The sequence below is a fragment of the Schistocerca serialis genome, chromosome 3 (genome assembly GCF_023864345.2).
Source record: "Schistocerca serialis cubense isolate TAMUIC-IGC-003099 chromosome 3, iqSchSeri2.2, whole genome shotgun sequence".
Lineage (NCBI taxonomy): Eukaryota > Metazoa > Arthropoda > Insecta > Orthoptera > Acrididae > Schistocerca > Schistocerca serialis.
The window spans coordinates 937,670,501-937,742,589 of NC_064640.1; positions in this window are offsets into that span (position 1 = coordinate 937,670,501).

The window sequence follows — 72,089 nt, forward strand, 5'->3', positions numbered from 1 at the left end:
ATACTCTTAGCAGTGCCAGTTGTGTTGACAGTTCGATGGGCGCAGTCTATTGCCCGACGAATTTGTAGCAGTTCTGAAGCGAATGCCGTGCAGTGTTTCCTTGAGTTCAGAAACTGAGTTGAAGTCACGAGGGCTTAAGTCAGGGGAGTGCAGTCGGTAGTACAGCACTTAGCAGCCCCATCAGTCAAACAAATCAGTAACAGCTTGCATTACCCGTGCTTGAGGAGTGTCATGCAAAATGTTGGTCGGGTCTTGGAGAAAGTATCATCACTTCAGTCTCTATACCAGTGGTTCCCAACAGGTGGGCCGTGGACCCCCAGGGGTCCGCGAGCTATGCCAGAGGGGTCCGCAAGATGCTGTCAGAATAAAAAATATATTTCGTATGATACTCAATTGTTATTTTTAAGGAGTCTGTTATATTAAACACCCAGATTTGAAGCATAGACTTTGAGAAAAATAAGAAATTTAACAATAACAATGACGGCTAAATTTAAAAAGTTTTAAGCTCAATATTTTTTCAATAATGAAAATGTCAATTTTTTTCTGTGTATCAAAAATAGAAAACGTATAAAAAGACTCTTAATTTGGCTTTTTTAGGTACTTGGTACTGTGATATAACAAGGTACCAATCGTGTTCGATGAGGGGGCCTCGAGAAAATTTTGTTCGGAACCCCTGATCTATGCTGTTCAATTTTGGAACACAACCTACGACCAGCTTAGAGACAGAAGTGATGACACTTTCTGCAGTACCTGACCATTATTTTGCAGGACAATGCTCGAGCACGTACAGTGCAAGCTGTTACTGATTTGTTTGACTGATTGTGCTGCTAAATGCTGTACTACCTACTGCACTACCCTGACTTAAGCCCTCGTGAGTGCTACTCGATTTCTTCATTGAAGGAAACGCTTCACGACATTCGCTTCAGAACTGCTACAAATTCGTCGGGAAATAGACCGCGCCGATCGAACTGTCAACACAACTGGCACTGCTAAGCGTATCCTACGACTTCAACATCGCTGACAACGGGTTATACACAATACTGGTGAGCCAGCCGCTGTGACCGAGCGGTTCTAGGCGCTTCAGTCCGGAACCGTGCTGCTGCTACGGTCGCAGGGTCGAATCCTGCCTCGGGCATGGATATGTGTGTTGTCCTTAGGTTACTTAGGTTTTAGTAGTTCTAGGTCTAGGGGACTGATGACCTCAGATGTTAAGTCCCATAGTGCTTAGAGCCATTTGACCCCTTTCTTGAACAATGTTGGTGACTACTTTTAGGTTAGTAAAACTTTGAAACACGTATCTATTTTGTACGAGCTGTAAATAAATAATTGCCACCATTAAAGTTCCAAACCTCGTAGTTGCAATAAATGCAACAGTAAGAAATAAAACGTTTAAAATTGTCTATAAACGCATAGTAGCACTGAACTCAGACCAGTCATTCACATTCAGACGGACTTACAAAAACGGGCAGTGTTACAACGTCAACATCTTAATAGGAGGCTACCAGAATGATACTTCAGTATTCCCATGCCTGTCGTTCATTAAAACTTCAACTTTACACGATCTTAGTTTTAGTCCAGAAAAGAAGCCATTCCTACGGAAGGACCACGGAGTGAGTAGGTTAAAGCTGTTGAGTTTGTGTAATGATACTGCAACGTTTGAGCTGCAGATCCCAACAAGGCATGTCCAGAGGACGTGTGTGTGCAGTTTATAGTCATATTTCAGACTTACAAAAAGTCTGACCCACTGGCATAAAAGACATGTAAGCATCGTTTGGTAAGATCTTTTACCTAGGAGGCGGTAGTCTAATGACTACACGGCCACAGCCGACAGAAGTGTGATAAGAAAAGTAAGCACATCATCTTTAAGAAGGACCACAACATTAGAAGAACGTAGAATTTTTAGATTGGCTCTAACAAACAGAGCCGACCGATGTGACCGAGCGGTTCTAGGCGCTACAGTCTGGAACCGCGTGACCGCTACGGTCGCAGGTTCGAATCCTGCCTCGGGCATGGATGTATGTGATGTCGTTAGGTTAGTTAGGTTTAAGTAGTTCTAAGTTCTAGGGGACTGAGGACTTCAGAAATTAAGTCCTATAGTGCTCAGAGCCATTTGAACCATATCGACAAACAGACAAAACTACAACAGCTGAAATCCGAGCGGATATTACAGGCAGTGTTACCACGAACCGTCGGGAACAGATTACTGGAAAATTGGTTCATATCTCAATTTGGCCATACCACAAACAGAGACCACGGTGCTGTTGAGCTAGACTGCGCTTGACAGTGAGTGTCATTCTGTGGTGTTCAGCGATGAGCCTCACTTCTGTTTGTGGTGCCCAGGACGACATCTGCGTGTCACTTAAAAGGCACACGAAATGACGATTGTCGAGTCCCATAACTCTCCAGTACCTGGACTTGTGCTGTGTGGGTTTATCGGATGTGACAACGGGACTGGTTTGGTAATTGTTGAATGGAGCCTGAATTCTTGCCAGTATGTGGTAAGGTAAGGAAGCCCCGTTGACATACCGTTCGTGGCCATACTACAAAACGGTATATTCAAGTAGTATAATGTAAGAGCCCGCAGTGCAAGTTGAGTATTGGCTCATCTTCCTTGTTCCCTGATTTGTTACTCACAGAGCATGTATGGGACAAATTTTCGTAATAAATAGTCTTCGTGAATTAACGCAGCATGACAAGAAATTCGTGAAGGTGACGTTCTGAGCCTGTTGGGGTCACACAACATGCTGATATTGATCATGGGAATCAAGTCCGAATGAAATGAAGGTTTAATCACTTAATACACATTATGTGAGAAGATCTCCAACAAGTTTGATACATATCAGACAAGTGCTTCACCAAGTAATACATTCAATTTCCGTCAGTACATTGTTTAATTTTAAGGTGACTTATTTCATATGACGTGCTAAATCGTACAGTGCATGTTCGACTTTCATGAAAAAACCTTCCCCCTTGGCGGCATTGTTAAACCGAAGAAAGAAACAAGATTAAATACAGCTCTTCTTCCATCAAAGAATTTCCAATTTTTTTACGTGGATAATACGAGGAAAGAAGAAGAAATCGGACAAATTTCCTGGAAGTTAGTTATTTTGAAATTATTTCGCACCGCCATTGGTTTCGTTCTTTAAAGTAGGGTTACTTACCTATTACCATCTTGAAACAAATCAGCTGTTGGCTGCATAAAATCTCCACAGCTGTAAAATTTCATAAAATACAAACACAGATGTAATGACTGCTCCAATAAAGTCGAATGCCATGTAATGTCTTGTTATTTGTAGCAGATTGACTATTTTCTATTTCTTCGCTTCAATGATTACTAGAGCTTTTTTAGATGCGGTAATGCGGTAATGAGCTTCCTCTTCCTTCATAAAAAGGAATTTGTGAATGTAACCTTTTTTTCAGGTATAGCCTTTTCTATCCTTTCAAATGTTGTACCAGAAATAGGTACAGTTGTTGTTCCGGGTTCTTTCCTAGAAGACACTAGTTGCCAGACATGCTCTGTGAGTAAGAAATCAGGGAACAGAGCAGACGAGTGAATACTCAACTTCCATTGCGGGCTCTTACATTACTCTGCTGGTATTCCTGAATATACTTGTTATTTGTTTTTGTAATATACTGGTTGGATCAGCCTAAATCATGACTGATAGTAGGGTGTTTGCCTCGACACTCAATACCAGCGGAAATATCTTTTGGCTTCTAACTACCAAAACAGCTAAGTTTGTATAACCAGTGCCAGATTAAAATGGGACAAAGAAATTTACTGTGAGCGACTCGAAAATTGAAATAATAATCATTGTTTCGAGCCCTGACGAGTAAAACCAGCCGTGCCCTAGGGCGGGAAGCTGATACAAACCGTGACTAGCGTCGCATCGGCTGTGGAAGGCAGCAGGAGGAGCCTGCGCAAGGCTTGTCAGTACGTGATTTGCCGTTCCATCTGCGGTGTACATTTAGCACGCACTGGAAGCATGGTTCCTGTCTCCACAGTGATGCTAGTTGCTTGTTTTTATGCTCCCAGCCAATGGGGCAGGAAAAGAAAAGCAACCGCCGATTTTGGTCACGCACCTGGTATTTGCAACGAAGGTTCTCTAGTCACTTATATGTACTGAATAAGCCGCATTTTAATGATAGAGGCGGCTTCAGAAATTACTTCTGCATGGACAAAGAATCCTACATAGTATTGATGAAAGAAGTGCTGCCTTCATTTCAAGAGAAGCAAGATAACAAGTTCATAACATTGATAAGTATTGATGAAAATAATTAAGTGCTATATCCCGATTTTTAGTTAAAACGTTCTATGCTGTTTTACTTCAAGTTCTGTACCGGATTATGCAAATACCTGAATGTTCTTATTACTTAAGGCTGAAAGGTAACAAAGTGGAATACGTGACTATACAACATTTATTTAAAATGTACCTTAATAAAGAATCAAATGTGAGAAACTGAAATTGTCCATAACTTCTTATGGAAGTTTCTCTACAATAATGCCCTACATATTATTCATTATAGACATTTCACTCATTTTAGCAGCAATGCTCATTCTAAATAGTCGATATTCACTTTTAATGGCCACGGATTGTGGTTGAAAGCTAGAATTACTAGCTTGACGACCCATGCCTCTGACCACATTCTCTTAGTGTCTACTGTGTGTAAGAGAGGGTGGAGCAGATACATCATATCATTAGCTACGAATGCGAACGCAAAGGCACTAACATCTGCTGCATCTAGTTCAACGGAAGATAACTGCATTGCAATAATATAAATACAACAATATTGACGAGTCCGGTCTTGTCAGACTAATAGTTTTCCTGCTGCAAGATTCCATCTCCATAGGGACAGACATCAAACACGAAGGGATGGAAGTGATCTGAAATAATCTTCACGTAACCCACAGCTATCATAGTATCTTCGATTACCATCACAGCTCATACGGAGATCCAGGTGAATCCCATTTATAGCATAATACAGCCCTCACTAGCCTGAACGGTGTGCTCCGAAACACTTCCACCTGCACCAGCCTTGTAATATTTTGTCAGATTTACCACAGATCACCGACTGTCCTCCTTTGTAGATCGGGCAAGCCCTTGTTTTTCACGTTCTGTGATGACGCTCCCGCGTCCGCCCAACACCTCTTTCCTGCTCGTGGTGTCACTGTTCTTCATCCAGTTTCCACTGATGCTTACGGCAGCAACATGCGAACAGCACACCATTCTTGTTCCCAAATATCGGGCCATAACGATCTGCCCTTTATCAAAGTCACTTATGTCAGCTGATTTCCTTATTTATGGCCCGTGACGTCGCTTTAATGATTCCTCATTCGTATTCTGCTTCCTTAGATATCAGGTATTATACACTAGCATGATTCTCGTATAGAGGCTTCATGGCAAAAGAAGTTTCAATATACGTAAAAAATAGACAGAAAGTGAAAAAAACTGAAATAAGCAGAACCAAGAAGAATGTGCTTGTGAGATGTTACTGCAGAATACTTCTCCTGTAACTGTAACAGCCTACAGATTCCTGCTAGGAAACTTTCGACTGACTATGGGAAATCAAAATTCGTTATTGGGGTACCTGTCAGACAAGGAGTAATAGTATTTTGTGGATAGAACAATGCACATGTTTTAAAGAACCTGAAAATGAAAATTAACTGGAACCAATATTTGCCAGTTTCAGTCTGATTTCAGTAGTGGGTTTTTCAAATCATGTGCAGCAGTGTAGCAGGATTTCGACTGATAATACTTCCAAAGACTGTGTTAAAGCTGAAACGATGACTGTCTACCCATCTGTTAATGTACTATATGATTCCGATGAATAATTTTTAGAAACGAACAATCTAGCACCTTGCGGATCTGAGGAATGTTTATACAAAGAAGTGTGGACTCTTAATGAGACTGAGATAAATTATTTTAAAAATAAATTCTAAGAAGTGATATGAGATGGCGCATATGTAGAAAGAGATGCCAACGCGAAATGAAATTAACTCCATAGTAAATTTTGGGACACATTTGTAAGCATATTTGATAAAAGATTATCCAGAAAGTCCATTAAAAAGACATAAGAAATGGATAACTGAATGGACTAAAATACCATGCAAGGAAAGGAAAATTAACATAAATGCCAGAACTAGGGCTGGTTTAACGTTACTTATGTGCTACAGAAAACTGTAATATTTTCAGTATACCACTGATATGCACATCGCGACTTAAATTTATAATGCAAGTAATATGATTAAAACTGTATGAGATACTGTGAAACAGGGGACAGGACAACCAGTAACTGCACGAGATGATATCACAATTAAACTGAATAACAATTGTGATCCTGATAATTCACAAAGAGGATAGTTTTAACAATCACTTTCGCAATATTTCATCACAAACAAAGAGGATGAAGTAGTTTAGATGAAAAAGCAACTTAATATATTAAAGATGTCGTTACTTAAAACCTGAATCAACTGGGTCACCACCATCTTTAACCGAAAGTTAATAGAATTGCAAAAGTTCTCAAAAGAAAAATCTCTTGTGGTGTCGATGGAATTTCGGATAGACTTCTCAAGAGTTGTTATAATTTGATAAAAATGGCCTTAGTGATATACTCAACGCATCACTGGCAAAGGGATGGTTTGCAAATACACTCCTGGAAATGGAAAAAAGAACACATTGACACCGGTGTGTCAGACCCACCATACTTGCTCCGGACACTGCGAGAGGGCTGTACAAGCAATGATCACACGCACGGCACAGCGGACACACAAGGAACCGCGGTGTTGGCCGCCGAATGGCGCTAGCTGCGCAGCATTTGTGCACGGCCGCCGTCAGTGTCAGCCAGTTTGCCGTGGCATACGGAGCTCCATCGCAGTCTTTAACACTGGTAGCATGCCGCGACAGCGTGGACGTGAACCGTATGTGCAGTTGACGGACTTTGAGCGAGGGCGTATAGTGGGCATGCGGGAGGCCGGGTGGACGTACCGCCGAATTGCTCAACACGTGGGGCGTGAAGTCTCCACAGTACATCGATGTTGTCGCCAGCGGTCGGCGGAAGGTGCACGTGCCCGTCGACCTGGGACCGGACCGCAGCGACGCACGGATGCACGCCAAGACCGTAGGATCCTACGCAGTGCCGTAGGGGACCGCACCGCCACTTCCCAGCAAATTAGGGACACTGTTGCTCCTGGGATATCGGCGAGGACCATTCGCAACCGTCTCCATGAAGCTGGGCTACGGTCCCGCACACCGTTAGGCCGTCTTCCACTCACGCCCCAACATCGTGCAGCCCGCCTCCAGTGGTGTCGCGACAGGCGTGAATGGAGGGACGAATGGAGACGTGTCGTCTTCAGCGATGAGAGTCGCTTCTGCCTTGGTGCCAATGATGGTCGTATGCGTGTTTGGCGCCGTGCAGGTGAGCGCCACAATCAGGACTTCATACGACCGAGGCACACAGGGCCAACACCCGGCATCATGGCGTGGGGAGCGATCTCCTACACTGGCCGTACACCACTGGTGATCGTCGAGGGGACACTGAATAGTGCACGGTACATCCAAACCGTCATCGAACCCATCGTTCTACCATTCCTAGACCGGCAAGGGAACTTGCTGTTCCAACAGGACAATGCACGTCCGCATGTATCCCGTGCCACCCAACGTGCTCTAGAAGGTGTAAGTCAACTACCCTGGCCAGCAAGATCTCCGGATCTGTCCCCCATTGAGCATGTTTGGGACTGGATGAAGCGTCGTCTCACGCGGTCTGCACGTCCAGCACGAACGCTGGTCCAACTGAGGCGCCAGGTGGAAATGGCATGGCAAGCCGTTCCACAGGACTACATCCAGCATCTCTACGATCGTTTCCATGGGAGAATAACAGCCTGCATTGCTGCGAAAGGTGGATATACACTGTACTAGTGCCGACATTGTGCATGCTCTGTTGCCTGTGTCTATGTGCCTGTGGTTCTGTCAGTGTGATCATGTGATGTATCTGACCCCAGGAATGTGTCAATAAAGTTTCCCCTTCCTGGGACAATGAATTCACGGTGTTCTTATTTCAATTTCCAGGAGTGTAGATTAAAATAGTCCCTTTATAGGAAAGGTGAAAAGAAAGACTTAAACAACTATCCTCCAAATCGCTTAGTGACGTCTTTTTCGAAAACATTTGAAACATAAATTTTCAGAAGAGTTGCCTCATATTTAAACAGAAATAATTTATTTAGGTCATCGATATTCGGATTTCATAGAGTTGGTCTGGCTGACGATGCTATTTATACAATCACCAATAAAATATTACAAGTCTTAAATAATAAAGTGTCGCTAGTTAGTATTTTTTGTGGTCTTTCCAAGGCGTTTTATCGCTTAGATAATGTTAATGTCTTTGGAAAACTGGTTCGAATGAGACGAAATAGATAGGATTTAAATCTTTGATCTGAATTTTTGAAAAAATCTGTACGGCAATAAAATTTCAGTGATGTAGAAAAATCAGAGGTGGATCCTACAGGGTTCAATTTTTGGTCCAATCGTATTCGTTGTATATTTTAAAGACCTTCCACTTAAAATTCGTCAGGGAGAATTTATACATTTTGCAGACGATGATACCATTATAATAAATCCCAACAGAGTAAAGCACTGAACGCCTCTGAAAACGGTCTCTCCCTTCATTTTGAGAAAATGCGCTGTACTTAGATCTGTACAACAAACAGAGTCATATCAACGACTGGCGTAGCGCATAAACAGGAGTCGGTAAAATAGTTGAAGTGCTCCAGATGTTTTGCTGCACCTACATATGAAAACTTGAGCTGGAAGAAACGTATTACTTAGCTCCTCAAACAACTTATTTCACTTGATTTTGCTCTTCATATAATTGCTAGTCTTGTTAATAGACGATCCAACCACCTAACATATTTTTTATATTTCCTCTCAATAATGTCTTATGGAATAATTTTCTCGAATAACTCATCACTCGGAAACAAGTTATTGATCGCACAGAAGTCAACAATGAAAATATTATGTGATTTCACCCACAGTCATCTTGTAAGTACCTCTTCAAGAAGTTAAGCATTTTAAGCAGGCCTTTCCCATATTCGTTAAATTATTTGTTGTAACTTATCCATTACTCAATTCAGAACTCATCGAAGTGGTACACGTTTCCGTTGATTACTATAAATCAGTATATTCTGCAACAATAAACTTTTTCCGTTTATTGTGTTCCTTTTCAACTTTATAACTGTGTGTGTGTGTGTGTGTGTGTGTGTGTGTGTGTGTGTGTGTGTGTGTGTGTATGTACGTGTATGTGTGTGTGTTTGTGTGTGTGTGTGTGTGTGTGTGTGTGTGTGTGTGTGTGTGTGTGTTTAGTGTAGTGTATTGTGCATGTGCAAGAAACTTATTACTGGACAATGTGATCAGTTAAGCCCTGTATTGTGCTGTTGAGTAACAGTGGTGTGTTACCTGACATCACAGTGGCCAGTTTCCAACATCTCAAAAATACGCCAAAATAAAACTAATGAAAATACACATGAAACGATCTAATAATTTTTTCTCAATAAATTAGCCAAACTACTTTAAAAAGTTCACCGCTGATTTACATAGCTAACTTACAAACAAAATTCAGAATATGAAAAATGTTTCAGACACAAATATGTAACACTCTTCACTGAAATGTACTTTGTAGAACAAGAAAGTAACTTCCAAACTGAATGTAAGCTGTCTTAATTAATCACTGATTAAGCGTATAATGACATTGTTCAGTATGTGTAGTGTATGACTATGGTCCTGATCTATTCTTGCGCTTACTTAGGAAAAGGAAAAGTTCTCTCGAAAGTGGAGCACACCAAGCGGCGCAGCAGTAAAGCTAAATTAATATGGTTCATTAAAAGTGACATTCAAAAGCGTGTGTACCGCCACGTGCAATGCAGACACAAGCAACATAGTATTCCCTGCAAGGGAATAATTTGGGGTCTTTATGTTCTACAAATGTTTTTCTGCTTTTTCTATTTGTCTGTTTTGTCTCAACATGTACAAATGAGGAAGGAGGACTAACCTCCATAGCTGTAAGTAATCCATGAGGTAAATTGTTAAACCAAATCCTGGTACTACAGTTAATTTTACAACAGAGTGCTAACTACACACAAGTACGCAAAGCTGCGGATTTAACTTGAATCACAATTCGTCACGAAACTCTTTTCAAAATTCGTAAATACTCTGGTCATCCCCTTATTCATTCATTCCCAACAAATTTGAATTTAATATTTCGCAGCTCAATTCCAGACAAATATTTCCTGACAATTCAGTTCCACTTCTGCTTCCCAACGCACCTCACTCTCTGTGAGCACCCTCAGGCAGAGACGGTGTAACAACACAATCAAAGATTGTAGATCAACTTGACTTGTTCTCAGGTGTGAGTATCGATATATGAAATTAACAAGTTAACAATTACGTAGTAGCCGAGATGACATGCATACCTCACAGTTGATCATCCACGATCCATTTCGACAAAACAGTCTCATTTGAAATCCATGTAGGTAACACTTTGTAATAGTCTTACAACTTCCCTGTGTATGGTGTTTCGCGTTTCATGTCGTTCACGCGCAATACCGATGACGAAGGAAAATGACACACTGTTAAACTGACGTACTCCAAATCGATAGGAAGAAAGGAAGATTAGATTACAATGTCTCGTCGACGACATGGTCGTTTGACACGCTGCACGTGGTGGGCTAGGACAAAGACAGGGATGGGAATTTGTAATACTATTTCAAAGGACCTATTCTCCTTAATCACTGTGGGACAACCACGAAAAAACTGAATTCGGTTAACCAGACGGAGTTTCAAACCTGACACCTCCAGAATGTGAATCCATTTTGTTAATTACTACATTGCTTTACTTTGTTTAATCTATAGCAACTAGTTTCAAGTATGTGTCACGTTATGCCACTCTAGTTCGCATCATACCAACCAATTGCCGAGACGGTTAAATTCTCAGATTACCGTTAACAGGTCCGCAGCTCGTGGTCGTGCGGTAGCGTTTTCGCTTCCCACGCCCGGGTTCCCGGGTTCGATTCCCGGCGGGGTCAGGGATTTTCTCTGCCTCGTGATGACTGGGTGTTGTGTGCTGTCCATAGGTTAGTTAGGTTTAAGTAGTTCTAAGTTCTAGGGGACTGATGACCATAGATGTTAAGTCCCATAGTGCTCAGAGCCATTTACCGTTAACAGAACTGAAAGAATGATATTGGAACCCGTTATCAATTCAAGTATAAATCACAATCTCGTCATGGCCGTATACTCAACGCATTAACGCACCGCATCCGGGATTCGGAGAGGCGAGCCTGCCCCGGATTAGATCCGCATCGTGGGTTTAACGACGGAAACTGGTGCGCCGGCCAGCCTGAATGTCTTCGGCGGTTTCCCACATCCATATTGGTGAATAGCAGGCTGGTACCCACGTCTTGCTTCAGATACACTCTACGTGAACATTAAGAAAAGCGTCCTGCACTTCAACATGATATTTACTATAGCCACATATATATATGTGATACATAAACTCGGTCCCAGGGGGAGCGATGGCTTCTGGAAGGGCATCCGGCCAACAGTTCTAAAGTTACCAAAATCTGCATAAAATATCGACCCGGTACAGGAACGTGTTACAGGCAAGGAAGAAAAAGACGAAGACAATTCATAGTCTCGAATTAATATATATGGCCGTAGTGCTTAATAACGTCACTTCATCGTGGTTTTATATCAACACCTCATCGATTATATTACAACTGGCGCTATATTTATGTCTAGTCAGTTTAATGGAAGGAAGTGATCAAAGGAACAGTGAGAATTGAGTATCTTCTCTGACATAACAAAGTATATGCCCGCGGTATATTGCTAAATGAAATACATAATTATGCAATTATAACCTTACCTGAGGAATGTGAAGAGATCGTTTTAAAAAATATGAAAAGATAGGAGCTAGATTTCAGATGGGGTTTTGTAACATAAGGCGATCCTCGGGGTTCGATACAAGGGCTGCTCTTTTGCTAGATACTTTACGACTTACTTTCAACTATAACCGACAACTCAGAGGCTATTTTATTTGCGGATGATACACCCAAAACTGATTACAGATGCAGGGTAGGTACTTAGTAACAGTATCGTGTTCTTGGGAGAAGCAACTCATCATTCGCTAATAGGCTAAATCTTAATTGTTATTTATCAAAGTAAACTCAGTTTGACACACAAAATTCTACTCACGCTCAGATTCAACTGTCTTACAGTTACTGATCGATTAGTGAAGAAGAAGGCAAGAAATTTCGTGGATTCAAGAAAGATGATACACTCTCTTTTTATGTAAGAACTCCTGACGAAACTGAATGGAGAGTTACAAAGTTATTCAGAATGACCTAGACACTTTTAAGTGATTTGCAAAGAATGTTGTATTGAGGTAAGGTATTATATGATGCTATGTATAGAACGAGGAACTTAATAAATCTGTTTTGCTACCATAATTTCCGGGAACATGGCTGTCAACCAACAAGGAAGGAATTTTGCGTCATTTATGCAGCAACTGCAAGAGGACAGTGATAATTTCATTTGGCAACAAGATAGCGCTCCACTGCACTACCACAACGATGTTAGTGAGTTCTTGGATACTGAGCTACTACGACGATGAATCGATTGTGAATCAGCCGGCAATGTCCAGTTCCTGGCGTGGGCACCACGTTCTCCAGACCTGTCACCATGCGGTTTGTACCGTTGCGAGGACGTAACAGGGCAGATGTGACTGACATCGATGCGGACGCTTTAGGGCGATTGTGGGCCAAATTGAACAATAGACTGAATGTGTGCCGAGTTACTAACGGTTCACACACATTGAACATTTGTGTAAGCGCAAAATATTAAAAGAAACTTTGATTTGCCGTTCAATTGAATGTGTCTAGGTCATTTTGAGTAACCCTATAATTACGAGTAGACTACTTTCTTCACGATCGATTCACTAAACTGTTAAAGCTATAGCATAATATCTTTCTTTGTGCCATATGGGTTAATATTTTACCAGACAGAAAAGTCAGACACAAGCAATATTTTCGCTCGAAAGCGAACCGTCTGACTATGAGCCGTGTTAATTCATGAACTTCATGCACGGCTCGATTTAACGAAATGGAGAATCTTACATTGACAACGCAGTAACTTTTGTGATTCAATGCATGAACTTGGTTAGAAGAAGCGGCATCATTTATTCGGCGAACACAAGATAGACGAACGAACCTTATTTTGTGATAATATCCGTAAGTACTGTTCAAATAAGTGCACGCCACTCTGGAAAGTACTTTTTCAAGATATCACCACAAGAGAAGAAAGATGTTAAGAAAAAATCGCAGATTTTCACACGTAATAGCCAACTCTTATGCGAGAAATCTCCTGTTCCACCAAGGAATATCTTTTCTCTGCCCAGTAGTGTGATGGGGATATGATTCACTAAAATGAATTGAATAGTTGGTGTTACTCTTCCAATGTGAATACTTTTATGAGAACTTATGGTTCTCTTTTACAATATTGTTATAATTTTAATTCACTAGAATTCCCATGAAATCACAGAAACGATTCATAGGATTACTGGTTGGTCCAGGCATCCCTTATTTAGAGTTTTCATAATTTCTAGAAATTATCCTAGACAAATGCAGAAATTGATGTAACTAACACGTGAAGGTCGATAGCTTATCAGTTCTTCATCAGTCCTGAGGGCCACACTGATGTCTGAGCTTCGCTCATGCCAGATATAAATGCAGCTTCCTACCAAATGTGATATTTGGCTTCATGTAAATTAATCTAATCTTCTATACAACAACAAACTACTTGGTGTTGTGAATTATGTAGGTTATAGAACAAATAAACTCAGCACATGACTTACCTGTTTCTTCTATGATTTCGTGTATGATGCGTTCTTAAGCCATTATTGGGTGAAAAAGGTTGTGTCACTAAAGTACTGCCATTCTAAGTCATTATTCCCCTATGACGTTTAACAAGCTTTGTGATACAGAATAGATTTTGAGGAAGAATAGCAATGTCCATGTATTCCTACGGGCGTCATCTGTAAGTCACTCTGCTGAATAGCTGCAGCTGAATGTTGGAGGACCGTTATGCTAGCCGGCTGCAGCGGACGGGCTATTTCCGGCAAAGTGAGTAACTGCGGTTAGCGGAAAACTCGACTCCCTTTAACTGCTGGCAGCGGGGTTGTATTTCTAGGCCTGTCTTCCCATCTGAACCCAAGAGCCATTAGTGGCCGACGTTTTCTAGAGAATTTACGATGCACATTGGATGACAATACTAAGTATTCGCATACTCAAGCTCTAGAGTTTCAGAAATATCAACCGTATTTATCGCGTAGTCTATTGGCACTAGGCAATGTCTCATCTGGAAAAATTCTCCAAGAAAGCAAAGCTGACAGAATGTGGAAACATGGGTTATAGACCAACGAGTATACGCGTTTCTGTCCTGATTGCGGCTGATTAATCATATCTTCGTACGCAGGCGTAATATCGTGCCGTATATCAAGTCTATTTGCTAGAGTCAACGTTAAACGAATGTTCTGTGCTCCTTAGTATGTAAGATGCTGCATCTTACTGCAGTGTACAAAGTAATTTTACAAGTTCCTTGTTGGGGTGGAAGCCTTGTTTTCGGAGAGATCTTTTGAGATGTCCCAACCCACTATGAAGAAAACAGAGGGAGAAATAGCGATAAAGCTGCGAATTTCGTTACCGATTTGGTTAGTCAGCTCGAGACAGCAACTGATGAGGTCTCTGTTTAGAATGACAGTACAGGAATGGAATCTCTGCAGCACGCCAAGATTTTCTGCGCACCAGTGGCAGCGACTTTTCAGTATCTCACTATTTGTGAGGGATGAGGAAAGTTAGCAGTGCGGCAATTGAGTCTGTGATGCAACTATTACCATGTCGAACTCACCGCTCTTTACATAAATCCGAGATCGATTGCAACCACTCGAGCTATTGCAAATCGATAGTTTCAAATTAAAACTACTTGATTCGTCATAACCTAAATCCTAAATTCTGTGTAATAAAATTTAGGTTTGATGTAACATAACAGACATTTTTGATCACGACAAAAACTGTTTGAAACTGTGCATCCCTTTCTATGTTGGTCTTTTTACTTATTTTTAAGTTATCAGCTTTCTTCGCGTGGTTAAAGTATTGATATTCAGTCTCTCTTTTAGAACTTATCTCCAGCGTTGCCAACGTATACCGGTAAAGAGAACGAGCTCTTATTCTCAGTGACAGTATGTTTTATTCGTCAACTACTTCTGCAAAAACTCATAAGAGAAAACAGCTCAGCGTTATTTTGACACTCTTTAGAATACATTTTTTAAGCAACTGACGTTTTCCATTTGAAGCAGCAGGTCAAAATATATCGATTGTGATGGACAAATGCACTTCATAGACTGTGTTTTATATACCATTAATTAATAAATTAATTAATTGAAACCTCGATAAATATACATCGATAATTGTCCTGATACTTTGCCTAGGGGAAATCGTATTTCAAAATTTTCGGATATGAGGTCCGCCAGCTATGCAAAACACCGTTTTACTCAGTACCCAAACATGTTTCGGCACCACTGTCCCATCATCAGTGGGTTTTCGTTTTTCTTTATTCTGCAACGTGAACATTTTTGTTAAATGATTATAAAATTATGTGGATTTTTAGTTCAAACAACAGATCATTTCTTTTTGTAAATAACTTTACATTTGGTGTGCATGAATTTTCTGGATCAATTTTGTGTTAATTACTACAGGTAGCTTGTCATTTGCAACCAAACATCGTTTACAGGTCAAATTTAATCTGTGTCAAGAAAGACAATAAGTTTTCAGAGTGGGGAGGAATACATGCAGGAGTGCGATAGGGATGATGCTGCTCTTGTTTGTTATTTATACTAATACAACCATCCAAGAGTGGAGACAAATGAGAAACAGCCAAATTCAAATCGACAGAAAACGTAGCTAGATGCTTCACTTTGTGCAGATGATTTAGTTCTTGTAGCATCTTCAGATGGTGACCTGTAGTGTTCTGTACTAACTGTGGCCTTTAGTTGAAAATATACAGTAAAGAGAAAGATCTGTTTGAAAAATAAAATTCTAGAAAGAGTGAACACAACCATATGTTTAGCATATCGGTTATCCCTTTTAGAAGAAGCAGACCTAGCCGAAAAAGTCATCAGGTATAAAAAGCAATGGGGATCAGTAATAACGCAATGAAACCTTCACTAGTTAAGAAGCACACCAGAATATGCTTTTATAAGACCATTGCAGGATCTGCGCTATTCTACGGCAATGAGGCCCGGACAATGATGGCAAAAGACTTGAAAAGACTTACAGCCTATGAAATGAAATTCTCGAGACGTAAAACTTGTTACACCAAATGGGACGATAAAAAGAATGAAGATGTGATAAAGGAAATTTAAATGGAACCAATCACACATTATATTCAGAACTACCAAGACAACTGAAGTAAACATCTACAACGAATGACCTCAAACAGAATCCTCAAGTCCATGCTACACTAACACCCCACAGGTTTGGTTGATCAGCGAAAAGATGGTAGAAGAACTTCTCGACGAGACCGTAACAGGTGAATAATTTACAAGCCGAGGGCGTGCAACCCTGGTCAACAAAATTCTACAAGGAAATATGTCAACGGGAGTTGTCGATTTGAACCTACGATATTAGCGGGAGCTCAAATGAATGCAGTTTAAAAGAAATTGTAGGTAGATCTCAAGAGGAGTAAACACCGGTTTAATATCAAGCAGGTGACTGTAAGCGATTACTTTAAAAGGATATTGTTCATGCTGGACATATACCATGTATCTGCAGCATGCAATGCACGTTGTTGAGGTCTTGAATCCGAAGACTGGTTCGCTGCTGCGTGGACGCTGTTATATCCTGTTCAAGCTTCTTCATCTCCGAATAACTTCTGCAACCTACATTTATTCGAACCTGCTTAGTTTATCGTCTCTTGGCCTCCCTCTACCATTCTTAACCTCCACACGTCCCTGTAGTATTGAACTGACGATTCCTTGTGTCTTAGAACGTGTCCTGAGAACCGATCGCTTCTTTTAGCTATGTTATCCTACAAATTTCTTTTCTCTCGATTTCTACTCAGTACTTCCTCGTCAATTACGGGATATACCCATCTAGTATTCAACAGTTTCGAATGGTCCTCTTCTCTTCTTGTCTGAAATGCTTATCGTCGTCGTTTCACTTCCGTACAAGGCTATATTCCAGACAAATACCTTTAGAAAAGATATCCTAACACTTAAATTTATACTCGATATCAACAAATTTCTATTCTTCATAACTGCTTTTCTTGTCGGTGCCAGTCTACATTTTATACGTAAGGTAAGTATTTCGGCCGTCGTCTGCTATTCTGCTGCAGAAATAGTAAAACTCATCTACTCCTTTTAGTGTCTCATTTCCTAATCTTATTCCTTCAGCATCGCCTGATTTAATTCCACTTGTACTGCTTTTGTTGCTGTTCATCTCATGTCCTCCTTCCATGACACTTAGCATTCCGTTCAACTTCTCTTCCGAATCTTTTGATGTCCTTTGCTTTGTTATCGACAAACCGCTAAGTTTTTATTTCTTCTCCCTGAACTTTAATTCCTTCTCTAAATTTAGCTTTTGTTTTCTTTACTACTTCCCCAAAGTACACATTCAGTAACATTGGAGATAGGCGACATACAATCCTGTCTTGCTCCCATCTCAACCACTGCTTCCATTTCATGCCTTTCGATTCTTACAACTGCCAGCCAACATATTTCTGCTCGAGTTGTAAATAACCTTCGGTCGCTGTATTTTACGCCTGCTACTTTTAAAGAATACGTTCAGCCAACATTGTCAAAAGGTGTTTAGAAATCTATAAATGCTGTAAATATAGGTTGCCTTTCTTTAACCCATCTTCCAGGATAAGTAGGAAGGTAATTATTGCCTCGCGTGTTTCTGATCTTCTTCTGTTTCGACTTCTACTAGTTGTTTCATTCTTCTGTAAATGATTTCTACCGGTATTTTGCAGCAATGATTTATTAAAATGCGGTAATGTTCACATCTGAAAGCACCTGGTTTCTTTGGAATTGGCATTATTACACTCTTCTTGATGTCTGAGGATATTTCACCTTTTTCATACATTTTGCACACCAAGTGGAATAGTTTTCATGGTCGGCTCTCTTAAGGGTATCAGCAGTTCTCGGGGAATGTCTAGGGAGCGGATTCTGTTCTCTCACCATTCCTGCTTCGCCCTTGTGCACTTTTTGTGACTCTCACTTTTGATACGTCTATCTTCTATTGCACCCGCTTCGTTACATGAGAGGTGCATGTCGTTTTTAGTAATTTTCATTACTGGCAGCCAAGAAGTTTGTGGTTAGAACTGCGAAGTAAGAGAAACGCGTCATCTTCCCTATTATGACCTACGTTATTTAAGGAGCGAATAACCTATCCCGTTATCACAACTACTACAAATTTTTAAATTAGGTCTTTTTGCCATATAGCATGGACTTACTTAAATACATTGGCAACGGCCTTGCCGCAGTGGATACACAGGTTTCCGTGAGATCACCGAAGTTAAGCGCTGTCGGGCGTGGCCGGAAATTGGATGGGTGACCATCCAGGCCGCCATGCGCTGTTGCCATTTTTCGGGGTGCACTCAGCCTCGTGATGCCAATTGAGGAGTTACTCGACCGAATAGTTGCAGCTACGGTCAAAGAAAACCATCATAACGACCGGGAGAGCGGTGTGCTGACCAGACGCCCCTCCTATCCGCATCCTCAATGAGGATGACACGGCGGTCGGATGGTCCCGATGGGTCACTTGTGGCCAGAAGACGCAGTGTTTTACTTAAATACATCGATCTCTCAAAAAGGATGGCAGAAGTTGCTCATGTTGCAACGAAAATGTGTCTTTGGTATCGCACACTATGGCCTTCTTGCTAATTGTAATTGCAGATTTTTGTTGACGTATGATAAATAAGGTTCTGTAAGTTATGAAATTATTTCGCTACATAACTTTGAATACTATATATTAACAAACGTTCTAGCACCTACAAAATTTCGCGTTACACAGTATTGAGCAATACTGTCTGCCATTAGCTTAAGCGCGAAAACCGGCTTGCTACGTGTCACATGCGTCTCACCGTAGTCAGACAGCATTTAACTAATTCTGTTAATCGTATAGTTATTACAAAATACATATTCGTCACTAGACCGTCTTTCCGGCTCATATAATCCCTGGTTCTGGTTCACCGCAGTCCCATATTTGGTTGTGTACACTATTGGGCATTGTTAGCGACAGCGATGTTATACTCAAACACCTACGAGCACTATTCCCATACAACATTTTCTGAGGTGATTCTCGCCCAGCCGGCCCTTTGTGACCGAGCGGTTCTAGGTGCTTCAGTCCGGAACCGCGCTGTTGCTACGGGCATGGATGTGTGTGATGTCCTTACGTTAATTAGGTTTAAGTAGTTCTAAGTCTAAGGGACTGATCACCTCAGATGACCTCAGTCCCATAGTGCTTAGAGCCATTTGAACCATTTTATTCTCGCCCATTGTGTGTACAATGCCGCACGAGCCAGTACTAAAGTTTCTTGTCAGGCTCGGAAATTTATAAAAACATCTCTTTCAAGAACGTAACGGATATCACCATGGCTTCGCTACGAGCTCAACGTGGCGGTTTTGACAGTCTTATCATTATTGTTATTTTTATTACTGTTGTATTACACATCAGAACAATATTTCCTTTTTCTGACAGTCTGACTGAACAGAAGAAAGGCTTTAATATTTTCAAAATTCTGCTTTACTACTTTTTGGAAGAATTACGAATGGATGAAAAACTTGTGGAGGATGAGTACAATATCAGATCATACACGAATCAATGGAGGTCTATTTCAAACAAATTTTGACTACTTCACAAGCTCTCCTGACATGATACGGACACAGCAGTAATTATGAACGGTTGTTTAACATACGTGGGGTTTGTAGAATACTTTCGTGAGCAGGAATACCTTAGGGAAGAATAATTCAGTGTCAAAATTTAATTAATAGATCGCACGAAAGAAATTATATGCAGCTTATACTCTCTACTCTCGGCTAGGAAATCCTCATGATCAAAAAGAGAGAAACTCTACTGAATATGAACCAAGTTCACTGCCTTCCAGGAAAAATAATAGAATTGATAAACTGCTATTTCTAGGAGTAGTCCATACATACAGAGGTTCTCTGCAGTCAGAACGAATTGCGCTGACGAATGGGATTACTCTCCAACAGGAAACTATTATCTTCGTTACACATGGTGGCCATTCGACAAAAAGGACTAATACGCAATACGGGAAAATGGCTATGAAATCACGACAGAATCAGTAAATAGCACGAACTTATACTACTAACAAATCACTAAGGGCGACAGTTAGGACTTTTCAAAGTTTCTGCAAGTTATCGAGGAGCAGCAGTCAAGTTACATGAATCAGATTAAATCACGAAAATTTCACAGAAATTACTTGCTCCAATGAGGCTAATACTTCACGGACTGGTGCATACTAATTATTAGGCTCTGGGGGAATCACTGAATCAAAATAATATCTGCTGAATGCACATGGCCGAGAAACAAAGCACCATTACTTGTCCACGCATGTTACCGAAATTTACCCAGATAATACCGCGAGTTAAACGAAAGATCATTTCTTTGCACGTTACGGAAATAAGCGAATGACTCCCTGACAGTAATCAGCATTTAATCACCATAAGGTAACATGAAATTAAATCTAAATTATGTTTCGAAGAAGAGAGATATTAGTGGGTCAGTAGTGGGCGTAAGTGCCCCACAATACGGCCAACATTCCTCTGTTCGAACAGTAGAGGTAGGTTTCTAAACGGGTGGGGGGGGGAGGGGGAGGGGGGGGGGGAAGTTCAGATCGACAACAGCCTTCACTGCCGGATATCTATGAAACTCCAAATGAAGTTGATACTACTTTAACCTGAGAAAATAGGAATTCTGTAACTGCTACAGGTGCATTCAAATTCACTGAACCATACGTCCACACATTCCAATAATTATTCGACGATAAGTAAGGAAAGGACGGAGGTTGCTGATATCAACATGAAATAGTAAGGCTGCTCCGAACACATTCTGTATCAAGGTTCTTAATCAGACAACAGGACAGCCTCTGTGAGACATATTAATAAGCTACAGGATATGATAACACAACGAAATGCGAAAGGAGACTATAATAGCCCCTTTCAATTTTCTGCTTTTTATATTTTTTCCGTTCATCAATTAAGGTCAATACCATCTATGATATCGAAGGATTTCTACTAGACCTTCACTTTTTCCCTATTTGATCCTCTGCTGCCTTCACTATTTCATCTCTCAAATTTACCCATTCGCCATCTACTGTACTCCTTTCTCCTGTTTCAGGCAATTGTTGCCTGACGCTCCCTTTGAAACTCTCAGCAACTTCCCGTGTTTCAGCTTACCTAAGACCCATCTCTTTGCTTTCCTGCCGTTTTGCAGTTTCTCCGCTTTTAAGCTACAGTCTATAATCAGTTAATTTTGGACACAGTCCACATCTGAGGGTGGAAATGTCTTACAGTTCAAAATCTGGTTCAAAAATCACGGTCTTGCCATTATGAAACCAATCTGAAAATTTCCAGTGTCTCCAGGTCTCTTCCACGGATAGAGTTTTCTTTCATAATTCATAGACCAAGTGTTACCAATGATTAAATTACCCTCTGTACAAATTGTACCAGGCGGCTTCCTCTTTCATGTTTTTCCTATAGTCAATATTTTCCTACTATATTCCCTTCTCTTCCTATTATCGAATTCTAGTCCTCCATCACTATTAAATGTTTCTCTCTCTTAACTATATGAACAATTCCTTTTCTCATAATACGTTCTAAATGGTTCAAATGGCTCTGAGCACTATGGGACTCAACTGCTGAGGTCATTAGTCCCCTAGAACTTAGAACTAGTTAAACCTAACTAACCTAAGGACATCACAAACATCCATGCCCGAGGCAGGATTCGAACCTGCGACCGTAGCGGTCTTGCGGTTCCAGACTGCAGCGCCTTTAACTGCACGGCCACTTCGGCCGGCCCATAATACGTTCTCTCAACCTCTTCATCATCTACAGAGTTAGTTTGCATATAAACTTTTACTCCTGGGGTGGGAGTTGGCTTCGCGTCTATCTTAGCTACGATAATGAGTTTACTGCGCAGTTCATCGTAACTTAACCACCGAACTTCCCTAATTTCCACTAATTCGAACTTCAAACTCACGCACTTTTCTTTCTAAATTTTTTAATCTATGTACCCGATTAAGGGATACAACATTCCATGCTTTGACCCATAGAGCGCCAATTTTGTTTTTCTCGATGCCCACGTTCTCCTGAGTAGTCCCGTCTCATAGCTCCGAATAGGGGACTATTTTACCTCAGGAATATTTTACCCGAGAGGATGTCATCACCATATAACCGTACAGTAGAGCTGCATGCCCCCAGCAAAAGTAGCGGCTGTAGTTTTCCCTCGCTTTCAGCCGTTCGCAGTACCAACACATATAACTCTCTTTTAATGGAGAACAATATTATCAGGCTTATTCTCATATAGGGAAGAGGTGATCGATAATATCGATAATTGAAAAAGTTTTAATTAAAATTATCGATATATAATCTCTCATCAGAATAACGCCCACAGTGAAGTAGCGCCTCAGGGAAATTAAAGAGGGTTCAACGCGGCTACTTTTGTTTCGAAATTCTTCTATATAAACGATGCGCGGGTGTAGTTAGTTCTCTTGTCTTGTTTTCTGCGGTCTGAATAAGTCTATGTAGCTGCGGCGTGTGACATAGCAGGTATTTTCTTGTGATACGCTACGGAAGGGATCAGGAACTTCTGTTAAACTGCAAGAAAATTGACTATAGTTAATTTATACGGGACAGACTCACGTTGAAACTTATACTGAGGTCTAGGTAAATCTTTGCCGTAAGATCACGGACTAAGAATATCTGAGGAATCGTGTGAGCGAGAGAAAGTAGCACCCGGCATTAACCTCTATTACATGCCGAATAAGCGATAATACACTCTGTGGACTACGCGAAGGGACGCTAAATTGAATATAAGAACGGGATTGGACACTTAATTTGTGAAAGTAAAGGCGTATGAAGTTTGAATGACTGTATCGAAGTATAGTAATGGACCATAGTCCTCGCTATAACATCTTTGAGTGCCGAACTATAAAAATCACTTACATTTTAGTTGCCGTAATTTTGAGAGTGATTGTAGGATCAGCACTCCTTTTCTCTATACACAAAACGCAACCATTCATGACCATTTTATAATTATTAAATGTTGTTAATAAACAACTTAAGTGATTTCCACAGTATCGTGTGTAGTCAACGATGATCATAGGCAAGCTGCAAACTATATCTCTGGATGACGGAGGGTTCGATTATGAAATATTATGTAGCGTAAATTGTAACTTAAAAGCTAGTTAACATTTCCTTTCCTATCGGACAGAAACATAGCATCCAAAGACGTTATTAACTATCTTGTCTTTGGTAACGCAGCAACAAATGAAGGGTGATCGATTGTGCAAAACGTCAACATTAATTATTTTATGAAAACCAGAAATTTAGCCACCGTTTTAGTGATGATGTTTGTGCTGCTCCATCTGATGGGTAAATATAACGAAATGTCGGGCATATACAGTAGATAATGACATCAATATCTTACATCAGAGAAGTCGATGACAGCAGATCGATAGAAGGCGGCTACACACAGAAATGTCATGTCAGTAGACGTTACAAGACCACAGCAGTCAATGGTCCAGACTGTTGTCCTTGCGACTACTGAAAAGGCTGCTGACCCTCCCGAGAAACCACTATTACGGTACCGTTATATGTATCGTTAATTCATGCAAGCCACCTCACATCGGCAAGATCCGTGGTTCATGGAGTGCATAATAAATTATTAAAATCTTAGTTACATTGCAGTTGCCTTTGTCCAATTAAGAACGAAATAATTTTATGCATAGTGCACAGTGTAAGTACATCCATCATCAACTCTAAGGTTGACTTTTACATCACAGTGCCTTCATAATAATACACCTGTTGTAGAATGGCATGCCCTTGCCTTTGTGAGGCCCGAGAACAAACTCAGCCGGCCAGTTATAAACGAAGAGATACTTCAATTTGGGACGTAAACTACCACACAACTGGCTCATTGTCATTAACAGTTTTGGTGCGGCTTTCTGAAACCCAAGTGTGTTATTGGGCACAGTTGTACTTTAGAAATTCGAATTATCACGTTACAGACGAATTTATGCAGTTACATACGCATCAAGAAACTATATATATATTCCAACATTTCTGCTATACAAATATATCACGTCTGAGTTATTTAATGACGAATGAAGCTATATCGTTACATGTGAAGGCACTGTGTTAATACTTGTTCCTTTCCAAATACAGTGTATTACATTGTATAAGTGTTTCTGCGTAGATATGTAGTGTCGATAGTATTTCATGTGACCTTTGACTGACTAAAAGGAATTATCAGTTACTCTCAAAACAGAACCTGAAAGCATTTAGCCGTTAGGAAGAATTGTGTATTTCCGTAGTCCTTAATGAAAGATATACATTTAACTCTCTCTTGGGTCTTACATCTCATGTTTGTGATCATCATTTCGTAGGGAGCCTTCAGTATTCGTATGCACGTTACGTGCTGCATCTCGGTGGCTAATTGACATTAACGATAATGGACGTTAATTAATGGAATTACCATTATTGACCCATTGACTAGTAACTGGTGTCACTAGTAGCTCATTCGAGTGACAATGCGGTTACAGTGTTTCCAGTGAACTGTGTTTCCAATAAACTGTCGCTTTAAATCCTTTCGCTTTTATGGCTCTCAGGCAGTGTACAGCTTCCGCAGCTTTCGGTATTCATTTTCCTCTCCCAGGTGTGTCACGGCCGCTAGAAGCATTCACACATCAAAACAATTAGAGGATGGACGTGAGACCATATATTATTTAAAGAGAATGTTTTGAAATTTTCGGTAACATTTTTGGGAACAGAGATCTTGTCATCTATAAAAAATCTGTGGAAAAACAGTCTGGATCGCGATGGGTATTTTATTAAAATGGCCGGTTTAGGCCTAAGCTTAGGCCATCTTCAGACAGCATCATCAGGTGAAGTTAGCGATGCAGTTTCAGCGACTGAGGTCAACCGACTGTTCTACGCATCGTCAACTTCAGCTGATGGTACTGTCTGAAGATGACATAAGCCTAGGCCGAAACCGGTCATTTTAATAAAACATCCATCGCGATACAGACTGTTTTTTCACTGATTTTATGTAGAAGATATTTTGATTTAGTCAAATATTGTACAGAGATGCATGTGTAAAGTTCGTTGATTGGTCTCAGAAAATAGTAGAAAGAAGAGCTACAAACAAAATATCTTTACCGGCTTTCAGAGTATTCATCATTAATTATAAAACACTCTGACATCGGTTGTAAACCAGTTGGAAACTGTTAGCAAACACCTCCTTTGGAGTCGCTCGAAGCACAGGTCGCGCGTTGTTGGATAGCCACAACGTATGCGAATTTTCGTGAGCAATAGTGCTTACATTCTCGTTGCTTATCTTCAGCTCTCCTCTTGTGTGACTGCAAAATGGAGGGCAGACTGGAGTAGCACGTTAACATGAAATTTTGCTTCGTATTAAGGAATACGGCGACGGAGGCATATGGAATGTTAGTGCACGTGTACGGTGTAGAAAGAGTGAGTAAAATGTGTATTTTTGAGTGGTTCAAACGCTTTATAAACGGAAAGGACGGCGTCGAGGATGAGCCGCGTTCGTGTCAACACGAACAATCCCAGGTGACATCGAACGAGTGCGACGGATGCTAGCGAAAGATCGGTGGCTGTCTTTGAGAATGGGAGCATAAAAGTTTAAGATAAGCGAAAACAGTGTAAATATTACAGATGTTATAGATATCCAACAACGTCTGCCCACGGTGCTTCGAATGATTCCACAAGAAGCGTTTGCTGACAATTCCCAACAGCTTTACAGCCGATGTTGGAAATGTGCTGTAGCCAATGGTGATTTCTTTGAAGTTCAGTAGACGTATGTTGCTTCTAGCTCTTGCTTCCTATATTTTCTGAGACCATACACCGAACTTTTCAGCCGAACCTTGTATTTTAAGTTAAAATATAATACAGTATGTCGCAATCTAGTAATAAAACTTCTGTGTAAATCTCTGCTACATGGTTCGGAATACAAGAGTACAGTTGCTGTAGGCATAAAACAGTTCAGGAGGCGCGAAGCAACAAAAACTGCTACACCTAACACGGTATGCGGTCACAGACATCCGCCAAAGCTGTTTGGCCAGAGGTGGCACGGATGTAGTTATGTTGTTGATGAGTCTCAGAGAAGTCAACTGTTAGTGATGTGACTGTGAAGTGGAAGCACGAAGCAAAACCAGAGTAGTGCACGTATAGGCAAGCAAGGCCAGATAACGATCTGTTACTACCCACCCCTCTCGGGCATCCACGGTGCAAGTTCTACAATCAACATGAAGGCAGCCAGTACCCCAGATTGCCCCCTCCGACTACTCTCTCTATGCCAGTTGTGTAAACCTTGTCATTCGAGGTCTGTGTACTGTAGTGAATGGATCATTGGAGAGGTCAGCCGGCTGGGGTGGCCGTGCGGTTCTAGACGCTACAGTCTGGAACCGCGCGACCGCTACGGTCGCAGGTTCCAATCCTGCCTCGGGCATGGATGTGTGTGATGTCCTTAGGTTAGTTAGGTTTAAGTAGTTCTAAGTTCTAGGGGACTGATGACCTTAGAAGTTAAGTCCCATAGTACTCAGAGCCATTTGGAGAGGTCAGCTGAATTTTGACGGTCAATGTGATTTGGTTTCGATCATGATGAGTGTATTTCATTTTACTTTTCTTGTAAAGAATAAAGGGGCACATATAATACCAAATTATTTTCTCGTTTATTAACAACATGAACATATAGTATTTTTTACTAACAAAACCCTACTTATTATCAATACGTACATTTAATATTGTCTTTGCTAACAATTTCTTTGCACAATACATACTTAATGACAATTTCTTTTTGGTACTGGGGTACAGTTTAAATATGACTAGAAAACTTATATATTCACTACCGGCCATTAAAATTGCTACACCACGAAGATGACGTGCTACAGAGGCGAAATTTAACCGACAATAACAAGATGCTGTGATATGCAAATGATTAGCTTTTCAGAGCATTCACACAAGGTTGGCGCCGGTGGCGACACCTACAACGTGCTGACCTGAGGAAAGTTTCCAGCTCGGAGACCATGGCTGCGGTTACCCTTGACGCCGCATCACAGACAGGAGCGCCTGCCATGGTGTAGTCAACGACGAACGTGGGTGCACGAATGGCAAAACGTCATTTTTTGGGATGAGTCCAGGTTCTGTTTACAGCATCATGATGGTCGCATCCGTGTTTGGCGACATCGCGGTGAACGCACATTGGAAGTGTGTACTCGTCATCACCGTACTGGCGTATCGCCCGGCGCGATGGCACGGGGTGCCATTGGTTACACGTCTCGGTCACCTCTTGTTCGCATTGACGGCACTGTGAACAGTGAACGTTACATTTCAGATGTCCTACGACCCGTGGATCTACCCTCCATTCGATCCCTGCGAAACCCTACATTTCAGCAGGATAATGCAAGACCGCATATTGCAGATCCTGTACGGGCCTTTCTGGATACAGAAAATTTTCGAATGCTGCCCTGGCCAGCACATTCACCAGATCTCTCATCAACTGAAAACGTCTGGTCAATGGTGACCGAGCAACTGGCTCATCACAATACGCCAGTCACTACTCTTGATGAACTGTGGTATCGTGTTGAAGCTACATGGACAGCTGTACCTGTACACGCCATCAAAGCTCTGTTTGACTCAATGCCCAGGAGTATCAAGGCCGTTATTACGGCCAGAGGTGGTTGTTCTGGGTACTGATTTCTCAGGATCTATGCACCCAAATTACGTGAAAATGTAATCACATGTCAGTTCTAGTATAATATATTTGTCCAATGAATACCCGTTTATCATCTGCATTTCTTCGTGGTGTAGCAATTTTAATGGCCAGTAGTATATATATATATATATATATATATATATATATATATATATATATATATATATATATATATATATATATATATAAAGGAACTTATTTTACACTAATGCTAGCAATTTTTTACTTGGACGCTTTAATAATAACGACTAGAAGGGGCTGCATGTCGAGACGTGTTGAATTTGTAGGGTGGCACCTTATTACTCCATATGGATTGCACCATTTCATCCAGCAGATGAATCTGTCAATACCAATTCAAAGTAAATATCAATCAGCAAAATTGGGTTTCGAAAACTCATACTGAAAGCGGTACATGCAGAGTACAGATAGGTCTAATATGCACATACCTACATATATATTTTTCGTATACTATATCGAAACCTTTGGCATCTCCAGAACCCTTCTAAAATTTGATCTGGTGATGTAGTCCCACACAATGCTCATCCCATCTATTTACTAAGAGAATCTCGCATTGTTTCTTGTATTCTCTGTGCTTTTGTCCAAGACTGAAATATTAATTAATTAAGAATTTCTTTTCAAAATCACATGGAGATAGCATAGGTGACTTTAATAAGTTCCATTCCTAGGCTGAGATACTGCTTGAAGTTTTGTAATGAATTATATGCATTTGTTTATCCCACTGCATTGTCATTGGCTTGTGGAAGGAAGCATTGTGTGGAACTAGTAGCTCTGGACACAGCTGTAAATCGCTGTGTGTGTCACACCAAGTATTAGGATGTATTATTTCAGGCATCATCACATATTCTATACCAGAATCCACAGCCAAATCTTTGAACATATATAATCCAACGATTTTGCCATTGGCCAACAATCAAAATCCTCTAATCAGCAGAGATTATTGCATGGTGTGCATGTTGAAGCTGTTTGCATCTATGAACAGGTTCTAACTCAAATTCTTCAAATGCTGTGTCCTGCTCCTCACGTATTCGCAGGTTATTTGACTTGGTATACCTATGGACACATTTCTACAGTCTCCCACGAATCCTGCATTCGAAAAACAGAAGCAAGTGAACATTGGTCTGTAGTTCGAGGTTGACCCATGGCTTTTTTAACATACCGTCTCACAGAAGGCATGGCACACTATAGTACAAGACAGGATCCAGCATGTATGGTTCAATGCATACAGTCTCCAATTTCTCAAAGATATATGTCTATGTAAAGAATTGCATACTCTACTAAATCCTTCCTAACATTCACCACATGACCAAAATTCACATCTATTATTGCATTGCCCGTAAAAGTTCTGGTGAGTGTGGTTATCTTGGGCAATGTGGTTTCATTGAGTCTCTCTTTTAAATCCAGGTGTTAGCGTGGGAGGAACTCTTTGTTTCGTGCTGAAGCAGGCAAGTACTTGAGCATCACACCCACTGAGATTGTGGAAGAAAATGGATATGTGCCATTGCATTTATATTTCAAGTTTCACATGTTGTCTACTACTCTGCAGTACATCCCAATAACACGAAAGTGGCATCTACATGGAATTTCCGGCTTCCTATCCAACGGCAGCCAAAAACAATGACAATCAGCTACTTTATTGTATTATAAAGCATTGTTCTATGATTTGGTGATGGGAATATTGGTGTGGTGAATCTGATCAACATTCTCTGCAAGTTGTTCAAGCTCTCAGAGGAACCATCCCACAGTGTTATCCCTGATATATAAATCGAAATCATTGAGACTTGAGTTATTTGAGCATATACTTGATACATCGCCATACATGGTATGTGTTGTTATGTGAAGGTACTATGGGAGTCAGTGGGGTCACCCTCAGAATGCGCCACACAAGTCAGGGGGTACTCAAGCCACCTTATACGACAAAGGGGCAATGTTCCTGGTAGTGGGTGTCCTTAAACGTTCATAAATCGTTTGCTTCAGTGTGGATTTAGACACGAATTGGTTCCTGGCTAGAGTGAACTGTCAGATGGTTTTCTAGTCACTCATTCAAAGAAAACGATTTTAGACGTCTAGAACAATAATGCAGCTCTCCACGCTGTTTCTATGATTTGTAGAAGAGTGAACTGGACATATTTTTGATTCTTCTGTATTGTTTTTTGTCCCCCTCAGAGAAAAGCAACAAATCTACTTCTTTGGGGTGTTAACCAGCTACTTTACTGAGGTCCAACGACTCTGCGCTTAACCTTATTATCCTGCACATTGTACTCTTCTTCTGACTTGCTTTCATATTATTTCATATTCTTTAAGACAGTAAGCATGAACTAATACATCCAGATTCTGCTTCTTGGAGTTAGGTACATCCTGAAATTTAATGGGGAATGTGATGCATTGAAGTTATACTCTTCACAAGCATTAGATGTTTAGAATTCATTATATGATACGCATTTTACTTGTAATTTCACTTGCAAGCTACAAGAGAACTTGAAAATCAAAAACCATCACCCTCACCAAGGCCTTGGACATTAATACAGGCCTATTTAGCAGCAATATCCGTTGAAAGAGGTATAAAGCTGGACTTTCAATCATTTAGCCATTAACATGTGTGTACATGTACATGGGGTACTGCAAACTCACACTGGAGAAAGCCTGGGATGGATAATTCTCTGTATTAGTACTAGGGACCTGTGTTATTGACTGCGTTTGAGAAATGATATCCTCAGTTTGAGTGACTGTCGCATCTAATGCTCACCACGTATCTGTAATATTATCAAAGTCTCCTAGAGACAAGAATATAAACATCTCCTAATAATAGGATGCAAGCATAATTATATAACATTCTTGTGTGATGTACTAATAATACTTTTCTTACATTCGGCTGTCTACAGCTTGAGCACAGTCTTCTGAACTCAAACTAGTGAATTTTGTCATAGGCTGCACTTGGTAAATTGTATGATGTTAACTGGGAGCAGCTGCAGCATCTATCCATCAACATATATATGTAATATTACCCAAGTCTCATAGGAACAATAACATCTTATAAGCACTGTATGCAAGTATATTTATGGGTATATAACACTCCCATGTGAAATACTAATAATACTGCTTATGCATTTATGTATCTATAATTTGAGCACATTCCTGTAAACACAAGCTATCTATGTGAGGTACGGGCAACTCATCATAAACCTAGCCAATCGTCAGTATTTCTAAAAAAGAGAATAGACCATGTCACGTATTATGCCCAAATATGCCAACAGAGATAGGTAGACAGTATCACATATCTTTGCAGTCCTTCATGTACAGCCAGCAGATAGGGCTTTGTGCCTACATCCCAGGTGTCAGGTTCTCATAGAGGCAGAAGAGTGGGCACATTTTGGGAGTGTACATTCACAGGGCCAAGCTCGACCTCGACCACACCCCTTTCTGCAGACTCATTGAAACATTTTACAAGGCAAAAAACGCATTACATCAGGTAACCATATGATTTATTATTCACACAAACAGAGTGATAAACAAGTACTTCCAAACACAAAATTCACCTCTTATTGATGATGGTTTGGCATTTATGAACCATCTGAATCCGTCTGAAATGTCTGATTGCTCCTTTAGACCATATAATGCCCCATCCCCCATGAGTGGTGACAGTATGTTGCTATCTGTAACAAAGAAAGAAATCAACACATTGCTGATGATAAATACGAGTAACACAAAAAAACATACACACTCATAGATATATTTTAGATATACACACACTAACACTGCCAGCATTCAGACCAACATTTCTGGCACCACAATGTGTCTTATTTCTGGCCCATTGTGAAGGGAAACCAGATGCAATCACATCTAGATACTATGCAGACCAATAAGGTGACTTTCCTCCATTTTTATAAACCAATAGCAAAAAACAGGTTTAATAAATTGTCAGTTGTCACATAGTGTCATTCCCGGTCTGAATAGGTGATGATATGTAAGGGCAGGTCGAGTCTTGTGATGCTGCTATCTGACCGCCACTTCTGTCATCAGGCACTGTCAAGCCACTGTCATTTTACAGTCAGTGAGAAAATGTGACAGTAACTTGTTTGCCACGTGCAAATGACAATATCGAACCCCCAATCACAGCCAGCAGAGTGGGCACATGCCAGAATTGCACAGTCAGGCAGCTGTGCTCGAACTAGGCCATACCCAATCCTGCAGCCTGGTTGAAAACTTCTGTCAGGTAGGAAATGCATGATATGAAATAATAAAAAATCTATAATGTAACTGCCTCTAATATCACTGCCAGTGAGGCACAAAGTGATTCTATTGCAACAGGCGATCAGTTATCGTGTGTAGTGGCCAGCATGTACCCAGCTACACTTGGGGTTGGCTGGCTGCTGAGAGCCATGCATCAAATGCAATGAGTAGCACGTATGTATACATATGTCGCTGTACAGTGTTACATTAGCATAACAGCCTGGGACATAGTGAAACATCACGTTTATCGAACATGAATGGACTGATGTTGTGAATGATGAGTGTAACTCAAATGGTTCAAATGGCTCTGAGCACTATGGGACTTAACATCTACGGTCATCAGTCCCCTAGAACTTAGAACTACTTAAACCTAACTAAGCTAAGTACATCACATAACACCCAGTCATCACGAGGCAGAGAAAATCTCTGACTCCGCCGGGAATCGAACCTGGGACCCCGGGCGTGGGAAGCGAGAACGCTACCGCACGACCACGAGCTGCGGACAGTGTAACTCAAATCACACAATAATTTTGTGAAAGTTTACATATAGAGTGTCTTGGATAGGCCCATAGTTACAAACCACACATAAGCATTGTCAATTTCAAAGATGTGTTGAAGGAGCATCTAAAATTATATCTTCTATACTCGATGAACTCTATAGAAAACATGTGTGGAAGAAAACACATATTTACCAAATATAACACCTTACCTGCACACATGCTGAAACCGATCGGTGTTAGAGAACTAAGTGAATAAAAAGAAACAAAAAGTTAAAGAACAGGAGGAGATGGGGATGAGTGTTTTAACGTCCCGTCGACAACGAGGTCTTTAGAGACGGAGCGCAGGCCCGGGTGAGGGAAGGATGGGGAAGGAAATCGGCCGTGCCCTTTCAAAGGAACCATTCCGGCATTTGCCTGAAGCGATTTAGGGAAATCACGGAAAACCTATATCAGGATGGCCGGAGACGGGATTGAACCATCGTCCTCCCGAATGCGAGTCCAGTGTGCTAACCACTGCGCCACCTCACTCGGTAAGTTAAAGAACAATCTCTCATTTATTTGTAACCCAATGTACGGTAACAGTGCATTATCTGAAGTGCACATAGAACCGTCTTCTTCTCATCCCTCTCCATACATCTATTTGAGTATAAATCTCATGCATCCATGATGTCTTCTTACTGATTTTGGCATACACGACAGTGTCTATGTTCTCAAAGATTCAGAGCGATGTCACCACACCCTTGTAAGTGATTCAAGCATTACCCCTGTTGTGGGTTGGCAGGAGAGCCAACACCGCGTTACTAGAGGAAGCCGAAAGGCACGCGTTTTAGCTCACGCAGGCTGGCGTGAGGTCTGGAACAGGACAAGGAAATTAGAATTTAGAAAAAACGGACGTAGCGGGTGGAATACTTAACTTTAATCCATTAATGGTGAACGTCGCTCTTGACGGTACATGTTTTACAGTATCAACAGTAACTGTAATGGCGCCTTGCTAGGTCGTAGCAAATGACGTAGCTGAAGGCTATGCTAACTATCGTCTCGGCAAATGAGAGCGTATTTTGTCAGTGAACCATCGCTAGCAAAGTCGGTTATACAACTGGGGCGAGTGCTAGGAAGTCTCTCTAGACCTGCCATGTGGCGGCGCTCGGTCTGCAATCACTGATAGTGGCGACACGCGGGTCCGACGTATACTAACGGACCGCGGCCGATTTAAAGGGTACCACCTAGCAAGTGTGGTATCTGGCGGTGACACCACAACCCCCACGTGTTTCATGGTAAAAACTCGTTAGCCGTGACACTGCCTTTGGATTCCTGGAACAATTTACGTCTCTGAATGGTTTGGGGGACTCCACACCTGTGCCGAGTGTCGTTATTACAGCTCCCACATTTGTGGATGAGATAAAGGCAATATCCTCAAATTCAAATTTCCAGAATTTATTGTACAAGTGCTGTGTGTCAGTAATGATGTTCACACTGTCAGGTGTCTTTGTCAAGTGCCTTGGATGCGAAGCAACACCTAAATTTACACAGCTCATTCCACAGTACCGGTGAGGAAGAAATAATTGATCACACAGTCATGTAGCAATAACGCGATTGCTACAGTGTCTGGTGAGAAACTATCTGATGATTCGCATTCTATACAGCAGTCTGTTCGTCCAGATATAGTTAATTTCTTGTGTTTTGTGCAATCGGTCATACCGACTTGTGCTAACTCCTTAAATTGCTTTGGGCGGAGCATGCATCCAAATGCATCACCTCCTTAACAAGAGTGATACCATGCATACATGTTATACAGTAAGCTCTCAGTGTTATCACCCCAGTCAAGCTGTAAATTATCATAAGGGTTAAAATTTAGAATTCAGTTACCCTTCAGCGTTAGTTAGTTTATAGTTGTTAAAGGTGGTGGAATCGTTTTTCAGATATCCCTTCTGTTTGTATGCAGCACTTTTCTTGTTGAGTAGCTGCTTTAATTGCTGATATATGTTTGGATGTTGTCAAAGGAACTGGATATTCAAACAGGTCCCATGAAAGCCAACTTAATGGCAGCTGAATAAATGAATTCAATAAGTGCATAAATTTCTTTGACTGTCCATACTAGTTTCCTCAAGGCAGTTTTATTATCTCTTGAATCAGACTCTTCTCCAAATTGTGTGTCCTTATGAAGTGCACTTTGTATCTGAATTATGAGGCATGTCAGGGAAATAAGCGCTGTTTTCGAAAAAAACTCATAAGAACATTTTCTTAAAACCAAAAATTATATTTACGAGAAAGACCGTTTCTTAAACTATTTTTCTACATAGTTTCCACCATTATTCACACACTTATCGTAGCGATGTAATTTTCTATGTCCTCTTCATATGTAGATATCCCCTCTAAAGAAAGTCATTGCTGAATATCGTTTTTTGCATTGCTCGTTGAGTTCCTTCCCAGAGCTGAAACTATCAGTGCCGTATGATACTGTGAAACACTGTGAAAACTTTGGGGCACAATTTACAAATGATGTGGAGTGCTCACTGAAGGCACTGTCTTGGTCATGACAACACGTGTACCCATTCTGCTGGCGTCACTCAAAATCTTATTCGGCAATATGAATGGGAGCAGGTCGATCACCTGCCACACAATGCTGATATCACATCTTCTGCCTTCTACTTGTTCTTGACCTTTAAACTGTGAGATTGCACAGAACATATCGAGTGTTCTGCATGACAGCGTGTGGATTCTCTGTCCACCATACTGGCGCAATGTGCCTGTTCACTGTGCCATTCACAAAGGAAGATCCTTCATCACTTGAAATGAGATTCTCACAAAACCCATCCTATTCCATAAGCGGTTGCAGCACTGCCTAAAATTCAAACCGTTTGACTCTGACATTGGTAGTTAAGGCTTTAGCTTCAGTATTTTCCTTAAGATCTTCCAAATGGTCATTTGTGGCATTTTCAGTTCTCTGCTTGCTCTGTTCACCTACTTCAATGGGCTATGTGCGAAACTCGACGGCACACACAGTTAACTGTTTCTTCACATGCTGCAAACTGATCCATTCATATCCCTTTGCAGAGCCACCCTGAAGCCTTAAATTGCACATACCATCGCCAAATGGAGTTAGCAGCTGACGGATTATTGCTGAACTTCGTTCTGAAGTGTCACTGCATTGTTATGGCAGACTGGTGTGAGCGCATTTCAAGCACAACACGTGCTTATTCAGCCCCTGTCGCCATCTTGCGTGACTGCACACTGCTGTGCTCTCGTAGCCGAAATCTGAAGTGCGGCAGCAACAGTACAAAAACTTTTCAGTCTTTCTGCCGACAATATGTTAGTTAAAGTAGCAACAGTGAATTTTCGAAATCGATTCTATCATTTATACACTGGTGTCTAAAATTAAAGAAACAAACGGAACGTTTGCAACGTTGCTTTTATTTTGTCGCAAAACAAGTAACCTAAAAACAATGTAAAGAATACAGAACGTAAACAACTGCAACATGCACAACGGAAGGCAAAAATTTTCTATGTTTTTTCCAACTTAATGGATTTTCACACAGCTTCTTAATGTGTTCAGTGTGGAGCTTGACCACCTCTGGCAGCAATATAGGCCTCATAACTTCCATATGTCGCCAACCATGTGTCCACAAACTATACTTGTACATACAGTAGGTATATTTCAATACATGGGAGACATTTGACTTGAAAGTCGCTTGCGCGGTGTCAGCGGATTAATGTAATACAGCAGTGACTGGGTTATTCTAACGGTGCAATGTTCTTTCGGACGTGCGTGCACATACGAAGGGACATTGTATCGTAATTCGGAATAACACAGGCACTTCAATATCGTATTATTAGTGTAAGGCGATGGTACGAGTTCTTAATTTAAGTGAGAGCAAAGAACGTACACTAGAAGTTCTGAAAACGGAGAATCTGCTCATACCCATACGTTGCGTTTCAGAGTGACGTGCTTGCTTCTAAGTACGTATTCTAGAATAGTATCACACCTTAGCAACAATAATACCCTCAACAAATCACTGTTTGGATTTCAGAAAAGTTACTCTACTGAGAACGCCTACACTCTTCAAATTTTACAAGCAATAAGTAACAAAATTGACCCAGTTGGTATTTTCTGTGATCTGTCTAAGGCATTTAACTGTGTAAATCACAGGATTCTCCCAGATCAACTGAAATCATGTGGGACTGATGGTATAGCCAACCAATGGATAGTGCCATATTGCCATATGTAACGAAAATAGTGCAGAATGTTGTACTTAGTAATTCAGCCTAATTTTGTCTCGGGATGTAATTCTGACTGGGGAGAAATCACGTGTGGGGTTCCTCAAAGTCGATCTTAGATCCACTGTTGGTCCTCATTTACGTAAACGATCTTCCTTGTACTATACAACAGGCAGACTTAGTTATTTTTGCAGATGGCACTAGTATTGTAACCAATCACAGCAGAAATACAGAAACAGAAGAAATGGTAAACAGTGTTCTTAAAAGTATAATTGGCTGGTTTTCTGCATATGTTCTAGGCCTAAATTTAAAAAGACACAATATATTCAGTTCTACATGTGTAGTGGCACTGCACGAATGATAAGTTAACACGTGGTGAGGAACTAATAGATAGGATGGAAATCTCAAAATTATTAGGTATCCACATTGATGAGACCTTCAACTGGAAAAATCACATTTTGGAACCCTGAAACAATTTATTTCAGCCAGATTTGATCTTAGAATCATTACAAATCTTGCGAAGAGGCAAATCAGTAACCTGCTGTATTTTGCATATTTTAATTCAATAATATCATTTGGTATAATGTTCTGGGGTAATTCATCTTTGAGAAAGAAAGTCTTCGTTGCTCAAAAACGTGCTGCAAGGATAGCATGTGGTGCTCGCCCACAATTATCTTGTAGATACCCGTTTAAGGAAATGGGCATTCTGCCTTTTGCTTCACAGCATAATTATTCCCACATCAAGTTTGTTGTAAACAATCCACTACAGTTGACAAGGAACAATTATGTACATATTTACAATATCAGAATGAGAAATAACAGTCATTACTTTACATTAAGGCAGTCCTTAGCAGAAAATGGGGGACCAATGCTGCAACTAATACTTTTGGTCACTTACCTAATGACATAAAATGCCAGCCAGACAGAAAGGTAAAATTTAAAAAAACTGAAAATGTTTTTCCTTGACAACTCCTTCTATTTCATAAAAGAATTTATATTATTGTTCTGCGTTAAATGTAGTGGACAGGAATTTGTAACTTACATCTATACATTAAAAGTATGGAAACCTTATAAATGTTTAACATGTAGCTACATTTACAAATGAATTTATGATATGAAAGTAAAATGACTCGTTACACATCATTACTACTTATTGTGCAAAATCACCCATAGAGCAAGGAACTAACAAACTAACTGTAGACATTGTGATCTCAATGCATAGTGGCAAACTGATGAAGCTCCTCCTCTAAAACTGCACTGTGAGATTTGTGCAAAGGAACATATAAAATGATTTTTCATTGTATTATTTTTCCTTTCTTAAGAATAGTAACAAAAATGTCTAGTTATTGCAGTTGGACCTGGATAAACTGACATAACCAGAAGTTGTAGAGAGTTTCAGGCAGAGCATTAGGGAACGATTGACGAGAATGGGGGAAAGAAATACAGTAGAAGAAGAATGGGTAGCTTTGAGAGATGAAATAGTGAAGGCAGCAGAGGATCAAGTAGGTAAAAAGACGAGGGGTGGTAGAAATCCTTGGGTAACAGAAGAGGTATTGAATTTAACTGATGAAAGGATAAAATACAAAAATGCAGTAAATGAAGCAGGTGAGAAGAAATACAGACGTCTCAAAAATGAGATCGATAGGAAGTGCAAAATGGCTAAGCAGGGATGGCTAGAGGACAACTGTAAGGATGTAGAGGCATATATCACTAGGGGTAAGATAGATGGTGCCTACAGGAAAATTAAAGAGACCTTTGGAGAAAAGAGAACCACCTGTATGAATATCAAGAGCTCACACGGAAACCCAGTTCTAAGAAAAGAAAGGAAAACAGAAAGGTGGAAGGAGCATATAGAGTGTGTATACAAGGGTGATGTACTTGAGGACAATATTATGGAAATGGAAGAGGATGTAGATGAAGATGAAATGGGAGATATGATAGCGCGTGAGGAGTTTGACAGAGCACTGAAAGACCTAAGTCAAAACAAGGCCCCGGGAGTAGACAACATTCCATTAGAACTACTGACAGCCTTGGGAGAACCAGCCCTGACAAAACTCTACCATCCGGTGAGCAAGATGTATGAGACAGGTGAAATACCCTCAGACTTCAAGAAGAATATAATAATTCCAACCCCAAAGAAGTCAGATATTGACAGATGTGAAAATTACCGAACTATCAGTTTAATAAGTCACAGTTGCAAAATACTAACACGAATTCTTTACAGACGAATGGAAAAACTGCTAGAAGCCGACATCGGGGAAGATCAGTTTGGATTCCGTAGAAATGTTGGAACATGGAAGGTAATACTGACCCTACGACTTATATTAGAAGATAGATTAAGGAAAGGCCAACCTACGTTTGTAGCATTTGTAGACTTAGAGAAAGCTTTTGACAATGTTGACTGCAATATTCTCTTTCAAATTCTAAAGGTGGTAGGGGTAAAATACAGAGAGCGAAAAGCTATTTACAATTTGTATCGAAACCAGATGTCTGTTATAAGTGTCAAGGGGCATGAAAGGGAAGCAGTGGTTGGGAAGGGTTGTAGCCTATCCCAGATGTTATTCAGTCTGTATATTGAGCAATCAGTAAAGGAAAGAAAAGAAAAATTTGGAGTAGGAATTAAAATCCATGGAGAAGAAATAAAAACTTTGAGGTTCGCCGATGACACTGTAATTCCGTCAGAGACAGCAAAGGACCTGGAAGAGCACTTTAACGGAATGGACAGTGTGTTGAAAGGAGGATATAAGATGAACATCAACAAAAGCAAAACGAGGATAATGGAATGTAGTCGAATTAAATCGGGTGATGCTGAGGGAATTAGATTAGGAAATGAGACACTTAAAGTAGTAAATGAGTTTTGCTATTTAGGGAGCAAAATAACTGATGATGGTTGAATTAGAGAGGATATAAAATGTAGACTGGCAATGGCAAGGAAAGCGTTTCTGGAGAAGAGAAATTTGTTAACATTGAGTATAGATTTAAGTGTCAGGAAGTCGTTTCTGAAAGTATTGGTTCGGAGTGTAGCAATGTACGAAAGTGAAATATGGACTATGAATAGTTTGGGCAAGAAGAGAATAGAAGCTTTCGAAATGTGGTGCTACAGAAGAATGCTGAAGATTAAATGGGTAGATCACATAACTAATGAGGAGGTATTGAAGAGAATTGGGAAGAAGAGGAGTTTGTGGTTCAAAATGGCTCTGAGCACTATGGGTGGAGTTTGTGGTACAACATGACTAGAGAAGGTATCGGTTGGTAGGACATGTTCTGAGCATCAAGGGATCACCAATTTAGTACTGGAGGGCAGCGTGGAGGGTAAAAATCGTAGAGGGAGACCAAGTGATGACTACACTAAGCAGATTTAGAAGGATGTAGGTTGCATTAGGTACTGGGAGATGAAGAAGCTTACACAGGATAGAGTAGCATGGAGAGCTGCATCAAACCAGTCTCTGGACTGAAGACCACAACAACAACATTGGTCCGATTATGGTAATGGGACTATTTCCGTTTAAGAATAAAATAACTGACTCACTAAGACACAATGACTGCAGATCTTTACTAAGTTTTAATTTATATTTGAATGTCAGGATGTTGCTGGGAGATGAATTCTGACTGCTTGACATACATATAGTTAATGAGGATTGTCTTATCGAGGATGTTCACAATATGGGTGTTGGTGGCACTGTTATCTATCAGGTATGTGTGTCGGCACTGGCTGACTATTGTGAAGAGACTGGCAGGACTGATATCTTTGACCACTGACTAGTGTGGCAAAGAGTTGCTGTCCTCCACTTCTCATGTGCTGTCATGGACCATGTGTGTGGGACGCTTCTGGCCATTGTGAGCAGGTTAGGTGAGGCCTACTGGCTCTTAACAAGGTTGCAGCAGCCTGTGACATGGGTGACGAGATCTCTCTCTCCAGTGACCCGTAATTCCCCCAAACAGAAGTGGCAGTGACATTGCGCCAGCCACATATATTTATAAAACATTAAAATGGCAAGATAGGTTGGTGGAAATAAAATAATTTTGTAGGGTATATTATTCCCAATCATCATAATAGTTAAAAACTACAGTCATTCTGTTATTCAGTATTTCAAGATTAATTGTTTTCTCCATGCTTTAAATTCAACCTATACTATGCATTCAAGCCTATAGGAGCAACGAAACATGTTTACATCTGTAAATTTTAATTCTATGATTTTTGTGCTTATGGGGTCAGTAGTAGTAGTGGCAGTAACAGTAGTACTTCGATAGTGCATGACCATATGAATTTATACACTTTTCTAAATCACTCTCATGCACAATATACTCACATAGATAGTTTGCAACATCATAAAATACATGTTTGACATTCGCCCGCCAGCAAATCAAACTGTTTGTTGTGATAGCTAACGAACTGTATAGGTGACATAATTTCACGATACCTGAATGTTTTATGTAAATCCACGAGTTAGCAGTAGTTAAATCCAACGTTGCCTCTTGGTATATACAGACAAAGGACTCCTTCCTGCCAAACACATGGATGTCGATAGCAGTAGATGGGTAACACTCGATCATCATCCTACCCTCGATGTACCCCATCACGCTACATAGACAGCCCCACTCAAACCATATATGCTGCACTTTAGCAGCAACACAATGAACATTCTCTGCTTTTACTATAACTTCGAAGTCTATGTCAGGTGCTAAGACTACATTCATGCATTTCGATCCGCTGGCAGTCACATGATAACTATTGCTGAAGACTAGTGTTCTTGAAGCACTTATCTGCAGTCTGGCAAGTTGAAGAAACTCTGATGTCCACTCTCTGTGCCACTGCTGTTGCTGCTGCTGCTGTTGCTGCTGCTGCTGCCGGGGTGTGTCTGCTGGCTGCGTTTCAAGTGTATGCTGCTGCTGCTGTGGCACAGCCCGCTCAAACAGCTGCTTCGATGAATCAGATCGGATGACTGTGGGGGTGGTGTAGTGGTATAGACAAAAGAAACACGAACACCTGTGTGTCATGGTCCAAAATATCAACTAACGATGAATCACAATCCTGTTAATAAGGGATCATTACGGTGTTGCAAATAATGGAAAAACCTTCAGTAAAACACATAGAATATATTGATAAATAAATAATAATAAGGGAAGTGAGTGGCCATATTTACATACAAATGTGACAGATTTCTTACACTTTTTATTCCGTGTAGAGTTCTTGGCTCATCTATGGACTAAAGAGAGAAGTGAGGGGGAGGAGGAACTAGTTTTTCCATCGTGTTGAAATCATCTGTTGACCTACTGAGAGATGGAGAGGGTGACATTGAATTTGGTTTTAGAGCTAGGACAGTGACCATCTTCACTCCGCTTCTCTGTCGAACAATCGACATACAGGCATGGCCAGCAGAAGGGAGGATCTAATGCTCACACATGGCAGGTACCAGATTACATTCTGACCTTGAATTTAGCACACACAGTTGCCTATGAGGAATGAACTGTGACCTTGAGATTAGGTCGTTATCTGACCTTATATGCCAATAGGTATATTACTAACCAGTACCAGGACTGATGGGTGGAGACCATCGATCATGTTTGATGTTTGTACAAGACAAACACGACTGATTCGTTAAAATGTTGTTGTTGTTGTAGTCTTCAGTCTAGAGACTGTTTTGATGCAGCTCTCTACGCTACTCTATCCTGTGCAAGTTTCTTCATCTCCCCGTACCTACTGCAACCTACATTATTCTGAAACTGTTTAGTGTATTCATCTCTTGGTCTCCCTCTACGATTTTTACCCTCCGTGCTGCCCTCCCTTGATGCCTCAGAATATGCCCTACCAAGCGATTCCTTCTTCTAGCCAAGTTGTGCCACAAATTTCTCTTCTCTCCAATTCTGTTCAATACCTCCTCATTAGTTATGTGATCTACCCATCTAATCTTCAGCATTCTTCTGTAGCACCATATTTCGAAAGCTTCTATTCTCTTCTTGTCTAAACTATTTATCGTCCAGGTTTCGCTTCCAAACATGGCTACGTTCCATAAACATACTTTCAGGAACGACTTCCTGACACTTAAATCTATGCTCGATGTTAACACACGTCTCTTCAGAAACGCTTTCCTTGCCATTGCCAGTCTACATTTTATATCCTTTCTACTTCGACCATCATCAGTTATTTTGCTCCCCAAATAGCAAAACTCATTTACTACTTTAAGCGTCTCATTTCCTAATCTAATTCCCGCAGCATCACCCGATTTAATTCGACTACATTCCATTATCCTCGTTTTGCTTTTGTTGATGTTCATCTTATATCCTCGTATAAAGACACTGTCCATTCCGTTCAGATGCTCTTCCCGGTCCTTTGCTGTCTCTAACAGAATTACAATGTCATCGGCGAACCTCAAAGTTTTTATTTCTTCTCCATGCATTTTAATTCCTGCTCCGAATTTTTCTCCCTCGACTCTTATAACTGCCCTCTGGTTTCTGTACAATTTGCAAATAGCCGTTCGCTCCCTGTATTCTACCCCTGCCGCCTTTAAAACAGTGAATGCAATTACAAAATACATTCGGTTAGTGGTGGTGACCTTCAAAGTACAACCTATTTGAATCCAAAATTGAGTGCATCGGAACTTTCCGCATCTCAAAATATTTCTGCATGTCGTTTGTCGAGAGACAGCACCGGAGCCTTAGCAGTTTCGCTTAGTACGGAGCGAAAGAATACGTCTCTGATAAAGTTCTCGTCCACTGCCACTGAGCTGATATATTTTAACGAAAGTTGTCGCGGGTTGAGGAAACATTTAGAGATTGAAAAAAACAGACATGCAATGAGACGCTACGACAAATAGTTCTCACAGCATGCCACACTTATTTTTTATTCGTCCACGCATTCCTCAAAACTGAAAACTAAGAATAGGTTTCGAAGGTAGCCAGCGATAGCAATTGGCGTCTTAAACAGCTTTCACTTGCGCGGAGAAACACGGTGGAATGACATTCTAGCTATGTGCGGCCGCCGCATTGCGCATGCAGAAAGGAGACCGTGGCTCGGCTACCGCTGTGTGTCACGCCGCCACGGAACAGGTCACGCGTCGCGGAGCGCTCTATTGTGAGAGTGCACATTATGCGCCAAGCGCACAATCTGCGCCATCGCCACTATACGTCTCCGAGATCGGGCAGCGTGACCATCGAAGCCGGCATCTTGCAAGACTCACCGGTCGCAAGAAATTAGACAAGTTTTCTGCTGCCAGTTTCCAGTTCATTTCCCTCTCCCTCGGAATTGTGAATTACTTTGATGATCCATCTCCGTCGCCGAGGTCACTATGTCGTTTTTGTAGCGCTACGTAAAAGAAAGCCAGTTTGAAGCCTAGAGGTAGGGTCAGTGACAGACACTGAATGAGGTTGACAGGTCATTGGGAGTACACGTGATGGAAAAAAGTTCCCAGTCACTACGCTATATATCGTGTAACGTTTCATGCCTTTATTAGCTGCCTAAATAAAAATGTTCACGTTCGGCTGCCTCTTTCTGTCCGTAGGAACACTCGTAACTGCAATCAGTCATGGCACCAAACTCATTAGAAAATGTTCACTCCGTGAGATAACAGTAAATATTTTTGAATTGAAATCACAGGCTCCTCTGACAGTCTCTAACTCAGAGCACCCTATAACATTCTGTGTGACTCGTGAAAGCTAGTTAAAAAAATGTGTTTCCTTCGGCGCTTTACTTTTCGCTGCGAACACTGAGTCTGTCCACTTTCCGCCACTCCGCCACTCCAGCTATCAATCTCTTCCTTTGTACTAATTCTATGACCTTCCTCGACAGTCCACACACCCTATCCGCACATTGATTACCCGTGCTCCCTCCCCCCCCCCCGCCCCTCTCTCCTCTCTCCTCAGGCTTCTGCACTCGAACACTCTTTAAGCCTTTAAATTGGTTGATTCAACAAAATCCGTAAAACAGAGCAGCCGAGCGCCCAGTGGTCACTCAGCTCCGGTGCAGATTCCACTACCGTGCTATGTTCTCTGAGGCGGATTTCCAACATAACTGACATTCGGAAGCTACAGCTATCACTCTAGATAAGAAAGCAATACTACTGTTGCTATAGAAACCCATCTCACTCACCAAAATTGTTCAAAAAATTTTCAAATGTGTGTGAAATCTAATGGGACTTAACTGCTAAGGTCAAATGTCTCTGACAAGGGAACCTCCCCATCGCACCCCCCTCAGATTTAGTTATAAGTTGGCACAGTGGATAGGCCTTGAAAAACTGGACACAGATCAATCGAGAAAACAGGAAGAAGTTGTGTGGAACTACGAAAAAAATAAGCAAAATATACGAACTGAGTAGTCTATGCGCAACATAAGCAACATTAAGGATATTAAGAGGTCAGGAGCGCCGTGGCCCCGTGGTTAGCGTGAGCAGCTCTGGAGGGAGAGGTCCTTGGTTCAAGTCTTCCATCTGGCGAAAATTTTACTTTCTTTATTCTCGCAAAGTTATGATCCGTCCGTTCGTTCATTGACGTCTCTGTTCACTGTAATAAGTTTAGTGTCTGTGTTTTGCCACCGCACCGCAAAACCGTGCGATTAGTACACGTAATGACGTGCCTCTCCAGTGGGCACCGAAAACATTTGCTCGCAAGGTCATACGTCAACCGATTCCTCCACAGGACAACACGTCTGATATATTCTATACGACACTGGTGACGGCATGTGCGTCACCTGACAGGAATGTGTTGTCGACCCATCTAACTTGTACTCTTGGCGAATGGGTAAAAAGATTCTTCTACCTTGCCGATTTAGGTTTTCTTGTGGATGTGATAATCACTCCCAAAAAAGTGATGAAAACATAAGAGTTTGTCACATGAATTGCAACAAATGACTGCAACAGTTTCACAGTCGCACAGTTTTCCCTGTGCTCTGTCAAAACATATGTTTCTAACGTTTTCAAATTTTTCCGTGTGTAGACCGTCAAATCCTGCATGTGTCCAAGCAAATCTGAACATGTCCTGGAATTTTGGAGAGCGAAGTTGATTATGTTTGAGTGCCTTAACTTTGATAATAGTCTGAAAATAAAAAATTTTTCACTCGAGGGAGGCTTGAACCAAAGACTTTTCGTTTCGCAGCTGCTCACGCTAACCACGCTACCACGGCGCTTCAGAGCTTGCAGTCCCCTTGATGCTGCGTATCTGGCGCATGGACTACTCAGTTTGTATATAATGCTTATTTTTTTCATAGTTTCACACAACTTCTTCCCGTTTTCTCGATTGATCTGTGTTCGGTTTTTCAAGGCCTATCCACTGTGCCAAATTGTAATTAAATCTGAGGGGGGTGCGATGAGGAGGTTCCCTTGTGAGCACCATGGGACTTAATATCTGTGGTCATCAGTCCCCTAGAACTTAGAACTACTTAAACCTAACTAACCTAAGGACATCACACACATCCATGCCCGTGGCAGGATTCGAACCTGCGACCGTAGCGGTCACACGGTTCCAGACTCAAGCGCCTAGAACCGCACGGCCACACCGGCCGGCTGCTAAGGTCATCAATCCCTAAGCTTACACACTACTTAACCTAGATTATCCTAAGGACAAACACACACACCCATGCCCGAGGGAGGACTCGAACCTCCGCCGGGACCATCCGCACAGTCCATGACTGCAGTGCCTGAGACCTCTCGGCTAATCCCGCGCGGTCCAAAATTGTTGAGAAGGTATTTCTAAAACGACTCACTAGGGACTGCAAAAACAACGACAACAAGAGACCGAAGCAGTCTGGTTTTAGGATACACCACTCAATAGCAAAACAGTTCCTCCTTATAGCTAAACATATAAAAAGTCTACAGCATCAATAAGGCACCGGGGACTGCATTCCTGGACATCAAACAGAGCCTTCGATTGTCTCTGGTACAACGATGTCATATGAAAACTCAGTGACGGCGGTTTCCACGCCGGACTCGTATGTCTTATAAACAAATATATCACAATCAAAAGTTTCAGCACTGAGATTCAGGACAAACAATCAACACGACGTTGTAGAGTACGCCGAGGAAGGAACGGGAAAAACCGATAGGTTAAAACTGATTACGGTATTTTAGTTCTGAATAACCGGTATTTTTCGGTATTTGTTTGGTCCTGGTTACAACAAATGTTTCTACTTTTTACTGCCTTATGTGAGAGACCTTTGTAGTTTTGTTCTCACCAGACATGTTTCGTCACTTTTAGTGCTGTCTACAGCGGTTGTATTTACTTTGTTCTGCAAAATTATTGTTACATATTATCTTTACAGAAATTTTTGGTAAAAAATGTGAAAACAAAACTACAAACCTGTTTTGCATAAGGGTGAATTTCTCACCAATTTTCTTTGGACGCACGGAAATAGGAAGAAGAACAACAATCAGAAGGTGATTACTTTAACTAATAGCTGGGTGATAAATCGAAATATCAATTAGCCATAGCAGCAAAGCCTAACTTTTTTGTTTTTAAATACACCTTTTTTAAAGAAAGAATAACTTTTATTCGTAAAATTTGCATTGCCTTGAAGTATTGGGTTATTATAGAAAACGGGAAAAGCGGTCAGCGCTATTTTAATAACAATTCCTGCAGCAAGGAGCGACAAACATATGGCACAAGAATTAGTACAGCTTTGCTGAGACGATACTGTACCTGTTGCCTCATGGAGTGGCCTATTAGATGGCACGCGTGTACGTGCAATGTGCCAGATTTGCCCCATCTGGTTTGTTAGGTAGTTTCCCATTGTTGTCTTCGTACATCAGTTGTATTGCAGAATGGCACCATCCCCAGTCTGGAAATGTTTTTCGAAGTACGGTATCAATGAAGTACAGTGCCTATTTGCTTTAAAAGACTAAAAACGTGGAGCCACAACAAATCTGTGACATAATATCAGGAGAAAACTTAAATTTAACGGTTAATTCATAGTTTACAATAAAAATAGAAAACAGCTGATTTGCTGCATGTGTCTACACAACACGCCTTTGCTTGTAGCCTTTGAAAACGGATGAAAAACAGTTCTTTAACCACGGTCTGCGTTTAGCAGTGACTATTCTTACTGTCCAGTCAGGAGTATGATCCCTAATTACAACATGATTTTTGAGCAGTTTAAAAAAGCTAGAGTTATAGGAGAATACTTGTGATTTTTTTGGTATTCATCCACTTGCTATCATTCGACTAAAGCCATGAACAATGGACGCACCAAGTTTTCTTTTACTTGCCTATTTAATTTAGTATTTTCATTTTATGTATCTGGAAAGTGAGGGAGTCAAAATTTTTCAGTCTTGGTTCGATTTCTATGTTTATTACAAGAAATAGTAAGAGTAAAAAACAGAAAATCGGTTATTTCAGAAACCGGTTATACTGAGTGGTTTTAACAATCTGGTTAAATTGTCGTTGAAAAAAACAATATAACCGAAAACCGGTTGTTTCAGCGATAACCACCGTCCCTACCTCAATGAAGCATCTTGGGGTCACTATCGTTTTACCTCTACATCAAGTACATCTCAATGACAAATAACACGATGATAGCCATCTGTGTCGATAACACCGCCATCCTGTTGCAAGATTGGAAAGCACAGACAGTACTCAGAATTGTCGAGCCTTGGACGAAGAAAGTTAAAGTAAACGTCGACAAGTGCGAGGCAGTTCTGCCCACACATACACCGAGACAACTGCACAAACACCAACACTACACACAAACTACACTATACATACGCCCAGTACGATTCCGTGAAAAGTTGGATATTTCGGAGTCTGGCTGGACAGGAAAATGACTTAGGGCGGGGGGGGGGGGGGGGCACATTTGTAAGTAGGCTGTTTAGGTTTTTATGTTGGTAACGCCACTTAGCGCTTTGTATGAAAATCACTGACTGCGTTGTTTGCAGTCTGTGGCTGGTTGGATTCATTGTTTTGGGCAGCTGGATGTGAACAGCTCGTAGCGTTGGGCAGTTGGCGGTGAGCTGCCGGCAATGGTGGATGTGGAGAGAGAAAGGCCAGAGTTTTGAGAGGTTGCTATAAGCGGACGATCTGGACGTGTGTCCGCCAGAAAAAGGAAATTTGTAAAGATGGATGTCATGAATTGATATATATATATATATATATAAATAGAACGCTATTAATGTAAATACATTGTTTGTTCTGTATCAAAATCTTTCATTTGCTAACTATGCCTATCAGTAGTTAGTGCTTTCAGTAGTTAGAATCTTTTATTTAGCTGGCAGTATTGGCGCTCTCTGTATTGCAGTAGTTCGAGTAACGAAAATTTTTGTGAGGTAAGTGATTCACGAAAGGTATAGGTTAATGTTAGTCAGGGCCATTCTTTTGTAGGGATTTTTGAAAGTCAGATTGCGTTGTGCTAAAAATATTGTGTGTCATGTTAGTGATTATCAGAATAAGTAAAGAGAAAACTGTTTGAGTACGTTGAGTTTTACTCAGCTGTCTTTGTATCATATAATGTAAGAGTTTTTCCAGCACTGTCATCCTTAATTTTTCTAAGGGGACGTTACACATTCAACACTCTTTTCGCAAACAGAGCGCAAGCGAGGCTCAGCGGACAGCTCTAGACAGTGGTTACTAGGCGAACTACAGTGAATAGAATTTTGTCGAGTTGCATGTACGTGACACTTATTAGAGCAACACGCCACGCCACCCACAGGTCATACAGAGAAAAGTACTACGAATCATAAGCAGCCTTCCACGATATACGCAGCGCGAACGTGCACAGTGAATTCCGCCCTGAAAACCTTGTGGAGGTATTCAAGGAACTCGCCACAAGAGTGTACAGGAGCTCGGGACACTCAGTCAGCTCCTTCAGACAAAATCTGAAAAATTACGATAACAGTCACACTTGAAAGCATAATAGTAACCACGTACGGCAGGCTTAAAGGAAGAATACAGACAACGGAATATCCGCAAACCCCTGTATTACAGCAAATACGACTGGCACCGCCAGCTGCTGTCATACAGACCACAAACCGTCAACAACAGAGAAAATTAACACACATAAACGAACAAAAGCCACACAACACTGAGATGCCGACTTCATGAACAGACTGACCTCTCTGGCGACGACTCTGCCATGTTACATGTACGCTGACGGTGAAGCTGTCCCAGGAAACGTCTACTAACAGTTCCATCCGTTCATGCATGAACTGTCGCTACTGGCAGCATAAATCGCCATACTGTCGCAGAGGTTTTTCCCCAAGAGACTTCCCGGGACACTTTTTTCCCTCTGCCATAAAACCGCTGATTTTCAACCGATGTCTGTACACTATTTTGTAGATGGGACAGTATTAGTGGGTGATTGCAACCAGACTCACAGACAACGTCACAATGCCGCATCCTGTGACTTCTCGACAGATATACTAACTTCTACGCAGAGATGACAGTAGAACTTTTTGTAATGGTCACCATGAAAGTGCGGGCGTGGAGGAGCTACGCGGCTTCTTGAAACAGGCGACTGCAAACTGCCGTGGAACTCCTGCAGACGCTGTTGTTTCGTATCTACTATATGTATCGCCTAGGCTCTTTAGCAAACATTACCGTGGACGGGTTTACTTTAGTGCTGCCTGCGATGCTAAGGCCTTTGTATGTGAGCGCGTCGGGAAGTCTGCTCCGGCTTCACCCTGTACATGCACAACACACACATTTTTCACGTGGAACAACAAACGAGGAAGATGTTATTTTCCCTGCTGCTGAAGTGCGGCCGCAGTCCATACCATGTATCCCCAAACCAAGAATGACAGACACAGTTAAGCACTCCGATAAGGTCTCCATGAATTACCCATTTCAGCCTGACTTTATAGACGAAATTCTAAAGCACTGTAGTAGAGAATAAGAGGGTCTACATTTACCAATATAGGCTCTTTCAGAAAGATCCATCGGACTTCACAAGGGTACGGCTTCTGCATCAACAGCAGGTAGAGCAGTGTGCTGACTCTATGCCCCTCCATATCGCTTTAGAATGAAGCCGCATAGCAGAAGATGACACGCGTGGCCTTCAGGGCCTGGTCTCGGAGTTTAGATTCGTTGTATGTCTTCTAAGAGAAAGCAGATAGAAGCTTATTGCCTTGGCACCACCGAGCGAGGTGGCGCAGTGGTTAGCACTGGACTCGCATTCGGGAGGACGACGGTTCAATCCCGTCTCCAGCCATCCTGATTTAGGTTTTCTGTGATTTCCCTAAATCGTTTCAGGAAAATGACGGGATGTTTCCTTTGAAAGGGCACGGCCGATTTCCTTCTCCATCCCTCCCTAACCCGAGCTTGCGCTCCGTCTCTAATGACCTCGTTGTCGAAATGGCTCTGAGCACTATGGGACTTAACATCTATGGTTATCAGTCCTCTAGAACTTAGAACTACTTAAACCTAACTAACCTAAGGACATCACACAACACCCAGTCATCACGAGGCAGAGAAAATCCCTGACCCCGCCGGGAATCGAACCCGGGAACCCGGGCGTGGCAAGCGAGAGCGCTACCGCACGACCACGAGCTGCGGACTGACCTCGTTGTCGACGGGACGTTAAACAACACTAACCTCACCTAACCTTGGCACCAGTTGTAAGTTGCCATAAACGGGATTGCCGTTTGGGAGCCGGCCTTAGTGGCCGTGCGGTTCTAGGCGCTACAGTCTGGAACCGAGTTACCGCTACGGTCGCAGGTTCGAATCCTGCCTCGGACATGGATGTGTGTGATGTCCTTAGGTTAGTTAGGTTTAATTAGTTCTAAGTTCTAGGCGACTGATGACCTCAGAAGTTAAGTCGCATAGTGCTCAGAGCCATCTGAACCATTTGAGCCGTTTGGGATCCCCCTGGTGCAAAGAGCTACTCGCTCGTTCCACATTTGCGAGATCCTGGCGAAAGCTTCATTTTCTACAGGACGAAGCACCACCTCACTGGGACTCGCACTTTTTTTAACAATGGGCTTCCTCAATGATGGACTGGCTCTAATTGGCGTATGGTACTCACATTGCACCATCGGCCTCCAAGGTAGTATGTGAATCTTCTCTTGTGTGTGTTTGTGACCGAGTTCGTCTGTGCGTCTCATTCGAAATACTTTGGATAAATGGCTCATTGCAATGATTGCGAATGCAGTATCTCCAAACATAAAACTATGGGATGGGTTTGACTATCGTCTTGATGTTCGTCGTGCATCTGGTGGAGAAGAAATTAAACGACTGTAAGAGGTAAACAAATTCTTTACTCTGAACGTAATTGTAATCAGTACTCCATGGCTGTATGTGCATAGATGTTGGATATATACCCTTCCGAAATTGGACTGTTCTTTATAGAATAAAAGCTTTGTGGTCCTATAATTAAGTTACAACTTACCTCTAGTTTCTACCTTCATTCATGTAGAAGATGAAGTTTTCTGAAATTGCGAACACCCTGTAAACTTCGCCTTTTCCTGCATGACGGTGGGTACTTATTACCAGTATAAAAATACTTTTCATGTGTTGAGCGAAGGAAAAAGATCAATGGCTACAAAGTGTTCAACTATTATAGGTGCAAACGATATTGACGAAAGCAGTACAACGAAACAAAACAAGTAATCCCAATAAACATAGATAAGGAAACTAATAGCTTACCCGATAAGGCGTATTACGACTCAGTAGAACGACACCTTATATCAGAGTCCCCGAAGATTCAAACGGCTGATATGCCTTGAGAAAAACTACATTAGAATACAGTGTTCCAAATGCCCTCCGTTCACGTGAAGGCAGACTCCAGAGCGCCTCTTCATTGATGATCGTGCACGTTCAAAAGTCGCAGGCTCCTTCCGACTGCATCTACAACCATCCGCAATTCGTTCTCGAAGTTCATCGACACTATCAACAGGGCTGGAATACACCAAATCCTTAATAGACAAGAAAATCCAATGTGTTCGAGTCTGGGGATCAGAGAAGTGACGGTTTTGGCGAACCACGACTGATACATTTGTTGCCGAAAATTCGTGCCAAGCATTCCAGAACAGGTACACTAAAATGAGCAAGCACACCATCCTGAACGTAGCACACATGCATCCTTTCACCGCAAAGAACATTATCCAGAACGTAGCCTAAGACGTTAGAAGAGGGGTAACATTGTCATGACTGCACTTGGGCACACGCCGTATCGGGGAAACCATTGGTTTTCAGACCTATCTTTATTGGGATTATTTGCTTTCCCCTGCACTCATCTCTTTCGTTTGTGCTTATAAGAATCAAACACCCTGTATATGTGCGTTACAGATTTGCATCTCATTTATCTTTTACTTATGACTCCTACGTGGATATACGATCTTTCTCGAACACCCGATTCTCTAAATGTAACTAAAAGCTTTCCCTAGCACAACGTTTTCCGATGAGTCCCACTAACTTCCCAAAACGTCTCTGTCACACTTTGGTATGGGTTATCCAATCTGTTACCAACACTTCTCTGAATTCGTTATCACTACAAACTCTGGAGCAAAACTGTGGGATATTGTCGTACTGACTGTAGAGGCTTGTAATAGCCAAAACTTCTTTATGACAGTCATTTATCTGAGAATATAGTCAAAATCTTCGTATCTACCTAATTAGTCAACGATGTGACGCAGTATGGAACGCTTTTCAGAAAACCACAAAGATAGAATCGCTCTGCACTCCTGCATCATGTGCCAACAAAGCACACTGTTTCTCAGACGAATAGCTTCCCCTTTCCTCCGACAGAAGCTTCAGTTCCTTCAGGAATACCACAAGCGTCGGTATTGCAATATACTCTACGTTGCTGTAAATGACTGAGATTAGCGATGTCCGTCTGCAATTCTTTCGTCCCGCCCCTTTGCTCTTTTTATAAGCACTATCTCTTTTCTAGACTCGAGAGACTATTCGTTGTGTGACAATTTCTCGATAAATATCATCTGGGATAGAGCTTAATTCCACAACTCTTTCGACGTAAAATCAAATAAGAATTCTTTCATGACCAAGTGTCTTGTGTGTCTTTAAGTGTTTTTCAATACGGGATATGCATATTTCAATATTTTCTGATTTGTGTGGTTGTGTGCGACAGTTAGATATTGACATAGTAGTCTCTTTATGCACAAACACGTTTTTAAATATGTCATTTAATATATGAACATAATACTCTGCCTATGATGATTATTGAATAGGATAGAGACATTTAACTTAGCACTCACCCTCGTTCCTACCGTCGTAGCTCCCTTTGAGAGGAACAAGCTATTGGCCAATTTAGCTTTGCCCTCATTTTACTATCAACAACTAGAGAAATACTACAGTATGCCTTACACGAACAGTTTACAGACACGTTCTCGATTTTTTGTGTTGCATTCTGCTGCTTGGTTTCTTTAAGGACTGACTGTGGGATTAATCTTTTTTGTCCCGTCGACGGAGCACAAAGTTATACTGCACACTAACGGGGAAAGAAATAAGCAGGATTCTGTCCAAAGGAAGCAACCCGAACTTCGCCTTTGGGGAGTTATGGAAATCACAGTAAAATTAAATGGGTATGCCGAGATAAGGGTATTAATCCGTCTCCTTCGAAAAGCAGTCCACTGCTTTAATTACAGTGCTACTTCGCTCGATATTTAATGGAAGTAGCATAGAGACGTCACACAGCTAACACTGACGAAAAGTGTTTGAAGGCATTTTGCGATGAACTTACCGAAGAAATGATCACTTAGCGAAGTGATTTGTGGAAAAGCGCGGGATACCTATATCGTGGTGGTCAGATGGCGATTTTTATCCCTATCCTTTGGGGTACGAGTCCAGTTATGCAACAACAGTGTCACCTGACTCGGTAAGAACACGAGTGGCTTTGAGTAGTTACACTTGAGAGACATCACAAACACCTTTTGATGAACAACTGCTAAGCAAAGTAGAAACAATGTAAAGAATACAGAACGTAAACAACTGCAACATGCAGAACAGTAGGCAAAAATTTTCTTCATTTTTTTCAACTGAGCAGATTTGCATACACTTTCCGACAACTGGTTAATGTGTTCCCAATGGGGTGTGACCACCTCTGGCAGCAATAGAGGCCTCACAACGACGGAGTATACTGTGAATAACATCATCAGTGTCAGGTTTAGGCAATAACGCCCATCCTTCCTGCGGAGTTGCTTGCAAGTTTTAGAGAGTGGCTGGTGGATGTTGATGTGATGCAACCCGTCTCCCTAGTGCATCCCAGACTTGCTCTATGGGATTCAAATCGGGAGAGCGAGCAGGCCACGCCATGCGTCCAGTGTCTTCCACTTACAGGTAAACATCAGCCACTCGTGCTCGATGAGGTCGAGCATTATTGTCCATCAATACGAAGTCTGAGTGCACAGCACCTAGCAACAACCATACATGAAGTCTCGAGACTTCGTCGCGGTACAGCAGTTAAACGTTTCCGATTCACCCGTGCCACTTGATGAAGAGGTGTTCGAGTGGTCAACACAATCCCTGCGAACGCGATTAGCAATCTCTTCCATAGCGATCTCTTTCCACAATATTCGGGACTCTAAATCGTGTATCACATTCCCTTCAGATGCGAATCCGTCGAGAATCACTCTCCAGACCAAATCGGGTCTCATATGTGAAAATAAAATTTACCCTCTCTTCGACTGTACAGGTGGCATGTTGACGACTCCTTTCTAGACGTTCCCTTCTGTGAAGACACGTAGGCCGGCCGCTGTGGCCGAGTGGTTCTAGGCACTTAAGTCCGGAACCATGCGGCTGCTACGGCCGCAGGTTCGAATCCTGCCTCGGGCGTGGATGTATGTGATGTCCTCAGGCTAGTTAGGTTTAAGTAGTTCTAAGTCTAGAGGTCCGATGACCTCAGATGTTAAGTTCCATTGTGCTTGGGTACACATACAGCAGGTCTCTGACATTAAAGGCCACTCTGTCGAAGCCTTTTCCACACCGTTTGCCTCGATACAACGCGTCCAGTGGATGCTGGGAGGTCCAATACCAGTTTCTACGTTGTACTAAGGCTGTACCGTCGTGCCTTACAGCCAAATAACGGTCCTCTCTTTCTGATGTCACACTTGGTCGGCCCTGCCCTCGTTTTCAGGACATTGTTTCGGTCTCTATTAACTGACGCCACATCCGAGAAACAACAGAATCAATTACGTCAAGCCATGTGGCCACATCATTTTACGACTGTCCTGCTTCCATTCTTCCTATGGCCCTCCACCGCAGAGAGTCTGGTAAGCGTCTTCTCTTTGCCATACTGTACCGTCTGTGACTGTGTACACAGCGATTGTGGATGTGGAACTACCAGGTAAACACTGCTCCGTTTGATAGATGCCCTGGTGTGATTCTTGGCGTGGTTTTCCGTTGACTGAAATCCCATCTTCCGTGCAGAATACGATCGTACAGACGCAAGTTAACAGTTTGTATTCATTATATCGTGAATTAAACACAGAACGGGAAAAAGCGGTTTTTTGCTTTGTTTTGGGACACCAGTGTAAGAACGACGGCAAGTGTTCCTAAATTGCCCTGTTTTCACAATAAATTCTTAAAACTTGGTTTTCAGCAGAGTGAAATAAAGGACAAATACTACAGTCTGTCAAATACCACTAGATGCTTCAGAAATCTACATTTACAGCAACAATAAACATAAAAAAGTCATTTTAATACCATCTCAAAGAAGGAACTTCGATTCGTATAAAGACCTTTAATACACTCGATATGAGACCCAACTGGGAAGGAGAAATGTCCAGCCGGTCTTTTCACTCCATTTCCTCTCCACAAGGCCGGCCGCGGTGGTCTCGCGGTTCTAGGCGCGCAGTCCGGAACCGCGCGACTGCTACGGTCGCAGGTTCGAATCCTGCCTCGGGCATGGATGTGTGTGATGTCCTTAGGTTAGTTAGGTTTAAGTAGTTCTAAGTTCTAGGGGACTGATGACCACAGATGTTAAGTCCCATAGTGCTCAGAGCCATTTGGACCATTTGAATCCTCTCCACAAGGTACCTCGTCACGTTCACGATGGCTGCGATAACACGTGCTCTCAACTTTTGCAACGTGGCTGGAAGTGAAGAAATGAAAGTTTTGTTCTTAATGATACATTATCATGAAGTACCATGGAACAAAAGTTGTAATAATAACACGTACAAACCTACGTAGCGGGAAGTGGTGACTTCTACGAGGTCACCAAGATGTGGGATGAAGGTTAGTCAGTACACTGTCAGTCGTCAACTATTGTTTGGCATCTGCTGCAGGCACTCGCCTTAGCGAGACCATTTCTACAATGTAGACTGACTGTTTCGAATACCATTATTATTAAACAGTGGTTGTAAGATGCTTTCTAAGCTTCATTTGGAAACAACAGCCACTATCGTCGGTCAGCGACTGACTGGTCGCTCATCCCACGAGCGCGTCCCCTTGCTATGGACCTAGGTAGACATTACTTAAGAATCTGTGGGCAATGTGCGAAGTTTATGCCACGACACCGTGAGGTACTCCACAGAAATGTATTTCCAGATAATGAACTGCATGTCTCTAATCTGTAGTGATTTACGCTACTGTCGTGTTTTGAACACACTGACGATGGGCGGTGCCTCACGCGCAAGGTTAATAGCAAAGATAACTACTTCACTGCAATAGTTCGCATAACACAAACTATATACATGCTGAAACGAGATCATAAGATCTGATACGTAGCTTCTACCAACATTACAAAACATTTTGGAAAGTAACCGAATTTTTATTTTTCTCTAATTTCTTATTTCGAATTGTCAAGGCTTCTGCTGGTGCTTTCGAGGATAGGACAACTAAAGCATTAGTCACCAAATCGTTAGCGCTGTTATCACAAGTTGAAAACATTTACACTGAAGCACCCATAGGCATGGGTATTCAAATACAGATATATGTAAACAGGCAGACCACGGCGCTGCGGTCGGCAGCGCCTATATAAGACAACAAGTGTCTGGCGCAGTTGTTAGATCTGTTACTGCTCCTACAATGGCGGGTTATCATGATTTAATTGAGTTTGAACGTGGTGTTTTAGTCGTCGTACGAGTGAAGCGTCACAGCATCTTCGAGATAGAGACGGAGTGGGGATTTTCCCCTACAACCATTTCACTAGTGTACCGCTAATATCAGGAATTCGGTAAAACATCAAATCTCTGACATCGCTGAGGCCGAAAAAAAGATTCTTCAATAACGGGACCAACGACGACTGAAGAGAATCGTTCAACGTGACAGAAGTGCAACCCTTCCGCAATTTACTGCAGATTTCAATGCTGGACCACCAACAAGTGTCAGCGTGTGAAACATTCAACGAAACATCATCGATATGGGCTTTCGGAGCCGAAGGCACCGTCGTGTACCCCCGATGACTGCACGACACAATGCTTTACGCCTCGCCTGGGCCCGCCAACTCCGACATTGGACTGTTGTTGACTGGAAACATGTTGCCTGGTCGGACGAGTCCCGTTTCAAATTGTGTCAAGCGGATGCACGTGTACGAGCATGGAGACAACCTCATGAATCCATGGACCCTGCATGTCATCAGGGGACAGTTCAAGCTGATGGAGGCTCTGTAATGGCGTGGGGCGTGTGCAATTGGAGTGATATGGGAGCCCTGATACGTGTAGATGCGACGTACGTAAGCATCGTGTCTGATCACCTGCATCCATTCATATTCATTGTGCATTCCGAGAGACTTGGGCGATTCCAGATGGACAATGCGAACTCCTACACGTCCATAATTGCAATCTTCTGACTTTAAACACTTCTGGTGGTCACCAAACTACCCAGACATGAACATTATGTAGCATATCTGGGATACCTAGCAACGTGCTCTTCAGAAGACATCTTTGTGGTGTCACCGCCAGACACCACACTTGCTGTCCGCCCCCGGCAGCTGAGTGGTCAGCGCGACAGACTGTCAATCCAAAGGGCCCGGGTTCGATTCCCGGCTGGGTCGGAGATTTTCTCCGCTCAGGGACTGGGTGTTGTGTTGTCCTAATCATCATTATTTCATCCCCATCGACGCGCAAGTCGCCAAAGTGGCGTCAAATCGAAAGACTTGCACCAGGCGAACTGTCTACCCGACGGGAGGCCCTCGTCACATGACATTTCATTTACCACACTTGCTAGGTGGTAGCCTTTAAATCGGCCGCGGTCCGTTAGTATACGTCGGACCTGCGTATCGCTACTATCAGTGATTGCAGACCGAGCACCGCCACACGGCAGGTCTAGTCGAGAGAGACTCCCTAGCATTCGCCCCAGTTGGACAGCCGACTTTGCTAGCGATGGTTCACTGTCTACATACGCTCTCATTTGCCGAGACGACAGTTTAGCATAGCCTTCAGCCACGTCATTTGCTACGACCTAGCAAGGCACCATATTCAGTTACTATGTCTTCTGAACAGATAATATTGTGACTCATGTACCGTCAAGAGCGACGTTCATCATTAATGGATTAAAGTTAAGTATCAAAGTAATTACGTCCGCTTTCTGAATTCTAATTCATTGTCATGTTCCAGACCTCACGTCAGTATAGTTCTTCCCTCCTCACGCCAGCCTGCGTGAGCTAAAATGCGTGCATTTCGGCCTCCTCTAGTAACACGGTGTTGGCTCTACTGCCAGCACTACAATCTCCACCCCTATTCTTACGGATTTATGTACAGCCCTGCAGGATTCATGGTGTCATTTCTCTCCAACACTACTGCAGACACTAGCTGAGTACATGCCATGTCGTGTTGCGGCATTTCTGCGTGCTCGCGGGGGCCCTACAAGATATTAGGCAATTGTACCAGTTCCTTGGCTCTTCGGTGTGTATCAGTGTGGACAGATATGAAAGGCATCGAATATAATATGGCTTTCCTGACCCAGAAAACTGTTGCTCAAACCCATAAAAAAATGACAGTGACTCAAGACTGGGTACTGATATATATGGAAATATCTGATTAGGTCTGAAACCCGTTTACCTTAATTTAAACTAATACATAAAATTTTGGCTCGAAAATGGAGAACACAGGAATTTTTGAATTTAGCACGTCATCAGCAATGAGGTTATTAGAGGCGGAGCACTACATCAGGTGGTTAAGGATGAGGAATGAAATTGGCAGTAGCCCAATCGAAGAAATAATTTCTTCATGTGCCTGAAGCGATTCTGGGAAACAACGGAAAACCAAACAATCGGGCGAGGATTTGGAACCGATGTCTACCAAATGCGAGCCGTCTTAATCACTACGCTATAACATATGATTTCAAAGAAAACTTTATTTTATCCAAAATACGAACTTAAAACTTTGGAAAGTACAGTGTCACTCATTGACTAGCGACTCTAAAACATTGTGAGAACACAGTTCAGTTAATACATATGGTTTGTTCATGTGTAATGTGTGATGAGACTACGTCTTAGTTAAGGGAAATGAAGAATATTTTAACAGAAGGTTTCGTACTTGTTAGAATTCACTTTCTAAACACAGTTTCGAGACTATGGATAAAAAATTATAGCAGAACTTTAGATTATCAGCTGCTCCGTCTATTGAAAACACTTTGGTAATGTGAGAGTTCGATAGGAGTCTGAGATAAAAAAGTTCAGGATAGCGGTGTATCATGGCCTCTCCACCCCAACAACAAGCAAATGCATTAGATGCGGTGCATGGAAAAAATGGCTTTAGCCTTGACATATGCCTCAGACGCTTGATGCTGTTTCTTCTGTAGACCTTCGGAGTCGTTTCAGAACACAATGCAGTGTTTTAAATGATGACCTGCAAGATCTGAACCGCAGATTATCTATGTGAAATCGATACCTTCGCCCCGTTGCATTATTCTACCTTCCTTTAGAATGGGAGGTCGCGGATAAGGAAGAGTGAGTTTCGACATCAGTGATACTTATAAGCAGATCTTGTTCTAAATATTTATGTCCAGCATAAGAAATTCCATCAAAAACCTTTAAAGTATATTGTTTCTAACGTTGCAGATCTGTACTGTTAAATCACTACTATTACTGAAGACCCACGTCACTAATCTGTTTGCATCCGGAATTTATGGCTTTCCTTCAGGGGTACTGCTTCTTTCTTTTTGTACATATTACTCACAGAAATTTACGCCAATTGACTTAAGAACCTTCTACCACTTAAAATTACTCGTATCAGTCTGAATGACACGGAATCTACAAAACTCTGACGCATCTGAGAGGCTGCACACAACACAGGGAGTTACAAAGGTCGTTATCCCACTCAAATTCATCACCCTCGCCGAAATTATAGAAGAGTCTACAGCACATAGGTAAGAAAACTTAAGTATCCTAATGTTTCAGGGAAGGTTCATCGTCCTGCTTCGACAAAGTTCGGGGGTAATTCGATTGCACTGTCTTGCCGAAATCACACGTATACAGCGGTTCGTATGCAGACTGCGCATGATCTACTAGCTGATTATTGTTTCGTTCGCCTGTAGGGAACGGACACACCTATCATGTGCTCCATTTCATTTCTCATAAAGACTTCTAAACGAGAATACCAGTGTAAACTCCAGCTGAAACAACTGTACCTGGTACGTTAACGAGTATCGGCTTATGCAGCTTATCCAAGTAATCTTTTCTCATGCTTTGAATATCCAGTGTGATATCTCTGTACTCACGCAAATATCTTTCAGTAGAAAGGAAATAGATTGAGACGACAGAAAAAATACTGCAGCATCAGAAAATAATTAATCCAGAGTGATGAACTTTCTGCTATACATTTGCCTAGGTAACGTATTTAAGTAATTAACATTGCAAGATCACAGGTTAATGTAAGCGCTGTATAAATCATTGCAAATGAGAAATGCTGGTACATTAGTAACCACTGTAACCATCTGAATCCTGAATGCAAGCGCACAAACGCGCATGCAATGTGTTTTACAGTTGCCGGATGTTAGTCCGTGGAATGGAGTTCTATGCTCATTGCGCCTCGTCCGTCAGTACAGGGATGGTTAACGCTGTTTCTGGCTGACGCTGAAATTGGCGTCCGATGATGTCCCATATGAGCTCGATTGGAGACAGATCTGGTGATCAAGCAGGCCAATGCAACCTATCAACACTCTGTAGTTCATGTTGAGCTACAACAGTGTGCTCCCTGCCACCGTTGGATAAGCATCTGCCAGCAGAAAGTCGTGTACTCCTAGCTCCCTTATTTGTTACATAGTTTAATTCTTAATTTCTTTGCGTGTTTTTGTTACTTGCATTGTTTAATTCATAAATTTCGGGCGTATTATAGTATTTGAGAGTTGTAGCGTCGCGTTTTAGTACCTGAATAGTGTAAAATCGCGTAGTCTCCTTCCGCCGCCGAGCAGTGTGTCAGCAGTGCGCAAGTAGCAGCATTACTGCATTTACTAGGCAATCTTGTATTTTAATAACCGTTTAAATTTTGTGTCGATTTGTTTGTGCTCTCTGTAGATTAGTTCAGACGTTCTTTGCACAACAGTTTTTAGCATGGATAGGGATTGCAACTATTGTGTTCGGATGCAGGCTGAGTTGGCATCCCTTCGCTCCCAGCTTCAGGCAGTGTTGGCTCCGGTCACACTGCTTGAGGCTGTTGCCAATGGGCATCACTGTGGGGATCCGGATGGGGGTTTGTCGGGGACGGCCAGCTCGTCCCACGCATCCCCCGATCGGACTACGACTGTGGCTGCCCTGGATATTGCCCACATTGAGGCTGATCCCTCACCTGTGGTAGTGTGGGAGGTCGTCTCGAGGTGTGGCAGGGGGCGAAAGACATTCCGGAGGGCTGAACGGAAGGCCTCTCCAGTTTGTCTGACGAACCGGTTTCAGGCTCTGTCTCAGCCTGATTCTGATCTTCGGCCGTACATGGCTGCTTGTCCTGTTCCAGAGGTTGCCCCTCAGTCTGCAAGATCCGGGAGGTCGTAGAGGGTGGGCTTACTGGTAGTTGGGAGCTCCAACGTCAGGCGCGTAATGAGGCCCCTTAGGGATATGGCAGCAAGAGAGCGGAAGAAAACCAATGTGCACTCCGTGTGCATACCGGGGGCAGTCATTCCAGATGTGGAAAGGTTCCTTCCGGATGCCATGAAGGGTACAGGATGCACCCATCTGCAGGTGGTGGCTCATGTCGGCACCAATGATGTGTGTCGCTATGGATCGGAGGAAATCCTCTCTGGCTTCCGGCGGCTATCTGATTTGGTGAAGATTGCCAATCTCGCTAGCGGGATGAAAGATGAGCTCACCATCTGTAGCATCGTCGACAGGACTGACTGCGGACCTTTGGTACAGAGCCGAGTGGAGGGTCTGAATCAGAGGCTGAGACGGTTCTGCGACCGTGTGGGCTGCAGATTCCTCGACTTGCGCCATAGGGTGGTGGGGTTTCGGGTTCCGCTGGATAGGTCAGGAGTCCACTACACGCAACAAGCGGCTACACGGGTAGCAGGGGTTGTGTGGCGTGGACTGGGCGGTTTTTTAGGTTAGATGGCCTCGGGCAAGTACAGAAAGGGCAACAGCCTCAAAGGGTGCGGGACAAAGTCAGGACATGCGGGGACCAAGCAGCAATCGGTATTGTAATTGTAAACTGTCGAAGCTGCATTGGTAAAGTACCGGAACTTCAAGCGCTGATAGAAAGCACCGAAGCTGAAATCGTTATAGGTACAGAAAGCTGGCTGAAGCCAGAGATAAATTCTGCCGAAATTTTTACAAAGGCACGGACGGTGTTTAGAAATGATAGATTGAATGCAACCGGTGGTGGCGTGTTTGTCGCTGTTAGTAGTAGTTTATCCTGTAGCCAATTAGAAGTGGATAGTTCCTGTGAATTATTATGGGTGGAGGTTACACTCAACAACAGAGCTAGGTTAATAATTGGCACCTTTTACCGACCTCCAGACTGAGCAGCATTAGTGGCAGAACAACTGAGAGAAAATTTGGAATACATTTCACATAAATTTTCTAGCCATGTTATAGTCTTAGGTGGAGATTTCAATTTACCTGATATAGACTGGGTCACTCAGATGTTTAGGACGGGTGGTAGAGACAGAGCATCGAGTGACATTATACTGAGTGCACTATCCGAAAATTACCTCGAGCAATTAAACAGAGAACAGACTCGTAGAGATAACATCTTGGACCTACTGATAACAAACAGACCCGATCTTTTCGACTCTGTAAGTGCAGAACATGGAATCAGTGATCATAAGGCCGTTGCAGCATCCCTGAATATGGAAGTTAATAGGAATATAAAAAGAGGGAGGAAGGTTTATCTGTTTAGCAAGAGTAATAGAAGGCAGATTTCAGACTACCTAACAGATCAAAACGAAAATTTCTGTTCCGACACTGACAATGTTGAGTGTTTATGGAAAAAGTTCAAGGCAATCGTAAAATGCGTTTTAGACAGGTACGTGCCGAGTAAAACTGTGAGGGACGGGAAAAACCCACCGTGGTACAACAACAAAGTTAGGAAACTACTGCGAAAGCAAAGAGAGCTTCACTCCAAGTTTAAACGCAGCCAAAACCTCTCAGACAAACAGAAGCTAAACGATGTCATAGTTAGCGTAAGGAGGGCTATGCGTGAAGCGTCCAGTGAATTCGAAAGTAAAATTCTATGTACCGACTTGACAGAAAATCCTAGGAACTTCTGGTCTTACGTTAAATCAGTAAGTGGCTCGAAACAGCATATCCAGACACTGTGGGATGATGATGGCATTGAAACAGAGGCTGACACGCGTAAAGCTGAAATACTAAACACCTTTTTCCAAAGCTGTTTCACAGAGGAAGACCGCTCTGCAGTTCCTTCTCTAAATCCTCGCACAAACGAAAAAATGGCTGACATCGAAATAAGTGTCCAAGGAATAGAAAAGCAACTGGAATCACTCAACAGAGGAAAGTCCACTGGACCTGACGGGATACCAATTCGATTCTACACAGAGTACGCGAAAAAACTTGTCCCCCTTCTAACAGCCGTGTACCGCAAGTCTCTAGAGGAACGGAAGGTTCCAAATGATTGGAAAAGAGCACAGGTAGTCCTAGTCTTCAAGAAGGGTCGTCGAGCAGATGCGCAGAACTATAGACCTATATCTCTGACGTCGATCTGTTGTAGAATTTTAGAACATGTCGTTTTTGGAAACCCAGAATCTACTTTGTAGGAATCAACATGGATTCCGGAAACAGCGATCGTGTGAGATCAAACTCGCCTTATTTGTTCATGAGACCCAGAAAATATTAGATACAGGCTCCCAGGTAGATGCTATTTTTCTTGACTTCCGGAAGGCGTTCGATACAGTTCCGCACTGTCGCCTGATAAACAAAGTAAGAGCCTACGGAATATCAGACCAGCTGTGTGGCTGGATTGAAGAGTTTTTAGCAAACAGAACACAGCTTGTTGTTATCAATGGAGAGACGTCTACAGACGTTAAAGTAACCTCTGGCGTGCCACATGGGAATGTTATGGGACCATTGCTTTTCACAATATATATAAATGACCTAGTAGATAGTGTCGGAAGTTCCATGCGGCTTTTCGCGGATGATGCTGTAGTATACAGAGAAGTTGCAGCATTAGAAAATTGTAGCGAAATGCAGGAAGATCTACAGCGGATAGCCACTTGGTGCAGGTATTGGCAACTGACCATAGACAAATATAATGTATTGCGAATACATAGAAAGAAGGATCCTTTATTGTATGATTATATGATAGCGGAACAAACACTGGTAGCAGTTACTTCTGTAAAATATCTGGGAGTATGCGTGCGGAAAGATTTGAAATGGAATGATCATATAAAATTAATTGTTGGTAAGGCGGGTACCAGGTTGAGATTCATTGGGAGAGTGCTTAGAAAATGTAGTCCATCAACAAAGGAGGTGGCTTACAAAACACTCGTTCGACCTATACTTGAGTATTGTCCATCAGTGTGGGATCCGTACCAGATCGGGTTGACGGAGGAGATAGAGAAGATTCAAAGAAGAGCGGCGCGTTTCGTCACAGGGTTATTTGGTAACCGTGATAGCGTTACGGAGATGTTTAGCAAACTCAAGTGGCAGACTCTGCAAGAGAGGCGCTCTGCATCGCGTAGTAGCTTGCTCGCCAGGTTTCAAGAGGGTGCGTTTCTGGATGAGGTATCCAATATATTGCATCCCCCTGCTTATACCTCCCGAGGAGATCACGAATGTAAAATTAGAGAGATTCGAGCGCGCACAGAGGCTTTCAGACAGTCGTTCTTCCCGTGAACCATACGCGACTGGAACAGAAAAGGGAGGTAATGACAGTGGCACGTAAAGTGCCCTCCGCCACACACCGTTGGGTGGCTTGCGGAGTAAAAATGTAGATGTAGATGTAGATGTAGTGCGTGGGCGAGCGTTATCCTGTTGGAAAACATCCCCTGGAATGCTGCTCATGATTGGTAGGGCAACAGGTCGAATCACCAGACAGACGTATAATTCTGGAGTCAAGGTGCGTGGGATAACTGTGAAAGTGCTGCTGCTGTCATGCGAAATCGCCCCCCAGACGTTAAATCCAGCCATAGGTCCAGTGTGTCCTGCACGCAGACAGGCTGGTTGCAGGCACTCAAGTGGTCTCCTTCTAACCAACGCACGACCATGGCAGAGGCAGAAACAGCTTTCATCAGGAAGACCTTCACGCTGCCTTCCAATGAGCTCTCGATTGACACCACTGAAGACGCAAATGGTGGTGATTTGGGGTCAGTGGACTGCACACTACATGGCGTCAGGCTCGGAGCTGTCGTTGAAGTAACCGATTAGAAACAGTTCCTTGAGTCACTGTGGTGCCAACTGGTGCTCACATTTCTACTTCAGATGCAGCACAGAGCCCCAGTGCTATACGCTGAACACGATAATCTTTCCTCCCGGTAGTGCCTCGTGGCCGTTTGGAGCCCAGTCTCCTTGCCACCGTACATTACTGTGACCACCGTTGCCAGCAGACACGTACACTGACTACACTGCTGCCAAGTCTTTATGAAATATCGTAGAAGTAACTTCCAGCTTCTAGTAGCCCTATTACACGACACCCTTCAAGCTCCGTGAGGTGACGAAAATGGCGCCTTTGTCGCCTTGATTGACATCAACTCACTGTTTACACTCTTAAAGGTAACTAAAGCTCACGAGCGTTACAGCGTGTATTTCAACCAAACCTGCTTTGCAGCCTCATAGTGGTGCTACTAGGGCCACTCTCTTGCGACTGGCGCGAAATTTGAATACACATCACCTTCCTGGTGCTGCGATTTTTTTACCGTCAGTGTATTTTAACTACTGATGTATCAATTGGTTTAATGTTCGTGGACCAGCTGTTAAAGTCTGAATATCCAGAAACGCACATGTGTCGTTGCTACAATACTGGGTGATCAAAAAGTCAGTATACATTTGAAAACTGAATAAATCACCGAATAATGTAGATAGAGACGTACAAATTGACACACATGCTTGCAATGACATGGGGTTTTATTAGAACAAAAAAAAATAAAAAAATGTCCGTCAGATGGCGCTTCATCTGATCAGAATAGCAGTAATCAGCATAATAAAGTAAGGCAAAACAAAGATGATGTTCTTTACAGGAAATGCTCAATATGTCCACCATCATTTCTCAACAATAGCTGTCGTAGAGGAATAATGTTGTGAACAGCACTGTAAAGCATGTCCGGAGTTATGGTGAGGCATTGGCGTCGGATGTTGTCTTTCAGCATCCCTAGAGATGTCGGTCGATCACGATACACTTGCGACTTCAGGTAACCCCAAAGCCAATAATCGCACGGAATGAGGTCTGGGGACCTGGGAGGCCAGGCATGACGAAAGTGGCGGCTGAGCACACGATCATCACCTAACGACGCGCGCAAGAGACCTTTCACGCGTCTAGCAATATGGGGTGGTTCTAATAAAACCCCATGTCATTCCAAGAATGTGTGTCAATCTTTACCTCTCTTTCTACATTATTCCGTGGTTTATTAAGTTTTCAAATTTATACTCACTTTTTGATCACCCGGTATTTGCTAGGGGTGGTGCCGGTTTTAATCGAAGTACTGATACGCTTGCGCATTGATCTGTGGAAAGCACGGCACGTAACACGTCTTTGACCTAAACTTCAGTTTTCTCTTGTCTTCCACTATTTGTGTGCGATTGTTATCCCAACAATATACAGGTATCGCGATCACGCAATTTTCTATTGGTGCTGGAAGTTTATTCCATCGCAGGTGTATCACATGTGAGGCACAGACACATACGGAATGGTGCAGGCGACCAAGTTATGTCAGCTAGTCGTAATAAAAACACTAAGAGTCACAAACACTGTATAAATACAGTTCAAGAAGTGAGTTAACGATTTCCATGAGTAAAAATCCAGTTCTTGTCCGTAAAAGAATATTGTGATAGAGGACATTGCCAGTAACGCCACCAGCACATGGAAGTTAGCCTCTGAAACGCCAGAAGGGTAGGTAGACGCCAAATATTTAAGTCCAGTTTCAAGTAATGGGACTAGCCCATATGACCTTTCAGAAGTTCCTGCATCTGTGACACCACCTTCGTATCGGTGATTTAGATCTTCCGAGGGTCTGTCCAGAACCGTGATGGCATCTGTACGATGTGTTAGCGTCCGTACATTCCCTAGACCGTATCAATCACTAACAGGTTGGCACACAAGACGAGACACAGAGAAATGTCTCGGTCTCAGCAAGCCCAAAGAGAACAATCTCTCTTAACTGGCAGCTCTCTTTAATTGAAATGTTGACCACTGTATTTCCTATGGAATTAAGAAACACGAGGTATATACAAGCATATCTTTGTTTCACTCTTGTACGGTTTGCAAATGTCTTCTTTAATGTACCTTTCCATTCTACGGAGCAGGTAGAAGTTGCAGGTAGTTAACTCTGATGCCAAACTATTGTTAGTTTGCTTTTGGCCATGAACTGCCTGACACTTTACTACTGCCTTGTAGCGGTGGTCGAGCCAATCCATTTATTATCACAATGCAATCAACATTTTTCCTCAGTTCCTCATGCAATTATTTTAGCGTTTGATATTTGTGATGCTGGTTAACGTTCGTGCGTAGGGAGAAAATATGAATGCCAGATCACTAATATCAGTAAAAGATCTGTAAGACAGAGACAAAGACGTTGTTTTCATGATGTTTCTCACTTATTTTCATTCGTTGATTCGCGCAGAAGTAGCATATATCCACTGACTTGAGTGCTGCTTGGTCTTTGGCTCACAACCGTAATATATCTCTTCGCCTTTGGTGAGTTTATCTAGGAACTTGTTAGCGTATTGTTCTACAATGTTCACAACTGCACATGCTATGAACAAGTGAAACAGGGTTTACTAAAAGAAGCTCTAAAATCTGATTGACTCTTCCTCATTGATGACGGATAATCCAATGATTCAAAAGAGCGTAAGTTTATGATACAGACATCTAACGCGAGAATCTGTCAGTTCTGCTGCACAATCCGCAGGAATGCGATTCTACTTGCATCTGTTTCCTTGGCAGTGTGACTCAGCCGCTTGACACGTACTTTCCGTGACAATTACAAAATGGCTCCTACATCCTACACTGCGATAATTTGCGGGTTTTTCGGGCTAAAAGAGATCAAAAATCGGTAATGTCTGTCACAACAGCTGGAAAACACATACACACACACACAACACACACAGCACACACACACACACACACGCACGCACACGCAGCTGTATACACAACAAACAGCCTAAGGTTCCCTTAGCTCAGAAATTATCAGCATTCACGAGTAAATGATGAACTATTTTATCCTTAATAAGTTTCTTGTGGTTGTCATTTTCGCATCATCTGTATGTAAATTGCAAAGAAAAACGCTTTAAATTTTTTATTTAAATTTTTCATCCAGATGCGTTTCACGTTAGTTACTAGGTACTTCCTTGAGTGGCCTGAAATATTACATGATTTTTTCGTTTGTACATATAGGTTATCGTTTGCACATACAGGTTAAATTTTTGAAACAGTTCACTGAAATTCTTATAATAGAACGAAAACGTGCTTACAGATCAGCGTCTAATTCATTATTTGTAAGCCAAATAGTTTTCTCTCATGTGACAAACTGGCTGAAAATTTGTAGTTTTCCTTGTGGTCACTGTTTTCGAAATATAGCACTATAGCTATCATTTTCTGTGCCTCGAGTGTCGTGTATTACCATATATCCTAAACAGAGGCTGAAAAAAAGCTACTGCTAAATGACCAAGTGAATATCACTAACCACTAACTGTTTACACTGGCTGATTCTTTAACAGACAATAATCCCAATGGATTGGTCACAAATCCAATATCTCTCCGAAGTACATAAATGAAAAATAAATAATAATAATAACCAGAAAAAATAAAAAATAATAAAAATAAAATAAAAATATGTGTTTAAAAATGAGTCAATAAATAATAAAATAAGAAAGTTACGTTTAAACACACAGACACACACACACTTCATACACAAAGATAGACAGAACTTACATTAGCGCACATTTATTCACAGAAAAAACAACTAAAGGCAAAACGTCAGATAGTTGTAACACTTACGGAAACGAATGACACTCTCTTTCTCATTGAATCCATGTTCTCCCACTTGCAGAATTGTAACATATTCAAAAATAATTTTTTCGATGATATGTAGGCGATAGGGCTTAGTAAAATTCATGAAAACATCAATTTCCCGCAGTCATTATTCTCTTTCATCAGTGGTTTAATGGACGACTTGAGAGCACTGACAGATGCTTAAGTGTTCAGAAACTGTAGTATACTCTCGTTGTCATCGGATATGGCATCAAGTATCATAACCATATTTATTTTTCAGCAGTACCTGCGGATACAGCATGAACAATAACGATGAAATGGTCATAGATCTCACTACTTTTTTTTATACCCAAAGTCGAAAAGTCTAGTTTTAGATTTTGTGTTTTAATGTTATGTAGACTTCTGCAAATGTTTGAACAATCCCACCCTTCATGCAGGTACAACAAAAAAGCCATCATGTTAGTATTAGTGACGATGATGATGATGATGATCATTGATGGAAATTTTATGTCTACATATGTGTAACACATATTCGCTGTCTGATGCATAGGTGACACAAAGATATCACAATTGCCTAAAGGAATCTAATGCTGCTTATTTCAACATACAGTTTGCACAGCAGTGACAGTAAATGCGTTGGTTTGGGATAGTTGTCAGGGCTGCTCTTCAGAAATGCTCGCTATAGTGGTTCTAAAGTGATATTATCCTCAATGGTTGGCTCTGAGCACTATGAGGTCATCAGTCCCCTAGAACTTAGAACTACTTAAACCTAACTAACCTAAGGACATCGCACACAGCCATGCCCGAGGCAGGATTCGAACCTGCGACCGTAGCGGTCGCCCGGTTCCAGACTGAAGCGCCTAGAACCGCTCGGTCACTGCGGCTGGCCTATACTCAATGGAGTCGATTCATCTACTTGACACTTCAGTAGGAATTACTGCCCTGTCCAGATGAAATACTCAGACTCCCTCACTGTATTAGATGATCATATTATCTCAGCAGGGGACCTCCCCCCCCCCCCCCCCCCAGGAATGGTTAAATCTTATTGTAGGAGGTAGTGGACCCATTGGCAAGAGCAAATGTTTAAAAATTTGATGTATGTCAGCTGCATGATAGCGCATGCTCTTGATAAATAATGTCTAAGCTGCTTATGACTACATGTTATACTAGAAAACATGGACCAATATGGTGGAGGTAGCAAGCCAAATTCTACCTCACCTAGAATCGATCGTCATTCAGCAATATGATGCATATCATCCATTAATATGTGGTAATATGTATGATCCAGCTAAGCCATATGTAGTCGCAGAGCTATATTCTTATTTAAGCATGTTCTGTATCCAGCTGTATATAAGATTCTATAAATTACAAAGTGTATGAATCACATTTATGTTTTCCCTTCAAAATTTATTGTATGCTAGTACAAAGACTAAGTCAAAACCATAGCTAAGAGGTCAAACCATCCTTATCGTAAGGACTTCATAGTAGCTTATTGGTCATGTAATACTTCTGAAAATTGGAAGAAGAATTTAACACTCCTGCCTGACAACATATGACTGACAATTGCTGGTCCTTCAGATTGTGGTATGATGAATGTTATTGTGTCACTGCTAACACAGCCAGGCGGAATTCGATTTCAGTATGTGTCTGTAT